The sequence below is a fragment of the Hippopotamus amphibius genome, chromosome 17, assembly GCF_030028045.1.
Source record: "Hippopotamus amphibius kiboko isolate mHipAmp2 chromosome 17, mHipAmp2.hap2, whole genome shotgun sequence".
NCBI lineage: Eukaryota > Metazoa > Chordata > Mammalia > Artiodactyla > Hippopotamidae > Hippopotamus > Hippopotamus amphibius.
In genome coordinates, this window is record NC_080202.1 from 53,714,696 (window position 1) to 53,784,413 (window position 69,718).

The 69,718-nt window shown below is 51.2% G+C and overlaps 2 protein-coding genes across 5 annotated transcripts; one reads left to right on the forward strand and one right to left on the reverse strand.

The window, feature by feature from the left end:
• The first annotated feature begins 18,007 nt into the window (after positions 1–18,007).
• On the forward strand, positions 18,008–20,568 carry CBX8 (chromobox 8). 2 transcript variants are annotated; one of them, XM_057716174.1, is made up of 5 exons: positions 18,008–18,138; positions 18,517–18,560; positions 18,746–18,811; positions 18,939–19,005; positions 19,426–20,568. In XM_057716174.1, exons 1-5 carry the CDS (start codon positions 18,070–18,072, stop codon positions 20,311–20,313), a joined length of 1,134 nt encoding a protein of 377 aa, XP_057572157.1. In that variant the 5' UTR covers positions 18,008–18,069; the 3' UTR covers positions 20,314–20,568. The 2 variants fall into 2 exon arrangements, with proteins under 2 accessions (XP_057572157.1, XP_057572158.1); XM_057716175.1 differs by lacking the exon at positions 18,746–18,811.
• Positions 20,569–26,413: 5,845 nt separating this feature from the next.
• On the reverse strand, positions 26,414–35,843 carry CBX2 (chromobox 2). 3 transcript variants are annotated; one of them, XM_057717184.1, is made up of 5 exons: positions 35,706–35,843; positions 35,591–35,634; positions 34,511–34,576; positions 32,160–32,265; positions 26,414–30,733 (listed from the first exon to the last, which is right to left on the reverse strand). In XM_057717184.1, exons 1-5 carry the CDS (start codon positions 35,775–35,777, stop codon positions 29,429–29,431), a joined length of 1,593 nt encoding a protein of 530 aa, XP_057573167.1. In that variant the 5' UTR covers positions 35,778–35,843; the 3' UTR covers positions 26,414–29,428. The 3 variants fall into 3 exon arrangements, with proteins under 3 accessions (XP_057573167.1, XP_057573168.1, XP_057573169.1); XM_057717185.1 differs by lacking the exon at positions 34,511–34,576; XM_057717186.1 differs by lacking the exons at positions 35,591–35,634; positions 35,706–35,843 and having other exon boundaries at positions 32,160–32,361; positions 34,511–34,526.
• Between the last annotated feature and the right edge of the window lie 33,875 nt (positions 35,844–69,718).

A 69,718-nucleotide genomic window follows, 5' to 3' on the forward strand; every position in this document is an offset into this window, starting at 1 on the left:
AGAAAGGAGGGTGCAGGAGCTGGTGGCCCTGTGCTCCCCCCTCCCCAACCCAGGATGTGCAGTAGGGAGGAACCAACCAGCTGTTGGAGACCCTACCTCATCCCCAGGGGCTGGGGACTTGGGGATGGGAAAATGGAGTCTTTAGGGAGAAAATTCCCTACCAAGGAGTAGCGTGGCGCTTGATGGAGTAGGCTGCCAGGAGCCAGGTTCTCCCGCGGTCTTGGGGCTGAGGAAGGGGTGCTTCAGTTTCACACACACGCCACAAACCCCTAAGTCAGCAAGTCCTGTGCAGGGGCGTTGAGGGAACGGGCTGAGCAAGCCGGGGGTCTGGGGAGACAGCACTGTCATCCCAGAAAAATGGAGTGCCGAATCTCCCGTTTGCAGCAGCTGCTGGGCAGCTAGGGGGGTCTCGAGAGCCGTCCACGCTGCGGTCTACTTTGAGGTTCCTAGCGGAAAAACGGGGGCGTGAGGCTGGCACGCAGGGTCGGTGGGGGCTCCAGGATTAGTGACCCCCCAACCAATCCAATCAGAAGAGAAAAGGAACTCGAGGCTAGAAGAGTACCAAGCTCGTGTCACCAGCCCAGTCTGCGGGGGACCCCCCTTTCCCGCAACCAGGGGGGAGAGGCGAAGGCGCGGGTCCAGTCTGGCAACCGATGTGGGGGTCCCCGCTGACCCTCTGGGGCTAGGCGAGTGGCCGTCGCACGCAGAGCCCCCCCTTGGGAGGGGCTGTGCGGGCTCCCCGGGAGGGGCGGGGCGAGGGCGCGGGCCCGGGAGCCCCCAGGCCGCCCAGCCCGGGTGGGCTGCAGGGGCCCCCGCGGGCCCAGGGCGGGCTTTGTCTGCCGCAGCTCCTCTTTGGGAAGGCGCCAGCCCGGGTACAAGATGGCGGGGAAAGGGTGGGATCGCAGGCGCTCGCCACGCGGAGCGGCCCCGCTCCGCCTGCAATGCAGCAGGGGGAGGGGCGGGAGGCGCCGGCGACACTGCGCGCCCCTCGCCCCGTCTCCGACCACCGAATGACCCCCCCCCGCCGGTGACCCCGCGCCCCTCTGCCCCCGCCGCCTCTGTCTGGCGGCTGCAGCCTCCGCCTCACTCGGCAGAGCCCCGGCCGCGGCAGCTGCAGAAAATGGCTGCCAAAGCGGCGCCAGTCGCCACGCTGCCACGGGCGGGGGGCGTGCGCCGCAGCCCACCCGCAGCCCTGCTCTCTTCCCCGCCCCGGGACTCTCCGCCTGAGCGCCGAGACCCTCATGGGCACCGGGGGATCTGCGGCCGCAGCGTGGGACGAGAAGGGAGGGGGAGGGGCGGTTACCTGCCCGTGGAGGGAGCAGGGGTGGGGTGGGGGACAGTGCAGGGAGGGCGCTATCGGTCTGTCCACCACCCCGCATGCCCTGTGCCCTCGCGAGGTCGCGGCGCCCGGGTGGGGCAATGCTTAATGGGCGGTTGACCTCGGTGACCGCGTGCCGCCCCACTGTCCTCACCCCCACCCCCACCCCGGCGTTGGAGCTGGGCTTGCCAGCCCTGACCGCCCCCCCCCCACACACCGCCTCCCCTACCCCTGGTGAAAAATAAAAAATAAATTAAAAAGCTGTGTGCGTGCCGACTACAAAATGACCCAAGCCCGGAACTCCGCGGAGAAGATCCGGGTGGATCCTTCGGCGCCATGAGCCGAGGCGGCGGCGGCAGCTCAGCAGGTGCCGCGAGCCCACCCTCTTCTCTGCAGGGAGCAGGTCCCCGACCCCCGCCTCCGCCCAGCCAAGGGCCGCCCGCGCCGAAGAGGCTCCCGCGGCCACCCTGCAGCTCCCTGGCACCCGGGCCCAAGCACGCTTTTCTGGGCTCCAAGGGGAGCCCGGGGGTCTGGAGAGGGGCGTCCAGAGCGAGCTAGAGAACCGGCCAGGGGCGCAAGCTCAGGACAGGGCCTGGGGGCGCACCAGGGCGGGAAGGAAATTGCCCCCGGAGCCCCAGGGCTGGTATTGCTGGGGGGAAAACGAAAAGTGCGAACAGAGGACCCGTGGGTGGGGTCGGGTTCCGGAGCCCGAACCACTTGGCGCAGTCGAGCGGGTCCGTAGCCCCTTCTTACTCCAATCGGTTGGAATCCGGGCCGTAGTGAGCCAGGCTGGCCGAAAAGTGTATCTGTAAATTGGGACTTTATTTTTCCCTATCTGCAAGTTTCTCTCACCCCTCCCGCCCACCGCGTACTCAGCTCCAGCGATTTCACTACTGTCTGGAAATTTCAAATTCAGTAAATCAGAGGGCAGGGACCAAGAGCCAACAGGTCAAGGAAAGGCGTTTCCAGATTCGAGAATGGCTTCTGCTCTTGGGGTTTAAGAGTAGAGAAGAAGCACACTTAAGGAGACAATTCCTTGCGCGGGGAGAACATCTGGGGGCCTCCCTCCCCCCTCCCCACTCTGGGCGGAGGTATCCACCTACCTCAGCACACAGAAACTTGAGGATGGATATTTAATATGAATGACCTGGCTAAATGGGCGTGGGCAGGTGTGGGGCAGGGATGGGCTATGTGGGAGTACCGAGAGGCTGCACCCGGGCATCTACGGATTTTCCAGTGCTGAGAATGGTCTCCATGGCAGAGGTCCAGCGCTGGGCGCAGACCCAGAAGAACCCTCTGCCCCGAGGGCATCCCCAGTCCCTGAGCAGGAGGGAAACTGTGCTTTCTGCTAGGCAAGACACCGCGGCAGCAAATCTCAGCCAAGGTCAGGGAGGGATACGTGCTGGCACCAAGGGCTGCTGCGGCCGCCGCGCTTCCTACTGCGGAAACAGAGAGGAGGAGGCGGCCAAAACTAACTCCATCCAGCAGGCAGCGCCCTCCCCAATCTTGCACCCGCATTCCCTGGCAGGGCCCGCTTCTGCCACCTTCCCCAGGGAGGGGCCAGGTTGCGGAACTTGAGTTTTGGAACGGAAAGAGGGCAAAGGCGAGGAAGGATGCCCGAGACCGAGCAGAGGTCACGCGGGTCATCGTTCTCCGTTCCCCATCCCCCACCGGAGCCAGGTCTCCTTTGCAACCCCCACCTGCGCCGGGCTCCAAGCACAGGCTTCCCAGTAGGGGGCATCGCTCAATGCCTGGGCTAGGCGGCAACCCTAGAGGCAGGCTCGGTCACAGGCAAAGTCCCAGGGCGCTAGGGTACTCATTGTCTTAGCTGTCTCCTTTGGTTCCCCTGGGGACAGGCGCGAGTCCCCGAGGAGGTGGCTCCGGTCGCCGCGGCGTCGCTAGGAGGACACGCGCTTCGGAACTGGTTACCACTCGGGAGGGGTCAGCCGGACACCTGTGCGTGCGTGCGCGTGCGCGCGCCTCTGAGGGTGAGGGAGGGGCCGAGGGGAGCCCCGGGAACCTCTGTGCGTTTACTGCCTGAGTTTGAGGCGAACCCGAGCCTCATGCCCACGGGAATAGCCACGTCTTCTCCCTCCTTGGGCTCCCGTCCAGCGGGTGGGCCCAGCGCTGTGCACCTGACCTGCATCCCGCAACCACCAATGCACTGCGTTTTGCCTGGAAACCCGAGATGGCTCTATCAGTGCATTTTTCTCCCGCACGCAGCGTTCCCCCCACAACAATTGGCAGGTTTTTAAAATAAGCTTTAAATGAGACATCGATTTATCATTATTATGATTGCATTTAGAAATCCAGCCCGAAGGGACACCCTGGGAGATGGTAATTTGGTGGTACCTAGGGCTGTTTGTGGTTTAGCACATCCCTAGTTCCGCAAGCATATTTCTTCGGCAGCTAATTGCTCTGATTACCTTTGGGGCGGGGGAGGTGAGCTTGTGTGTGTTGCGGGTGGAGCGGAGGCTCGGACTGTTCGCAGAGCCCCGTGCGTGCACACCGTGGACCTGATGCTGCGGCGGCAACCGCAGCAGCGACGCGCGCGCACACACAGCCTTCAGCTCCCCTCCCGCATCCGGGCCTTCCTGCTCCTCCGTCGCCGTTCGCCGGGGTTTGGGGAGGGGGTGCGTGGGGTGGAAGTGGGAGCTTGCGCGGAGGGGGCAAGGCCAGGCCGAGCGGGAGGACGAGAATGACGAGGCCGAGGGGGAGGGGGGCAACCACGAGAAGAAAACTTGGGGAGAGGGTCAGGCAAAAATGGGGGTAAGCAAGGAGAGGGGTGCCGAGACGAGAGGCGGGGACGCCCGGGGAGAAAGAAAAGGAGGGGGTAGGGAGCGGGCGGGGGTGGCTGGCTCTTTTCCACTCGTGAGAGCCGGTTGCCGAGAGACGCGCGGGCCAATGAGCTCGCACCAGCTCAGCCCAGCGCCCTCCGCGTGCCCTTATATGGTGCGGCCGCTCGGCGGGCGCTCGCGCACATCGCCATATAAGGGCAGGAACCTAAATACAGGCTATACCTTGTTCTCCGCTCGCCCGGCCGCGGCCCTGGCGATCGATGAGCGCGCCACCGAGCGGGCTGCGGCGCGCGGGCCCCGGGAGCGGGCGGGGAGGGGGCCGCGGCTGCCGCGCGGCCGAGCCAGATGTGGTCGGCGCAATGGCAGCCCGGGCCAGCTGTGGAGCTGGGAAGGTGCAACCCATCGCTGCCAGTCTCCCGCCTCCTTCCCTCCCACTCTCTCCTCCCACTGTTTCCGAGGTGCAAATGCAAATGAACTAGGATTGAAATCTAATTGCTTTTGTTTAAAAAAAATAAAGTGAACGAGTCTGTGTTGAGTCTGAGCAAAGGCCCAGGATCTCGAAAAACCTACCAGAACGCCTGAGAGGTGGTGGGGTGGGGAGGAAAGAGACCTGGACTGTGATTTGGAGGTGCGGGGGCCCCTCGGCTATCTCTCGAGGCCTGGCCCATGATGCCTTCAGCTGAGATCCCGCGCACCACTTCTCCGACCTCCTCGGCGCCAGGCCTGGTGGATGTCCCAGGCCGGGTCTCGAGAAGCGGGAGCTGCGTGTGGCCCGGGCGGCGAGGACCCACGGGCTCGGTGCCCGGACGGCCTAGGCAGCCTGGAGCCAGCCGGGCGGCGGGAGGGAGCGGTGAGAGGCGTCGCTGTCATACCTCTCTCAGAGTCTCTTCTGTACCTGCCTGCTCCCTGACGGCAGGCTACAGGATGCCCAAAGTGACAGGCCCGGCGGGTCCGCGGCCCAGCTACCCATTGTGCCCAAGGAGGCGGAATCAGACAGCTGCGAGGGGGAGGGGCCTTAGGGGGTCTCTTTGAGAGGGGAGGTTGGCCAGGGTGGAGCCTCAGGACAATCCGTCGGCCTCGGCCATCTCCAGCCCCTGTGTATGGCTCTGACCCCAAAGTCCTGTCTCCAGCTTGTTGTCTCTCTTGCCTTCTCCCTCCCCACTTCTGGACAGTTTCCCTGCCCACCCGGAGAAGAGTTTTGGCCTCCTCCAGGCAGGGGTCTGGACATAAGAATGGCCCCTGACCAGGAGGTCTGCCAACCTGGGAGGAGCTCAGTGGTTTGCTGATAGTTCTCCTGCCAGCCCGGTGGGTGAGACAGCATGGCTTTGTCAGTGAATGTTGTTGGAGACCCCGAATAGCTCACCCATCGCTCCCCAGTGTGTACTGGGCTGAGGCCTTTGCTTACCACCGTTTGCAACAGGCACGAGAGAATTCCAGAGAGTCTTGCCAGAAGGTTGATAGTCCTGAAGAAACTTATGCATCTGGACCAGTGGCCCCCAGAGTCTGAGAAAAACATTCCCCATTGCACACTCCACTAGTGCCTCAAGTGCCCCTCTCTCGGCAGTTTGGACTGGGGTTGTGTCGACCTTGCCTTGGCTTCCCCAGTGCCTGGAGATGCCACAGAGAAAGCCTCTTCCCTCTAAGGAGGCCATTTCCAGTAGCATGATGCCACCTATAGAATGTACCTGGAATTAGTCCCAGCTGCGGCTATGTCTCCAGCAGCTTGGTGCTAGTACTGGAGCTGGAGGGAAGATAATGCTGCCTTCCCTTGTCCCCAGCTGAGTTTAGGACTGGAGAGGCAGTCTGGTCACTCAGAGCTTCCTCTAGGACTCTTCCTCTTGCCTTCCTCAGCCCCCTAGCTGTTTAGTAGCTCTGTGCCTGGCATCATTTGAGAAACTGAGACCAGTACCTGGTACAGCTGGGACAGGAATTTCCAGCTCTCCCTATGAGTCCCTGTGATTTCTGCGCAGTCACAGACTCCAGGGTTGTGTGTTGGCTAAGGCGATGCACCAGTGGCCACCTGTCAATGGTTAACAAGTACTTTCTAAAGGTTTTGGAATCCCAAAAAACTTGACCACACGACCCCAAATGTACGGAACGTGGAAACTGGACAGGCTCCTCCAAGGCTGCCTGCTCCAAATGACCCTTTTACAGGAGAAACTGAGATCGAGAGGGAAAAAGATGACTTGTCCAAGACAGCTCAGCCAGTTAGGGGCAGAACAAGCGCATGTCTGGACCCAATTCTTTTCATTCCCAGTCCGCTGCTTTTTGGATTATGCAGAGGCATCTCAGCAGCAGCCTGGGCACCGGCTTCCCTGTTTGCATGGTTTGGTGGTCCTGGAACCCTGGAGCTGGTCCATGAAGACCATGGCAGCTGCCTGACTAGCTCCACAAGCACTTCTGAATTGACTGCCTTTGATGACAGCCAATGGCTCTTCCTGGGTGGCTGGAGAGGAGGGGGGCCAGAGGCAGGAAAACTGTTGGACTCTGGCCCCAGGCTGCTGGGCTTCTGGTCTGGCCCAAGTCCGGGAAGTCCAAGGGCCAGTGACCCCAACTGCACCCCAGACAGCTCTCTTATGCCAAACTCCATGAATTGGAGCAGCAGTGGGGCATGTCTAGCTTCCTGCTGAGCCTGATTGCACTACCATGGCACCTCCTCTTAGGCACCCCAACTCCTGGGTGACAGACCTAAGCTGAGCCCTGTCCTGCAGTTTAACCTGATCACTAGCAAGTTACTTAGCTCCTTTGAGCTGTTTCCCCATCTTTAAATGTGGTTAATAAAGTCTCCCTCTAAGGACTGTGGTGAAGAATAGAAGTGAAGAGTTCAGGAAACATCTAGTTAGAGCTTGGCATGCAGCAAGTAGCCCTTGCTTAGCGGATGGTAGCTACATCTATCCACTCCCACCACTCCTGCACACCCTCTTGTGTCAGGCTGGGCACAAGACTCTGGGATACAAGTGACCATAAAACATCATGTACACTTGAGCCCATGTAGAAACAGGTACTCCCAAGCACTCTCCAGCAGGCTCCATTGGGCAGCTGGTTGGTGGGTGTCAGCTCCAGTTTCCTCCCTACCCTTGCATAAATTCCTCCTGTTGGTGCTCTCCAGTTCCAGCCTGGCTCCACCCTTTGCCCTGCCGCACCCTGTGCTGCAACCCCAAATCTAGCGGTCTATCCCTTGGCTGGCTTCCCTGAACATCCCTAGGAGCTCTCCAGTGTAGATAGCCCCAGGATCTTTCCCTCCTGGAAAGAGAAGTGCCTGAACCCACAGAGGCTGGAAGAAGCACTACCTTACTGTAGGAAATTGAGCCTGGGACCTCTTTCCTTATCTTAGAAAAACAGCGTGTGTGTGTGTGTGTGTGTGTGTGTGTGTGTGTGTGTGAGAGAGAGAGAGAGAGAGAGAGAGAGAGAGAGAGAGAGAGAAGGAGTCCTGCTTTCCTGGGATACAAAGTACTCTCCATGTGGGTCCATTGTAGGTACCTGTCATAGCAACAAAACAGGAAAGAACCTGCCAATCTGGCAGGTGGGAATACTGATTTTCCAAGAGAGGAGAGGAGTCTGCTCTTATTGAGTACAAGCGCTGGAGGCACTTTCCTAGATTCCCCTGAGCTGGAAACCCGGGCTGGACAGTGTTGAGAGCCTCAGCTGGAGGGGGTAAGGGGGTTAGCCTACAGGCTCTAAGTATCCAGTGGTGGGGGGAGGGGGGGAGAGGCTCTGTCTGAGGCTCCAAGTCATCTCTCCCAAGCCACCTCTCCTCCACTTCTGTGCCCATCTTTCCTTCTCTTCCCCCACACTTGCCTCTGGCACACCCTCATCCTCAGGCTCCCATTCCCACGGTCGCTGTCGGCTCATCTCTCAGCCGAGAGGCTACTCCCCCACCCACTTCTGAGTGGTCCAAGTTCCTTTAAAGCCCAGCTGGATTGCTGAGATCCCCGCACCCACTGCCCTCGCCCTCTCCATTTCCACTGGACGAGTCCGCGCAGACCCGACTAGTGCAAAGTGGGGTGTGAACTTTTCGCCTAATCAGACTCGGGAATTTGCTCTTAGAAGTTTCCCACTCTTGGGAGGGAAGCTCACCACCCTGCTGCCCCGCTGCCCGGCACGGGGGCTTGCGACGGTGACTCGGTGCCCGAAGCCTGGCACCCGGCGCCCCCAAGCCAGCAGGCGCCGTTCCAGCGGGGTACGAAGCGCCTCTTGCCGAGTGGGCTGCTCTTTGTTCTCGGTCGGTTGGGCCCGGGTTGGCTCCGGCTCTGGGGCCAACGAAGAAGCCATCGCTCCGGACCTTGCAGGCTGGATGGCTCCCCCCTCAGGAGGAGAGGTTTCTCTCTGGCCGGGGAGGTCCGACCTCTCCCCTCCCTTCCCCTCCCCTCCCCTAAGCTTGTGTCGGGGGTGCGGGGTGCCGTAGTGGGGAGGACTGTTCCGGGACCCACGGCAGCCGGAGAACGAGGTCGGCTAGAGACCTTCTCCTTCAGGCTTATGAGGTTTCGGAAGCAGTGGAACCCGCAACGACCTCCAAAGTCTTTCGTCTGGTTCCTTTCCCTACTATTCATTGGGTGTCCTTCCTGTTCTCCCAAAGGGAGAAATTGAGGCTGAAACCTGGAGCTGTGATTGGGAGGCCTGGAATCCCAACGCTCCCTGCGTTTCCTAGCTAGGAAAAGACTTGAGAGCGGCTATAACCTTTGCTCCGGTGTTCCAGGGGTGCCCTTCTCCCAGGCGCCCCTCCCCACCCAGGGAAGAAGCTGTGATAACACACCCACCGCCAGAAAAAGATAATACCGCTGGGGTCGAGCGGCGCGACCCAGGGAGGTGTTAAAAAGGCAGAATGGACACTGCGTCCAGAAGGCGGAAAGGATGAATTCAGAGGAAAGGAGATGGAGAGAGCGCTGGCTCCCTGTCCCGAGCCAGCAGCCCCGACTCTCAGCGACGCCTTCTCCCGCGCCCTGCGGTCTCTGGGAGCCCTCCTCCCTCTCCGCGGAAACAGCCAGTCCTTCAACTATGGGGCTCATCCCCCGCCCATTTTCCCTCTCGCTTGCCCACTTCACTCCGCAGGTCGCTCCACTCGCAGCAATTCCTAATTTGGCTTTCCCCCTGCAACCCTGATTTTAAAAGAAATGTAAGAATTATTTTAAAAGGAGTGACCGCAATGGTGGGTTCTTGGTGGCTAAGCTGAGCAACCACCACCTCTTTAATTAAACGTAAAACTTCTGTCTTCTTGGAAGAGGTAGGGAATTCTTGTCCACAGCGCGATGCGGGGGAGGCCAGGGGTGGATCTCCCACTCTTTTGCACTGTGCTCTCTCTCCACTGTTTACTGGGGGAGGGAAGATTGACCTCGGAGGGGACAAGTTCTGCTGCAAAAATCCTCTGGAGCCCAGAACAGCCCTGAAAGTGGCCCCACGATTACAATTCTGGTCCAAATCCATTTACCATATTTATTTGTGGATTTCTCCCTCCCACTCCCCTTCATATTAAAAAAGATCAAAAAGATGTTTTAATGTGTAAAAGATGTTTCCTCCACATAATGCCCTCATCACCACCCACACACCCCTTTTTCTGCTTTGAATCCAAGGACTTCTGCTGCCCCCGTTGTCGCCGCGACCATCCCCAGAGCAAGGAAGTGCTTCCTCTTGATCTGTCCAAAGGGTGGGGAACTAAGCCCTAGTGGGGCCAGACCAGAGGCTCAGAGCGCTGATCAGCCAGATTCCTCCTTAATCTACGTCGGGCCGCCGGTCTAGCTTCCCCCGCCCCACGCTACTTTCAACGTCGACCTCCCATACCCCCCAGCCACAGTCCATGCTGTCCCTGTTTCCTGTGCCCCTGAACCTCCCACGATGGTTGAGGTGATAGATAGAATGTTTTCCAGCACTCTCACAGTGGCTCAGCCCCTCACACGGTTGGCCAAAAGTAGCTAAACTCCAAGGGTGAAACTGGAAAAACAGAAACTCAGCGTGAACATCGCATTTCCACTACTTTAAACTTCATCTCTCCCTGGTCCTGGTCAAGAACCCCACACTCTCAGCAAAATCAGTTTTCCTTGCCATAAGCCTCTGTTTTCAGGATCTTAAGGACTAGCTGAAGAAAAGAAAATGAATTTTGCCTCCATTTGCTGTGTTATTCTAGATAAGCCATTATTATGCAAATGAGAGAGTGCGGCTTTCAAGATGAATAAGAACGGTGCCGAGTAGCGGCGCAGGACAGCCCCAGATGTTCGCATAATTACTTCTGCCCCAACTTCAAGAGTGCAAAATGTCAAGGGAGGAAGTTGTGAGGATAAATACGGTACCACGTTCCCTGAATTTGATTTCCTAGAGAAGGGCGGGGAAGCCGATCTGAGGCTTTCATCTGCAGCGGGAGAAGGCGTCCGGACTCTCTGGCGAGGGTGTCCCAGCCCAAGTGGCCGTCGGCGCCCTCCCCCTGGGGGGGCGAGCCATCCTGCAGCCAAGGGTGGCCGGCGAGACCCGGGTCTCGCCCGGGCAGTGAGGCGCTTGCGCGGGGACGGAGCCGCCGCTGGCCGCGCGCTTTCCGGCAGCCCCGGAACCGGCAACACGGCTTCTGGGCGTGCGCGGAGCCCGCGTGCTCTGGTCGCGCAGCCTCGACGCCCGCCCGGCCTCGTCCGAATCCCGACAGCGACCCCCCCGGGGGAGGGGCTAAGGCTGGGGGCGCACCGCGGAAGCCCAGACCAGGGGTTACAAGGAAAGGCACTGATCAGAGCCGAGGACGCGGAGGTTCCACCAGAGTCTATCAGAAGCAAGAAGGCCCGACCCTCCCGAGCACCGTCGCGTTTTCTACGTCGAATCCCAATCATCTACCCCTGGGGTCTCCCACACACTTCGGTGAGGGCGAACGCGTCCGTGGGCGCCTCGATCCACGGATGTTCTTCGGAGACCCCAGACGCGCCTTCCCGCCCCCCGCCCCCCGCCCCCCCCCCAACATAGGCCTGGTCGAAGGACCCGGCAGGCTCCTGCACTCGGTTTTTCTGACCTCTGAAAGGGGAGAGTGGACGTTGGCTCTTCTCAGCGTGAACAACCTCTCGAGGAAGTTGCACTGGCTGAAGGATCTACAGTTTGGAACTAACTTGAGGTCCTCTGAGTCCCATCAAAAAGTCACTTCAATTCCTTCCGCTTGGGGGCGAGGTAGGAAGTGAGAATGAACGTGAAGCGCCAGACGGAGCCCCAGGTGTCCCTGCAGATTCCCTGGGGCGGGAGAAAGACAGTGGGGATGAAGAGGCCAGTGCGGCGACCAGTTGGCCAGCATGGCTGGCGGCCAAAGTGCCAACCCTGGCAGAGGTCGGGTCCTAGGGAGCCCAGGGAGCCAGGCGACCTCTCTGAGCTCAGGCTCTGGGACCACCAATCCTTGCCGAACTTCACCCGGTGTCTTCCCTCGGGAAGTGCATGTTCCCTGCCTTCGCGAAGGATGGGGTCACGAGAGGGAAGGAAGCACACACAGACTCTGACAAGTCACTGAGAGGCCAAGGCTCTTTCTGTGCAGACAGAATCCGGAGTCAAGCTCTCCACCTGGAGCATCTTAAAACACAGGCTGCAGTCAGTGGGTCAAGCCCTGAGGCCAAGGCTGACGCCCAGCAGAGTTCGCGCATCCCGAGAATCTCGCGTCCAGGAGGCTTCTGATAACACCCTCCTCTCGGATAGGGCACAGAGGCCTTGACCCTTAGGGCACCCATTTGTCTCAGGCTGCTCTGCCCCCACACCCCGCTGCCTTCTTCTCCTCTCCCACTCCCACCCCGGCTGTGCCTAGGCCATCGAGTTTGGGCCCTTTCCAGGGAGGAGGGGAACCGAACACCCAAACCCATCCGCAAACGGACCCCTTCCATCCTGCGGGACAGCCGCGGAGGTGCAGCCGCTCAGGTCTCCCGCCCACCTCAGAGCCATCTCCCCGTACACCCTGCCAGCCGAGGGTGCCTCCCGGTACCGGAGCCAGATTTCGCAAGCAACACCAGGCGGCCTTCCCGGAGAGGTTTTGGGGAACCCACCCCGTGGCGCGCGTGCGCGCATGCGTGCCGGCTTCAGCGCTGTGCGCGTGCTCCTGCCACACCGCACCCGCAGGGAGCCGGGCCTCCGCGTGGCAGCGAACGCAGTTGCATTTTGGTAGCGAGCCCACCTGGTGGGACGCATCCCCGGACAGGCCGTCCTAAGAGGCGAGTCTAGACTGTCTGAGGAGCACACAGTTTCCCTGGGAGGGTCGGTGAGCACCCGGCTCCCTCTTTGGGGGTACCCCTCATGGGAGGTAGGGACAGCTCGGGCAGATACTGGGTTACTTGGGGAAAGTCACCCAACCCAGATCCACCAAGTCCCATTAGCTTGACCTGACCCCAGAACACTAATAAGAGCGACAAGTGTAACAGTAATGATGAACATTTACTGAGCATTTCCCTGTGCCTGATGGTGTAATAGTGCTTACATGACATCTCTCTGAACCTGTCCATTCAGCCCATGGGGTAAGCATGTTAATAATTCTTTTAAAATAGCAGTTATGGGAGTTGAAGCACAGAGTGGTTAAGTAAGTTGCACAAGGGCATCCAGTCAGTAAGTGGATTTGAACCACTGGCCCTAGAGCCCACAATTTTAGCCACTGTGGTCTATGATGAAGGAAAAGCAAAGACTTCCACCAACATCCAGCCTCTAGCTGGATCGATTGGGCCCCGAGAACTCCCTACCTCTGTTCTAGTTTCAACTTTTTTTGCTAATGGCCCAGAGCAGTATCTCTGCTTAGCATAACCAGGTTGCTGACTCTGGCAATGAGACCACTGTCTTCCTCTATGGCCAGTTCCATGAGTCTGCATTGGCGCTTTTTTACCTTGAGTAATTTCCATAAACCCTGGAGGAAGTGAAACATCCAGAGGTCCAAAGCCACTACTGTAGAGTATTAGAGAGCACTGGGCTTGGGACTCCTCAGGCAGAACCCCTGGTGTGTGTCCCTGGGCAAATTACTTGGCTTCACTGTGCCTCAAGTTTCCTTACGTATAAAATGGGGATGATAGAATTGCTCTTACCTGGTTGTTGTGAATGTTAAGTGGGATAATGCTGGTGCCCAGCAACAGCTGCTAACAGAGGTTGCTTGCCCCTATGGGGCTGTTATTCCTCCTGCGATTTCAGGGAGCTGAAATCAAAGTCTATGTGGCTTCTAGAGTGTGTGCAGGCTCGTGGGAAATTATTGTAACATGGTCAGCCCCTTAGAATCCTTTGCAGCATGTTCTAGTGTTTCTCTGACACGGATGGTCTGAAAGTCTACTGCGCAGGAGAAAATGGGACAGGAGAGGTGGAAACTTCTTGATTCTGGGAAGGAGTAGAGGCTGGAGCCCAGGCCAGAAATCATGGCAGCCTCACCTCCAGTCACTCGCCAGCCTGCCCGGGACGGGTCTTTGGGACCTCTTTGCAGGGTGTTGGGTCACCCATGCCCTTCCCCCTGTAGCGAGTGAACCGAGTCCCGGAGGCGTCGGGCCCTGGCCCAGGCGTAGGGACGGCAGAGTAGGAGGACGCCCGCCGGGCTCCGGGGCCCCCAGTAGTAAGCCACGGGCCGAGACCGCCACACATGCGGCCGCGGCCCACGCGGCCACGTTTGGAGCCACCCGCGGTCACTTCACAGCCGGCCCGGCCGTCGCGCCCGAGGCAAACGGTTGGGTTCCAATGCCGCCCGCGTCCGCGGCCAAGACCAGGCAGGTCCGACACCCGCCAAGCCGTGGAGTTGAAACGTTCCCAGTGAACGAGCCGAGGCCCGGCCTCACCCTCCAGCTAGAGGACGCGCTGGGGCTTGCTGGTCTGGCCGGCGACTCAGGAGCCCAGCCCCTCACCCCGGCCGCCCTTCCTCCTCCCTCCCTGCGGACCGCGCCACCCTCGGGCCTCCTCCCCGGGGGCTGAGTCCGCGGGCAGCGGACACAGGGAGGCTTAAAAGGGTCCCTAGACTGGGGGCAGCCCTCGGGTGAAGGAGGCGGGTGCATGGAGCACATGGTCCGGACACCTTCTGGAGACTGGGCCGAGGGGTGGGGCTGGCTTCCAGGAGTCGGGAACAGGTTGGAGGCCCTTTGTTGGGAAGGGAAGTGGCAGGCGTGTGTCCAGTTCATCAAAACGAGTGCAGAATCGGGGAGGAGATCCGGGGGTTCGGGAAGCAGGTGTCCCGAGGTGGGCGGACATCTATAATTCCATAAACAAAGAAACAGGGCAGCTCATGCCCGGAACTAGGGGGTGGTGGGAAGACTGCTAAAAGAATCGCCGACAATTTCCTTCATAAAAATGCGATCTGAGAGCATTTGATTTCCACTTTCACTCCCCCCCGCCCCCCGCCCCGACACACGCACTGTCTCCAAAGACACTCAAATTGCAGCCATATGGGGCTAAAGTAATAGGAAGCAGTTACCTTATTTACTGCAGTGGCGGCGCACTCAAACCTGACAGCCGCAGCCAAGGACCTCCGGGCAATGAAATTAACAGCAGAAGGTTCTTGTTCTTTGAAACTTTGTTTTGTTTACACCCAGGGGTGTACGTGGGAAAAGCAATTATCTAACTTTGAAGGATAAAAGAGGTTGTGTGGAGGAAAAAAGGGAGGTGGTGAGAATTGAGTGATCGAGGAAGGCAGGTTCAATAAGAAAGGTGGGGAGCGGGGTTCCTTCTTCCCTTGGCTTCTAAGACAGTGTCACCGGCTGATCGCTTTGAAAGACTCAGCGGGAATGACACCTCTACCCACCCCCCACGCTAGCGCCCTCTCCCCGTGCGTACAAGCATCCTTCCTCGCCTACCAGGGAGGCCCCAGCTCTGGGTCGCGCCAGACTACAAACCCATTTCTCAGACTGCCACCTCTCAGTCTCCAAACTGTCGGGGAGTCGAGGTCACCCAATGACCGGTGTTCACACTCTCTGCAACCCTGCTCTCTCGCTAACACCTGGCAGCCGTGCGCCAGTCAGGAGTGAGACACATCCCCATTACCAAGTCGGGGGTTGCTTTCCCCACCCAGCGGGACTGAGTTTCTCTGCATTGGACAAGAACGGGGCTTGGTCTGATTGTTCTCAGGTTATTCTGTGCCTCTCGTTTCCTTCTGGATTGAGTCCCACCTTTGCTATGAGCGCTGCAGGAATCCCCGAAGTTTACAAACTCAGACACCTCGCAAGCGCTAAGCTAATTTTGTTCAGAACAAGTGCCTTCACCACCAGGCATAAAGACAGGCGGGAAAATGCGGCGGGGAAGCAAAAAATTACTAAATACCCCTCCGGAGAAGGGGGCCAGGCATGGCAACGCTAGGGTTTTCATTTCCCACTTGAAGCTTCGGAGGCACTTAGGCAAAGAAGAAAAAAGGGAGAGAGAGGGAGGGAAGGAGGGAGGGAGAGAGGAGGGAAGGAAGGAAGGAAGGAAGGGAAGGGGGGAAGGAAGGAGGGAAAAAAGGAGGAAAGAAGAGAAACACGGGGAGGGAGGAGCTGAGCTAACTTTTTCAGCGTGAAACTGAAACCATCGACCTCTGCACGCCTCGTGCAAACTCCGGGTCTGTAAAGGCACCCAACGCAAACACAACTCCAAGAAACCCTATCAGAAGGGAAACCACCACTCTTTCCGGGCACGGGCCAGCTTGCGAGGGGTGGGGGGGAGGACAGGGGTGGCGAAGAAGGTCTGTTCCTCCAGCCCGCTCGGGGACAGGCTCCCTCCCTCCGGCTCCAAGGTGGCCCTGGGGCTGCCCGGGGAATTCGGGCGGACGGTGCATGGCTGGGACAACCCGGCAGCCGTCGCCCACAGCGGGCAGCGGATTCCAAGAGGGTGCGGGCGGGGTGTGCAGAGCGACCCGGGCCCAGGGCGGAGGGTGGGCTTTCTCTGGGCGGGGAAACCAGACACTTATAGGCGGCTGAGGCCGACTTTATTTTTACTGCCCAAACTGTTGGAAAGTATTTAAGCTTAAACAGAAACAGCTGTATCGCTGGCACCGGCCAACGAAACTATTTGTTACCGGGAATGACTTTTTATGATTAAGGACGCGGCCGTCGGCGGCCTCTCAAGGGCAGCCTGCGCGGGTCGCCAGGGCGATATGGGCGTCGCCAACTCGCTGTTCGCTAATAAGACCGAACGGCCAGAGATATGAGACTGTATACCTAAAGCCCACCTTGTAAAGTTTGAGAGAGGCCAAAAACTAGAACCCCTCGTTTCCAGGGGTGTGGGCAGTGAGTGGGAGGGAGGGTGGGTCCGGAGCTGCGCCTGTCCCGCGTGTCCAGGACCTCGCCGCGTCCGCCGCGCACCTAACTTTGGACAGGAGGCCGGTTTTCCACTCTGGGCTTCCTGCCCTTTCGAGTCAGACTCCTTGGCTCGCCTTTTCTGCTCTCTCTCTCGTTCTTTCTTTTTTCTCTCCTTCTTCCACCACATCCCTCGCCAAGGGAAACTGCTTTCATTCAGCGATGTTTTAACTAAATCGTGGGTTCCGAGGAGTGGGTGCTGTTACTTGCAGCTTGGTTGGTAAGAGAATAGGGTCGGGGATTGCTGGGCCCGGACTTAAGTCCCGGCCGCCTCCGCCCCAGCCACGGATCACAGCGAGTTGAGCAGGAGCGTGTGTTTGCGTGTGCACAAAAGCGATGCATCTGGGGGCCCGGCCTTCGCCCCCTTTCCTGGATCCCACCATCATCGCCTCTCTTCCTCAACCAGCAGTGGACCCCGCGAAGCTCCCCGGGTTTTCTCGCGGAGTGTATACCGCGCACTTTGGGAAGAGCTGTGGACAGGAAGTGCTCAGCCCAGGCCCAGAGGGTCGCCAGGGTCCAGGGGAAGCGGGACGCTCCCCCAGCCGCGCACCCCAACCAAGCTTCAGATTCGGCCTTGGTGGTCGTCCATGCCCTCCCCCAACACACCCAGGCCCGGGGCACGGAGCGGCTGGGCTGGGGCTGGCGACACTTGGGGCCAGGGCCTGGCGGGGACGAGCAGCGGGGGCTGGCGGCAGGGGCAGGTGGCTGCGGGCGTCCGGGACGTGGGGGGGGGGGGCAGGAAAAAGGCGCGCGATGTCCCCACAGGATCCCGGAGGGTTGGAAGGCTCGGGCGGCAACAGTGAGCCGCCACTGGGTCTGCATTCGGCTTCCAAGCTGGGGGCGAGCGCTACAGCCCAGCCCGGCTCGCAGGGCCGGAGGGTGGCCGAGGGCAGGGTTGCACGACAGGAGGAGACACAGGCACATTGATTTGTTAGCGGGATGGGACTGGCGGCAGTGGGGGGGAGGCCGTTGCCATGGAGACCGAGGGTCGGGTGTGCAACTAGGGAGGAGGGGGCCGGGTGGGAGAGCTGGCGAGGGGCGCGTCGCCGGCTCTCGGGGTTCGGGCGCGGCCCGCGGCGCCCCAGCACCTGTGCATTGTGCATTGTGCGGCGCGGGCGGCGACGGGGGGAGGGAAGGGCGCGAGTCCGGGCGGTGGGGGTGGGGCGGGCTGGGGGTCTCCGAGGAGGTGGGGCCTGGCTGACACCGCCGCAGGGGTCCCAGAGAGAGCTGTGGGGGACACCGAGCACCGGAGGGACATCTTGGCGGCGGGGAGGGGGCCCCGGCGGGGACAGAGGGTGGACGGCCCCCCTGCCAGCCCGACAGACTGACAGCGGCCAAGCCCGCCCTCCACGCTACGTCACTTCCGGCGCCCCCCCCTCCGCGCTCTGTCTCGGGAGTTGCTTGGGACTCCGCCCCCTGGCGATTGGAACGCGGGTCACGTAGCAACGCGGGGGAGAAAGCGAGAGGGGCGTGGCCCGGAGTTTGCCCAATCAGAGCGCAGGAGAGCTGGCCCTGGCCGCTCGGCTTTAGCAACGTCGTTAGCAACACGTGGGGCGGGAGGAAGCGCAGGGCAAGCGGGGAGGAGGGAGGCGCGCGCGGGAGGGGGCGGGGAGGGAGCGAGCGCGCGGGAGGGGGAGGAGAACTGACGTCAGCGGGAGAGTATTATGGTCTGTCGTGCGCTGGCTGCTGCTTTTCTGCTCCTGGAAGCGGCCAAGGGGGGAAGCGGCGAGTCAACATGGAGCTTTCAGCGGTGGGGGAGCGGGTGTTCGCGGCCGAAGCCCTCTTGAAGCGGCGCATACGGAAAGTAGGTGCCCCCGGGCCTTTGCCGAGCCCTCCCCTCCCGGCCCGCGTTCCCTCCCCCTGCTGCAGCCCAGCTTCCCTTCCCCCAGGTCCCAGCAGCGGCCGCGGCCGTGGCGGCGGCTCTGAGCCCAAGCGCTTTCCTTAGACTTGCAGCGATGCACAGATTGCATGGGTGGGGGTGGGGGGCGGGGTGGGGGGATTGAATGCCGGTGCATGCACTTTGTGCAGCATTTCGTGCAGGGGGTGATGCAGCGGGCGCGTGCCTTTCGCGGTGGGATTTCACACATTCATTCGGTGCATGCATTTTTTTGCATGTATTTCTCGTGTCCCCGTCATGCATTTTTCCCCGTGCACACACACATTTTCCTTTTTGCATCCTCAGGGACGCATGGAATACCTCGTGAAATGGAAGGGCTGGTCGCAGAAGTAAGTAGGTTCTATGCAATTCTCAACCCCAGACTGTTATTCGGGAGCTTTCTTTCTTCCTCTTTTTCCCTTTACATTGCAATACAATACAATGCAACAAGAAAAGTTACAGACATATACACACCTACCCGCGGCTCTTTCCTTGCTCCCAGGACTGACGCCTGCTTCTTCCTGATTCCCTTTAGGTACAGCACATGGGAACCTGAAGAAAATATCCTGGATGCTCGCCTGCTCGCAGCCTTTGAAGAAAGGTACAGGCCCTTCCAAGCTTCAGCTTCTCACTTAGGAACACGAAGGGTGGCTCCTATCCAGCCTGAACTGGAGGCCCGCTTGGTTTCTTTACTCACACACCCCTTTCTCCCTCCTTCCTTCCTGCAGGGAACGAGAGATGGAGCTGTATGGCCCCAAAAAGCGAGGACCCAAACCCAAAACCTTCCTGCTCAAGGTAGGATGGCAGTGTTCATTGAGGGCTTGTGGACCTGAGGGCTTGTGAACCAGTGGGGTGTCCTATTTGTAACCTAGGAAGGAGTTCCCAGACAGGCTGTCACCAAATCACTGGCACCGCTAAGGGTGTCTTAGGGGGAGGGGCTTAGCCACACTAGAATTCTTTTATCAGACCGGCCAGCCATATCAAATAGACATATAATCAAATACAAGAAGTGTGCTTGGTGTGAGTGGCTGCTTCCAGACAAATCTTCTATCCCTTCCTCCAGACTGCTACTCCTAAGCTTCACCCTCACCCATTTAGAAATTTGAAGGCATCAGAGAGTGTAGCAGGGATCCTGGGGCTGGAAGAGGGCTGAGGGAGGTGGAGCTGGTGGACAGGGCCCTGCTCTGCTCTTGACACTGCATTCTCTTCTTGCAGGCCCAGGCGAAGGCAAAGGCCAAAACTTATGAATTCCGAAGTGACTCAGCCCGGGGCATTCGGATCCCTTACCCCGGCCGCTCTCCCCAGGAACTGGCCTCTACTTCCCGGGCCCGTGAGGGCCTTCGGAACATGGGTCTTTCCCCACCAGGGAGCAGCAGCAGCACCAGCAGCACCTGCCGAGTGGAGCCCCCTCGGGACCGTGAGCGGGACCGGGAGCGAGAGAGGGAGAGGGAACGGGAACGAGAGCGTGAGCGGGGCACCAGCCGTGCAGATGACAAACCCAGCTCTCCAGGTGACAGCTCCAAGAAGCGAGGTCCCAAGCCCCGGAAAGAGCTCCTGGACCCCTCACAAAGGCCCTTGGGAGAACCCAGTGATGGCCTCGGAGATTACCTCAAGGGCAGGAAGCTGGATGATGCTGCTTCTGGGGCAGGAAAATTCCCAGCTGGCCACAGTGTGATCCAGCTGGCTCGAAGGCAGGACTCGGACCTGGCCCAGTGTGGTGTGGCCAGCCCCAGCCCAGCTGAAGCCACGGGCAAACTGGCTGTGGACACCTTTCCGGCCAGGGTCATAAAGCACAGGGCCGCCTTCTTGGAGGCCAAAGGCCAGGGCACCCTGGACCCTGGTGGCCCCCGGGTCCGGCATGGCTCAGGCACCCCCAGCTCTGTGGGGGGCTTGTATCGGGACATGGGGGCCCAAGGGGGAAGGCCCTCCCTCATCGCCAGGATCCCAGTGGCCAGAATCCTGGGGGACCCAGAGGAAGAATCCTGGAGCCCCTCTCTGACCAACTTGGAGAAGGTGGTGGTCACCGACGTGACCTCAAACTTTTTGACCGTCACAATTAAGGAAAGTAACACGGACCAAGGCTTTTTTAAAGAGAAAAGATGAATTGCTGGGTGGGTGATCCTAGGACAAGAGAGCAGGAGAGAGAGTGAGAGCGCAAACTTGGCATAATGCTTTTTATTTCTGGATGGGAGGCCACCTTTTGGCTGGTCCTGTCCCATCCCTACCTTAACACATCCCTCTTCCTTTCATCCCTCCCCCTCAGTTTTGGTTGGAAAGATTATCTCTAGAGTTATATTTTCTATTAGATGTAAATATGTTATTTAAGAAAAAATATCTAAATATATATATTTCAACTCTTGAAGTTGTTTTATTTAAACAAGGAGAGAAAGAGAGAGACTCAGTGTGGTTTAGTTGGGGCAGACAGGCTGAGTTGGGGCAGGAGGGGCCTGACAGCCACCCAGGGCACTAGGGAGGATGAAGACCTGGGCTCTGGGCCTCTGATGGTGTATGGAGGGACTCAGCCGGCCCACCTCACGCGTCCTCACTCTTCCTACAGCCCCAGGGCAGAACCCTGGTACGAAGACAGGACCCGGATTTTTTCTCTCTTCCCATTGGTTGGCCAGGCCAACAAAAGGTTGGCTCCCCAATCAGAAAGGAAGGGGGTGGGGTCAGTCTGTTTTTCTTTTTCTTTTTCTTTTTTTTTTTTTTTTTTTTAAGATTAAGAAATCTGTTGGGGGGGGGAGTATTAACTGGAGTAACTTTTTTGTGTGTGAGGTGAAAGGTGAAAAGTTGTGGGTGGGTGAGGAGCAGCAGATTTCCCCCAGGACCACACCAGGAAAAGCACTTTACGGGAGCTGTGTGTGTTGTACACGCAGATCGGATCGTGTGTATGTCATGTGGACAAAATCTCCCAGTTCCCTCGATTCCTTTCCTTACTCCACAGAAAGAAAAGAAATCCAGCGAATCTGTTTACATTCCCGAAATGCCAGGATAAATTGGGAGGATTGCATGTCGGTGCCCAGAGTTCGAGACAGTTGCTTTACAAGAAGTGTTCGGGGGTGGACTTTTCCTTTTCGCTTCCTCCGGTTTCGCCAGAACAGACGGTGGCCCCCACCTCCCAGGAAGAGTTGGAATAGCCTCCCTCCCTCGGGGAGGGCGGGCAGCCAGCTCTCAGGAGAACGCACGGCCAGACAGGCCCACCCTGCGGGACCTACAGAGGGAGGGGTGGCTGGGAGCGAGGGCCGCAGCGTGGCTGAGAGTGCGGTGGAGGGTCTGGGCTTGGGGCTCGGGGTTCGGAGCTGGGCAGGACTCGCATCCCGGCGGCTTCGGCGGGGCGAGGGAAAGGAGGGGCGAAGGGAGATTTCCATCCAAGAGTGTGCATCAGAACTTTTCCTTTTTTCTTTTTTTTTTCCCCTTTCTTAAAAGCAAAAGCTATAATTTATAGGCCTTTTCGATTCGCGGAGTGCTCTCTATTTGAACTCGACATTCAAACTCCGCCAGAGGGGGAGGGAGGAGCGGGAGTTGGAGAAGAGACGGCCGGCGCGGCTGGGGAGGCCTGCGCGGCGGCGGGTCTCGAGACGCCCCCGCCCCGGCCGACTCGTGACCATGCTGTGCTCCAAGGTCGCAGAACGCGCGCCCCTCTTTTGACTCAAAAGCACAAATCTGTCCCCCTCACATCCCGGTCCCTTCGAGAAATGATCCTGCGGCCTCCCCGCCCTCCCCCACCCTTTAAGGGCCAGCGGGGATCTAACTTCCCATTGCTAGTGGAGGGAGGGGCGAGGGGGCCCTGCGCATTGAGAGGAAGCACAGATTCCGGGCAAGCAAGGCGGGGAGCCGGGATTGAGGGGGAAACTTGTCGATGCTGGGGGGACAGGGCAGGAACCCCAGCCTGGTTTCTCTTCCTCACTCCCGGTATTCCCACCTCCCTCTTCTCGGCCTCTCTCTTCTCCAGACTTTCTTGCCTTTGAAGTGAGGGGGTAAAAAAGAGGAAGACGGTGTAGTACATGATTTTTTTTTTTTAATTATCAAATTGCGCCTATAAAGAGAAGCCCCTGGAATGGGGATTTTTATCTGCTCGCATTTGTAAAACTGGTATTTTAGACTTTGTATAAAGAAGCGCCGTTGACCAAGTGTATCTATTTAAATATCGACGCTATTTTCAGATGAAACTTCATTGAAGGGACATGTCTGTTACCGAGTGGACGGTCACTCCGGGACACGTGTCTTTACCTAGCTGCCGCTTTCCCTCCCTCCCTTCCTCCCTTCGCCCTCATCTCCCTCCCTCCGGGGGGCTGACTTCGCCCCTTCCCTCCGACCTTCCCTGGCCAGCCTGGTTCTGCCCCACCCCCCTCTGTCCTGCCGTCTGTCCATGGCTGTGCGCGTGTCTCCTTTACTCGCTCTTGCGACGCTGACCTGGGGGTGGGTGGGCAGGGCCGGGCCGCGTGGCTGGGAGTCTGCAACCGCGCGGGATGTGCGCGTGTTGGGTTTATTTAATTCTAAGATTTGTACAAATCTCGAATCGATCTCCGCCTCAGCTCGAGTGAAGCTTGGCACCTATCTTCTGCGGTTGTGAATGTCTGTATCCAATACCGCTTTTTACGTGTTTAAATATATACTTTGTAAATAGAGACGTGTCTCGGATTTTATTCCTTTTTTCTGGCCCTCGAGAAGAGGGAACTGGCGCCCCGGGAGGGAGGGGGGGAGGACCATTTCTTCCTCTCTCATCACCCATCCCACCCCCTCTCTCGCCCCGGTCGGCCCTGGAAGATTCCGTTTCCAGTAGGCCCTTCCCCAACTGAGGGGATGCCAACCGGCGGGGGAGAGCGGTAGGCTTGGGAGGCAGCGGAATGTGACCCTTCTTAGCCTTCTAAGGGGAAAGGTCCTGGTTTTCCTCACCTACGGACTGCACTTCTCTGCCGCCTGAGCAGAACTCGGGGATCCCGGGAATATGGGCGCAACCTCTGGGTTCCCTTTTCTTCTGGCGGGACTTCCCCGGCGCACCCCACCCCCAGGCCTGATGTCCTGGTCCCTGACGCCTGGCGCCTCTGTGCCGTGCTCCCCCGGCTTCCCTGGCTGCTCCCCAGTGCTGTCGGGGGACCCGCCCCCCAGACCCACTTAGCCTCGCCAACGCTCCCCGAAATGCAGCGCCTCGCGCCTATTGATTGAGGAATTGAGTTCGCGGGTATTGCTAGGCAACTGGCTGCTCCGAGCTGGCGCAGAGCGCGCTGATGTGATTAGTGAACCCGGAGCTGCTGCCGCGCAGCCCCGCGCCCCCGCCCCCCCAACCCCCACAGCTTCTCAGTCCCCGGTCTTCTGGCGGGGGGGGGGCGACACCCCAAACCCTGGGCGAGGAACGGTCCGGGGTAGAGCAGAACACAGAGTGGGGTGGGGGTTTCTCAGATTTTCCTGGCTGAAGACTTTGCAGTAATGGGGCGGGGTCATGAAGCCGGCACAGAAGAGCCGCCCTCGGGACCCCAAAGAGGCCACAGCATTGAGCTCAATTCCACCCCCCATAGCCCTAGCAGACCTCGGCCGGCGGAGAAGCGCGGATCTAGGTGCACTTGGCAGAGCCGGAAGGGAGGGGTGTGGGCACGCGTAGGCTGGCGCATCTCCTGCTCTTGCCCATTGAGTCGGTGACCCTGCGTTTGGCGAAGCTCTCCCCGCCTCCTTCCTCTAGCTCGTGGCCTTGTGTGAGGACCCGGAGGGAGGGAGCAGCCAGGAATCTGGGCTTGGGGCTGAGGGTCACCCTTCGGACGTGAGGGGCTGGGCCGGTGGGCAGAGTCAGCGGGTGGGGAGTAGAGTGGAGTGGCTTGGCAAGGGTCGCAGCAGGCGGCCAGCCCCAAAGCCGTGGCTCCTCCGCTCCACTGAGACTTCCCTCCCACATTGGGCAGCGGAGTGGGCTGGTGATTTGAGAGAGAGGGAGATGGAGGGCATTGGCTCTGCCCCCTTTCCCTGGTTGTCTGGCCACCACCAGCCTCAGCTTTGATCTGGTGCTTCTTCCTTGGGTTTCCCTTCCCTGGGCAGATTCTCTGGGAAAGAGGCTAGGTGTGGAGGTCTGAGCCTGTGGTGCTGCCTTGGGCTGGGGCATTCCTTTTCCTCTGGAGGGCAGGGCCGCCGGTGCAGAGCCTGGCCCAGACACACACTGGTTGAACTGGAATCTTTATTGCTCTTCGGAGAGTGTCAGGTTGGATCCTTTTTTTTTTTTTTTTTGTCCCATTGATGCTTAACAGTACATATCCTAGTCGAGGCCCCATGCAGTGTGCGGGAGACCCAATAGCGAACAGGTCTGCCCCAGCACTTTGGGGGCTCCTATTCTGATTTCCTCTTCTCACTCCAAAGTCCCCCAGGACCAGAGAGGGCCTGGGATACAGCTGGAGTTCGAGTTGGGGCTGTCTCAGTGCTCCGTGGCTTGGTCGCGCTCTGCCTCCAACCTTGGGAGCCTGGACACTGGGAAAGAGGCTGTGGCCTGGGGCCAGGGCTTTCTTCCTGAGACTTTGGGAACGGAGGCTGCTGGGGGCATCATCTCAGAGCTGTCGAGCTGCGGGTCGTGCAATCCGGCTTCTGTTGGCAGCTCAGAGCCCGGGGTTGGGAATGTTCTCCACGCGTCCAAAGCGCCAGCAGCCAGATCTTCGCGGGTCGCGCGCGCCCTCTAGAGGCGATGGCCTCAGCCCCGCTCCTTGGCGCCCACCCCTTTGCCGGCGGCGGTGCTTTCCTGGGTCCCGAAAGGAGCAGGGAACGCCTCATCTCCTCCACCCAGAAGTACTCTAGAGTGGGCCCCCGTGGGCACCTCCTCTGCGCCCTCCCTTCGGCCAGGCCCTCCACCCACAAAGGTAGGGAAGAAGGAGGTGTCCAGCCCGCCGGATCCTCCAGGCGCCCTAGGGCTGAACCGGCAGGCACGGGGCTCAGCCTCCCGGGAGGCCGCGGGCCGGGCTCTTGGGCCGGGTCTGGCCGCTTGGCAGCCCAGCCCATTCTTCTGGGAAGGCGGTGGATTAGGCGATCAGATCAGCAGCGCAGAAACTAACAAAGGCCAGTGTGGGTCAGGGCCCCCCGTACACGTCTGGCCGGCGCTCTGTACAAATGGGCTTGCCACTGAGAAGGCGCAGGCTCATACTTCCTCTAGCATGCTCATCCCCAAACCCTTTCTGCTGCTCTCAAAAGTCAGAGGACAGGACAGCTGGCGTCGTCCCTGCTCCACCTTCTCCAAAAGAAAATCGCTCCAGCCTCCGAAAGCACAACAAAAGAAAACATGCCAGCAGCCTTCCCTGCAAGAATCTGATTTCAAATTCGCAGGCCTTTTCTGGAGCCCGGCAGAGCTGGGGGATGCATTTCTATTTGTAGTGGGAATCTCCTCCTGAACTAAACAGGGCCTTCACCCCAGCTAGCCTTGCAACCAGTGGTGGCCAACATCCTGGCCCAACTTCTCTCTTTACTTCAAAGGGAGCCTCATTCTCCCTGGAGGCTGAAATTTATGAATAAATTCATGCTGAGGGCAATGCAAACCTTAAAGGACCAGGGAGGGTTATATAATAAGTGAATCATCTCTTTATTATGAGCCATGGGTTAGGAGTCGTAGTAGCACCACTGATTCAAAGCTTCTTGTGCTTCATGACAACTCCCCTGGAATTTTATAGCTGTGTTCTTTAAAAATGCTACCACATGTGGATTCAAGGGGTTGAGTAGCTTTCTGACACAGTATCATTGGATACTGGGGGTGGTGTGTGTAAATTTTGGTGTGTTTTATTCTAAAGTATTAGTTTCTGGGAGATGTCTCAAAGTGAGTTTATGATGTATTGCAGTATCCCTGGCCTCTACCCACTAGACACCAGTAGCAACAATACTCACCCCTGCCCCCCTAGTTGTGACAACCAAGATCATCTCCAGACATTGCCAAATGTCCCCTTCAGTGCCAAACTGCCCTTTCTGGGACACACTGGTGTAGGGACTCACAATCACCCTCACTCCTTTGCTTAGAAAAATATTTTTTTTTGCACCCCAGGAAAGTGGCTGAGCCTCCCCAAAGACTTTAATTTTTTTACCCCATGATTCAGTTCATGTCCATATAAGTATTTTGCCTCAAGAAAGGGAAAGTGAAGAGATTGTTTCCAGGTATCACTCATGACATACACCAGATCGAAAAGTTAAGAAAAGAATTTATTGATATACTAAGAGTTAACAAAAAGACAAAAATCCTGACACCACTTGCTAATGACTCTCCCCTGCAAAATAAATTAACATCAGTCTAAAAAGATCTGCAACCTATTGCTAGCGTTAGTTTTCCAAAAATACTAGAAAATCCAGAATCTTTAGATGCACTTGAGCAAAAATCTTCTAGGCACTACCTCTCCCCTCCTCCCACCCCTTTCCCCCAAACCACTGTGGGTTTCCTGGGGGAAGCATTTCCTTTAACTGGTTGGTCCTGATTGAATATGGGGGCTGGGCTGTTGTGCTGTTTCAACAAAGATCTTAAGTTTCCCAGGGCAATAACATATCCACTTTTGTTCTTTCTCTTTTAAAAAAGCAAACAAACAGCCATAGCTTAAGGTAATTAGAAGTGGCATACATAAATGATTTGGCTTTTTTTTTGTTTTAAATTAAAAGACACAAACCATCAGTGATTGGCAATGGTCCAAAAGCTCTGGTCCTCCCCAAGTCTTCCCCTAATGAAACCTCTAGGCCCAGAGACCTTAGTCAGGTCAGAATTTTGAGTGTAACCAAAAACAAGGAACACTCTTTTTGGTACCAAATATATATATATATGTGCCAAATCCTCTAAAGAAGACAGCCTGGCCACTTCTTCCTATCCGTTACAAATGCAAACAGAAAAGACAAAACAAGATTAAAACACCCACTCAATATACACTGTGATGCAGTTTGCAGAGGAAACCCTGCAGGATAAAGAAACAAGGCAGATGTACACACACACACACAGACACAGGTAGCAGCAAATAAAAAAGTACTACTTTTATTTATTGGTAAACATGACGACCAACTCTGAGCATCTGTCCAACTTCAGTGAAGGCTGTCACACCTGCATGTGTGTGTATACACGTGTGCACGCACACACACTTCTAAACATGAACCACTTGGAGTCACAAGCACCAAGAAAAACACACAAAACAGTAAGAAGGCAAAGTGGCTGGGAGTAAGGTGTTCGCAGATTCAAACTTTGGGATTGTAGTAGCTGGTAAACAGAAAGGCACCTAATCGGGGTTTTGGAGACCTGGCTGCTGAGGCTGTCAGGTCAGCCCAGAGCAGGGTCATCCTGAGGGCTTGGAGGGGAGAGCTGCTGCTGGCCTGACTCTGTAACATCTAAGGCAGCAAAACTTGCAGATTATGAGCTCCTCTGAGGGGGAGGCAGCCCAGGAGAGCCCCTTTAGTCACACCCAGGGGCATCTGGGGACAGGAGGGGAGGCTGGTGCCAAGGGCCCAGTGTGCTGGCACCCCTTCCTTCCAGACTGTGCAGTGCACTGGCATCTCTCCATCTCCTGCTGGGGCAGTGGAGGGGGCATTCTCCCCCTTTACTGCCCATTTTCCAGTTTCAGCCTGGCTGTCTGGGACCCCCAGCTCTTGGGTCTGCCAGGGTGGGCACCATTCCTGCTGCAGCCAGCAAGGCTATCACGTACAAGAGTTGGAAGCTGCATTTGGATGCCCCTCAAAGAGGTCCTGGATGTGGATCTGTCCCCAAAGGCACACTGTTGAAATCGATTTGGCTACACAAAAGCCATCTCTTCCTATTTGGCATGGAGGGTGAGGGACGGGGGGAATGGAGTTCTGGTAGGCCCACCCTCAGAAACCAGAGCCCACTGTGTCCCCTGCACTCAGGGCTATGGGGACAACAGAAGACTCCACACCTGCTGGCTGTTAACTGATAACTGAAGCAAAAATAAAGTTCCCCGTACTTCCACTTTTCTTTTTGGCATCAAAGACCAGTGACCCCACTCACTGATGCACCTCTCTGCCCCAAGTCAGTAATGGCAATCCTCATGTTGGCTGGAATTGCCAAGACAGCCCCAGGATTCTGCCATCTGGGGGAGGCAGTTGGGCTGGCAGTCTGGCCTTTCCGAAGGCCCTCTGCCAGGTGGGCCACTCAGATTTTGTCCCACTTCCCAAATGGTACAGGGATACAGCTTCTCAGCTGGGAAAGAGAACATGAAACCGCCCCCCCGGTGGCAGGGGGGTGTGGATTGTCAGGGGAAGGTAGGTGGGAACCGTGGGAAGCACCCTGCATAGCAGCTGGAAGCCAGCCGATGTCAGGAGGGGAGACCTACTTCCAGCAACTGTCCACCTCTCAGTGGTTCTGGGGCACTTTGTGGGGCCACGATTAGCACTAAGGCAGTCCTTGCACAGGCTGGCAGAGAGGAAGGCAGCGGAAGGACACCCTTCTCCTCTGTCCCCAGAACGCGGAGGTTTAGGTGTGACAGCTCTGGGATCAGCCCCCTCCCTGCCCATGCTGGACTCTGGGTCAACATTTAGGGGCTGCAGCTGTTCATCTGAATCAGGGTTAGTCGGTACCAACACCAACCTCTTTAGGGTTCCTGAGCCCAACTGCCACACCTGTCCTCTTACATTAAGGCCACGGCCCTCATCTGTCCAAGGTGGGGGCAGGGACAGGGAGATGAACAGTCCCCTTGCCCTTGCCAGCTCAGGCACTGCTCTCAGGCAGGAGTTCTGATCAGCAAGGCCCCTTCCCTGCTCCCCCCCACCCTCTTCCATACACTGGAGCAGCCCCCTAGGCCTTACCTCCCCCCAGCCCTAAGTACACCTCTTCTGGCTGCTGGGCAGGAACAGCCAAGGTGGACCAGGAGAAACCCCCTCCCCTAACACCTGTGCCCTGGGGAGATCAGGAGGCAAGCTGACCACCACTGTCATCACAGACCACGGAGGCAGTTCAAACAGCGAACATGGTCGGGCTTAAGAAACACAGGATGCTCCTGAGAAACATTTCTCTGAGCCACAGGCAGCCACCCAGACTTCCTGAGGCAAATGGGGAGCAAAGCGAAGGCCCAGAGGTAGGAACAAGGGCGAGGCCAGGTGGCACGGCATCACGGTGCCTCCCCTGCTGAAGTCACAGGCAGGGCTGGGTCCAGGGGAGTTCCCATCCAAGTCTGCCCTTGAAGGAGGCCACTGGTCCCTGGAGAGGGTCGGGATGTGGGCCAGGTATCAAAGCAAAGCTAGAGGCCAGAGAAGGGGCAGGTGAGACCCAGGCTGCCGAGCAGTGTCAGTAATGTCGCAGGTTGAAGAAGCCCACGCTGGTGGGAGATTCCTTCACTGTGACTGTGATGAGGTTGGCAGTGACGTCAGTGACGAAGACGTGCTCAATGAGGCTGCGGGTGGGCTTCCAGTCCTGGCTGGTCTGGACGGACACTGACAGGTTCTGCCCGGCACTGGGCAGGGAAGCTGGATCAGGGTCCGAGTCGGAGCTGCTGTTCTCTTCGCCGGTGCTCATCTCAGACAGTGCAGCTGTCTTCCGTGCTTCTCCCGAGGTCGGGTGGCCCTCTGGCCCGGGGGCCATGCTACCCTTGACACAGTCCCTCTTGCCTGCAGGGATGGGCAGGGCTGCTGCCCTGGAGGCCAGCTTCTCACTCTTGCTGGCGTCGGTGGGCAGGCTGGCCCCACTCCCCATCGTGGGGCCACCCCCGGCACCCTTCCCACTGGCTAGGTTGGTGGCAGGGATACCCTTGGTGGTTGTGGCGTGGCGGGCAACCATGCCCACCCCTGGTGTGCCGTTCTTGACACTTTGTAAGTCCAAGACCTGGAGGCTCAGCTCCTGGGTGGGTGCAGGCTGGGGGCCCAGGCACCCGGCAGGGACCTTGTTGCCACTGTGGACATGTGGGGGCCCTCCTGTGCTCCCCACTTTCTGCTCCACAGCCCCACTGGGGGCCTTTGGGACTTTGCTTCCTGGGGGGCTTAACCCCAGCTCCCCCTTCTGCGTCCGCACCTTCAGATCCAGCCCTAGGCTGCATTTGCCGGCAGTCGGGGCCCTGAGAGCCAATCTGCCGGCGGCCTGGGCCTGGCTCTGGCTCATCCGGTTCATGTAGTGCACAATGGAGCTCTGCCAGCTGATACCACCTCGGCTGGGGCTGCCGGCCATGCCCTTCATCAGGCTGGCCAGGTTCTCCGGGGTGGCCATGGTGCTGGGACCACCGCAAGCCTCCTTGGCGTGGGCCTTCAGGGCTGCCAGGCCGGCCACAGGGGCACTGAGTGGAGGGGGCAGCTTGCTGGCTGGTGCCCCCAGGTCTTTCCGGGCCGTCTTCAGCACCTTGGCCAGGCTCACAGGCCTCCGGGCCGCCTTCTGCTCTGGGGGCAGGGGCTTGCGGCCCCGCTTCTTCCGGATGGGATCCTTCAGTTCGGGCTTGGCTACCAGGATCTGGGCCTTCTTCTGAGGCACTGGGTGAGTCTCACGGCCCCGGGGGCCCCTCTTGGCATCTAAGTCGCTGTCATCCTCTTCATCTGAAGAAGAAGAGGAAGACGTGGAGGAAGAGGAGGAACTGCTGGATTTGGATTTGGAGGGGGCATCGGGTTCCTGCAACGACAAAGGGGAAGGTGTCACTTCTACAGCCTGGTCTCCAGGGGCATCAGACACCTTGGAGCGAGCTCCTCCTGCGGCTTCCAGAGCAGAGATGCAGTCAGGAGAGTGATGTCACTGTTTTGTTGCAGAAAGGATTGAAGAGGTCCTTACGAGGTTCTAAGAAATGCAGTTAAAAGTGAAAGAGAACAAAGAAAAATAGGTGGTTCACAAAGTGAAGCCAGGGCGATGGAGGGAAACGCTCACATGCTGACACTGGACACCGAGCTTTCTAGGGGCCCACGGGGAGCTCCTGGCCCTTGGCAGACACCTGGAAAAGGGAAATCAGAGCAGCATGACTCACGCTGCAAAAGAGAAGGGCAGAGGGAAGCAGTGTGTGTGAGAGCTTGGTAACCTAAAGCACCTGGACATCTTGCTTTAACCTCCCTGTTTCCAGAGCTGACACCTTCAGAACCTTCCAGCACACTGGAAAACAAATCACTGCCCTCCCCGTCCTCTGGGTGTCACCCCAAATGCTAATTAAGCACACCCTCCTGTTTCTCATGTCCCCATGTAAGAGGTGTGCTTTAGGTAGACAGAACCAACACCTTGCTCCCGGCCACAGAGCTCGCCTGCCCTGAATTGGGGATGATGGAATCAAACCCAGGGAGTCTGGGGCCTCCTTGCCTGAACGGCCCCCCGCCTCGCTGCAGCTTCTCAACACCCATGCCCCACATTCTCTTGCACTCAGTTCACTCCTTCAGCCCCACTATCCTGCTCAAAAGGAAGATTTTGAAGACAAAACCAGGCCAGTGTACCCTAGCCGATAAGACTCATGGCAGGGTTTTCAGCCTCCTGGAAGGGTGATTTTGTAAGAAGTGACTGGGCTCCTGGCCAGTGGGTGGGTTCAGGCCCTGAGGGCATTGCCTTTGAGAGAGAAATCAAAGACACATCTAGGACTGAGGCTGGGACCCCTTCCCTATCCTGCCTCTGAGCTACTGGAGGGAGGGGCTATGCCAGGGAGCCCAGGAGTGTGTGTACCTGTTAGCTGCACCCACTTGGCAAACCTATGAGCACCTACTATGTACATGTTTCCTGTTTTTTGTTCTCTGTAAGCTACTAGAAGTGAGAAAATAGCACAGACTGGATGTCACAGGACCAGGAAACCAGCTCAGTGGGGGCTTAGCCATTGCGGGGCTCTTCCCAGAGGGCCAGGGCAGGAGGTGGAGAGCTGAGGTTTGCTGTTGCCACCTGCAGGCAGAGGCTCAGAGCGGCAGCCCAGAGGGAGGCAGAGCCAAGGTCTTCTGAGCAAGGGAAAGACCCGTGTGGAGTGCCAGCTGGCCTCCTTCCCCAGAGCCCGCAACCCTCCTGCCACCTTCCACTTGGCCAGCCAAGAGCCAGCGCTGGGAGGTAAGCAGCTGAATCTGGGCCAGCAGCCACCCACCTTGAGCTTGGAGTGACGGCTGCAGGAGGACATCACTGTGTGCTTCCTCGGCCTGCCCCTGGGCCGCTTGCCTCTCTTCCGGTTCTGCACCTCCTTCTCGTGTTCCCTGAAGACAATCAGCAATCAGAGTCACAGACTCTCCTTCTGCCACCCTGGAACCCCGTGGTTTCAAACACCCCCAGGTAGCTTATCACCAGATTCCCTGAAAAAACATATCCCGTCAAATAACACATGCAAGGCAGAGGTCCAGACCCTCCTCTTGCATTATGGTTCAGTATTATTTTTACTTTCATCTATTTCATTTACACTGGGGTAAAGACAAGTCAGGAAATTCAAGCAAAGCTGGGAAAGGAACAGTTCCCAGTTTTCTGCCACTCTTAAAAGCCACCCTGTGTGAATGCTGGCCACTTTCTGCAGGGAGACGGTGTCACGGAAATTCTACAATACCACACCTAGAAGGAGGCTTCGTGGTCACGTGGTCCAACCCCCTCATTCCAAATAAGAGTCCAGAGGCAGGGAGGTCAGGACCACTGCCCCCCATTTTCAGTCTCTCTAATGCCTGCACAAAATCTCACGGATGGTGCAGTGCTGGGGTAATCAAGGGCTCCTGTTCCCCACACGGTCTACCCAGAGCCAGTGCCCCTGGCTAACATTTCTTTTCTGGTTTCCTTTTTCTAAGCCCTTTCTGTTCCCAGACTCTGCTCTAGATGGCCGGGGCTCACCAGGGCTCAGGGCAGGACACCCGTTAACCAGTGCTGTGACTTGAGGTCAGGGAGCCCAGAGAGCGGGCCTCTACTCACCACCCCGGAAAGCCTATATTCGAGGCTACCCCCGGAGAAGAGGCTCTACCTGGAGCAGTTTCCTGGTAATTAAAATGGGCAAACATCATCTCAATGGGGCCTGTAAGGTGATCTCTTAAAGAATCCAATTAGTACAACCAGACAGAGCTCATACTCAAAGCAGCCCCAACCTGTCTCCTAAAAGGACAGGAGCACTCATGGGTCTCCGCTGACATGTTAACCTGTACCCATGGGCTCTGAACCTGAGACTTCCCATTACAGTCAAAGGCCACATCCCCACACCAAGCAAATAACCACCAGTTCCTAGTTCCCAGGGGGATCTCTAGAGTGGACAGGACAAGGCAGAGCATCTACCTTCCCAGTTTTCTCTCCCCCATGATGTAAACCAGACCACCCCATGGTTCTTTTAAACTCTTGCATCTATCTGCTATTTGCTAACCTCAGTTCTCATCTGTTGTGCTGTAAGTAAAAGTGAAATTAACGACAAGCACTCTCTAGGCAGTCAGGACACTGTCTTACAGAGAAAAGTACCAGCTCCCATCTCCTGGGACTTACAAGGCCTGAATTATGAATTAAATAGCAGAGTGAGCTTGCTGGTAAGCCTCTTCAAAGGTACTGAGGCAAGCATATGCTCACTGTATTTTCTCTCACCCCCCACAAACTCTACCTCTATTTTTCTCCACTGCCATGGCCCTTCTGAGAAGACCCAAAATATCCTGCTACAGTGAAAAAAAAGTGGAAACAGCTTGAGCTACCAGAGAACAGCTGGCTGGATTGACTCCATCTGGGGAAGCTTTTGAGCACCTAATTTATCAGCCTCTATCAACAGGGCAATTCCCACACCTTGCCCCCACCAGCCTGCTCTGGAACAGTACTCCCTGGAACCTTATGCCACCACATGCCCCTTACCACTCTTTTCCCTGAGTATCTCAAAGAGGCCTCTCTTAGCCCAAGTCTCTACCTAAAAATAGATATGACATCTAGAATTACAGAAGTAAATTCAGCCCCTGAGACGGGCAAGGGGGCCCCCATGGTGCTCACTTGGTAGCAGCTGTTTTGCAGCACAGAGAAAAATAAATGTGTTGTTCTTGGTCCAGACACACCATAGCAGGCATAACTTTCCCCTGTGTGTGCCAGTCCCCTCTCTGAGCCTTCTCTTGCTCAGTGGCATCCATGAGGAGGACTGGGAGGCCAGGTCTGCATTTTTTTAGGGCAAACCTGCCATGATGGTTTTTATCAGTGCTGTTTGCAAACTAGTCAACAGAAAAGGCCAAAAAGAGAAGCCAGAACTTTTCATGAAGGAACCAAGAAGGTTCATCTTGGCAAGTCTGGCCATCACAAAGACCAAAAGCAGCAACTACTCAGTGACTCCCAAGGTCTGGGCACAGTGCTGGCCAGCCAAGGGAAGGTAGGGAGAGGACTCGTCTGGGACCTCAAACCACAGCCCAAGCCCAGGACCTCTGGAGGGCCAGCACTGCCCTGCACGACTGTGTGACAGGCCAGGGTCCCCCCAACAGTCTCCCCCTCCCACAGGTCTGTTAACTTTCTCACTTCTTCTGGAAAGCCAAGAGCAGCCTTGGGTCCAGGATATTTTCCTCTGGCTCCCAGCTGTTGTGTCTGGAAAAGCAAAGAACAGGGCATCTTAAAGCACCAGGCAGTGACCAGCCACTTAGAAACCAGCCCAAGTGGGGTTGCTCTATTGCTCCTCGATCCCTGCTGGCAGCCAGGGCATCGGGGTGCTGGGGAGAGTCCATAAAGGTCTCACCCACGCCCAGGATGAGCTCCTGGACACCAAGCTCTGGAAGCCAACACCTTGTTCTCAAACTCAAAGGGAAACCACCACCTCAACCCCCAATTAACACCCAGCCTCAGGAGGACTCCACAGCCTCCCTCAGGAGGAAAACAAATCCCAATAAAATGGAAAGTTGCAGAGACGGAAGACCCCAAACCCTGGCCCGGAGCCAGACAGGGAAGGGAAGGCTCCTTCAGGATGCAGGGAAGGGGAGGCCTAGGGGCACAGAAACGCAGCCCAAAGATTAAGAACAATGTTGCTGGCGCCCAGGCCAACACTGGCCAGGAACCGACACGGGAAAGCAAAGAAAGAAAAGTGGGGTCCGGGAAGAAAGGGGAACTGGGTCTGCGCGACTGTGTAAATAGAGCCCCTTCCGGGATGCCAAGTCCCCTCCCTTCCATTAAAAGAAAAAAAAAAAAAAAAAAAAAGGAGCCCTACATCCATGAATAGAAAGCTCAGGTTACAGCGGGGAAAATACAGACTAGAGGAGGGGGGCTCGCGCCTCGCAAGGAGGGCTGAGGCGGGCGGGGGCGCATGCAACAAATGGGCCAGGCGTGGCGAGAGGCGGCCCGGGCGCCGGGAGCGGAGCTGGGCGGGCTGGAGGGGGTTCCGGGGAGGCCGTCCAGCCCCGCGCCCCGCAGGCTTGTAAACAAAGGGCACCCTGCGCGGGCTGGGCGCCCCCTCCCCGCGATGCCCTAGGAGCTCGCGGAGCCCCCGCAAACTTCCCGCCTGGCGCGCGGACGCCCCCCGACGGCGCGGCCGAGGAACCCCACGTCGCCCCCCCTCCACACCGAGGTGGCGAAGGCGGGAAGGCGGGCGCCGCATTGTTGGGGACTCACTTGGAGGACCAGCCGCGCCACTTGACCAGGTACTCCAGCTTGCCCTGCAGGGAGAGAAGAGGCGCGTGAGCCGGGGTGGGCGGGCGCGGGTGGGCACGGGCCGGGCCGCACGCACCTTGCGGAGCCGCTTGCTCAGGATGCACTCGGCGGCGAAGACCTGCTCGCCCACGCTGCTCAGCTCCTCCATGCTGCCGCGCGCCCCGCCCCGACTGCGGCTCCCGCCGCTCCCCGCACAGCCACCGCCGCCGCGCGCCCTGCCGGCCGCACACAAAGCACCGCCCCCGCCCCGCGCAGGCCCGCCCCGCGCACGCGCACCGTCGCCGCGCCCCTCGCGCCCCAGCCCGCCACCCGCCCCCGCGGGCCGCCCCGTTCCGGTACCGACCAATGAGCGCGAGGGGGCGGAGCCGGGGGGGCGGAGCGCGCATTGTTCACGGCGGGCTCGGCTTCGCGCCCCGGCTGGGGTCCCGCGGCCCTGGTCTGTGTGGGTTGGGGGCGTGGGTCACGCGCGGGGGGTCCGCCGGATGCGGGCGGGTCCCTCGCGGGGAAGAAGGAGGCGCCTCGCCTTTTCGGACCCGGTGATCGCCCGCCGAGTCCCTCTTGGTCTCCCGGGCGCGCCCGGCCTCCTCCGAACTTCGTTTTCCGGGCAAAAAGCCATTGTTCTGGCCCGAAGGGGGGGAAGTTGGGACGCGGCGAGGCGGCCGCTTCCTGCCCCTGTCCCCGAGGGGCGCTGCTTGGGACGCCCTCCGTATTTTTGAACTTGGTCTCCCTTGGTCTCGGGCAGTGGTACTATTTAGCGCGGGAGCAAAACGGGCTAGGGCGGGCTGGGAAGGAATGGAAGACAAAGTACGGGGGTAGGAGGTGAGCAGCAAAAAAACGGAGCGGCCCAGCTTTTCCCTCCAAAGGCGAGAGAGGAAAATGCATCAGCTGAAAACGAACGGCTCTTCGTTCTTACTTTAAGCTGTGAAGAGTGGCACCCAGCCCCCAAGTTTTAGGGCGCACGTAAGGGGAAAAGCAACTATACATTTTAAAAATTTGTTTCATGATTTTAAGGAAATGAATGTGGAGAGGATGGAATCGAGATTTGAGGAGATGGTTCTAACCTAGGACTGAGTCACTAATGGGCCCGCTGGGATTTGGCAGTCCCTGTCCTTTGGATCAATTGCACGCGGCAGAGAGGAGACTGGACCGCCTTTAGAGGTGGGGGTGGCCTGCAGTCCTGTGGGGTCATCTTCGGCAGCCACCCTTTTATTTAGTGCTGTTCAGATCAGTATTCCATGACCAACTCTCCCTTTAAATCATTTAGATCTTGAATCAGAGCAAGTCAAACGAATAATAAAGGAAATATACGTTAGTGCAAACTTTTTTTTGCATCAGTACAATTTAACTCAAAAATCATTTTCTGGTTTTGCTTTTCCCTTGGACACAGTTCCAAAGTACTCTCAGTGTTGAGCAAATCAAAAAGTTGTTTCTTGTTGCAGGAGACTGTCTCAATGTAATTTTGATCATTGAAACCATATTTATAAAGAATTCTGCAGGAGAAATGTATTTTTGCTGTTGTTTTAACAGGAAAGGCCTACTGTAGAAAATATGGAACTGCAGGAGTCCATCTTTCAATTTCTGGCATGTTCTTCAGCTTATTTGGTTAAATAGGTTACATTCATTTGATCTCCTGGAGAGAACTTGGGTAACATTTGCAAACTCAGATATCCTTTGCAAAGGAGGTGGGAAGAGGAAAATTGCTTTTTTTGGTTGGGGGGGAGGGGGATTTGATTGCTTACTTGGGAAGGGCTGCAGCCCAGAATCCCTGTTTCAGGATAAAACCTGCTCTCCTGGGGGAGAGAGAACTGCATACAACCTCTCTTCAGCTCTTTTTGTAGCCTCATCTTATGGAGCCAGGCAGTAAATTGTGGGGCTGAGGCCAAAGGTGTATTTATTGTAATCCTACAAATAGCTGGATCAGTTTCAACTCACATTTCCTTGCAGAATTCATCTTGGGTGTGAGGTTTTTGCCCTGGAAGTTTCCAGTTTCCTCTTGATGATATATGGTATCCTGGGATATTTGCTTAATTTTTTTTTAAAGAAAAGAAAGCTTAAAAAAGGGAATTCTTTCTTCCCTGAGAAATAAATGTGTCTAGAATTTGATCCTAACTCATGGGGGGAAAAAACCCAATTTCCTGGAAGGTTTAATACGTACATCATCTGTCCAACTGGGGACACCCAGTTTGGGTAAAAAAATGTTTAGATAATTTATTGGGAGAAAAAAAATATGACAGATTTGACTAGAATTAAATTATCAGATAAGTAGGGTGAGGTATGATCCAAAATTTGTGAAGTGTTCCTTAAAAACAAAACTGGAAGTTGGCAGAATCGAGGAATGATTCCAGCTAATCCAACTGGGTTTGGGCTAAAGCTGATTTTGTTTTGACTGTCACATTTAAGAATTATTAAGACAACTTAGAACTAATTATTTTCTTATTCATTCAACAAATGGTTCCTCAGCATTTGCTGTCATCTAGACATGATTGGATATAGTACAGAGTCCATAACAGTGCTGTCTACTAGAACTTTCAGAAAGGATAGAAATGCTTTATGTCCGTGCGCTTCAGTGTATTAGCCCCCAGCCATCTGTGGCTAGTGAACACTTGAAATGTGCTGCTGAGGAATTACTTTTTTCTTTTATTTTGTTTTATTTTATTTTATAAACAAATTTAAATAGCTGTGTGTAGCTAGTGGTTAAGTACTTGGCAGTACAAGTCCTTAGGAATGCAAGGACTATAAACATATTTTCAATGAAAGTAATGCAGTTATTGATACTTAAATTAATCCTGGAACATGAATAGTTTATTTATATTCCCATTTATGCTTTACTATATATGAGAATGTTTAAAACACACAAAAAAGAATTTTTTTAAACATAGAGGGCTCTTACTTTTTAATATTTATTTATTTTATTTATTTATTTGTTTGTTTGTTTATCTTTGTCTGTGTTGGGTCTTAGTTGCAGCAGGACGGCTCTTCGTTGCGGCATGCGGGCTTCTCTCTGGTTGTGGCATGCAGGTTTTCTCTTTGACAGTTGTGGCGCACAGGCTGTAGGGCATTTGGGCTCTGTAGTTGCGGCATGCGGGGTCTGTAGTTGAGGCACATGGGCTTAGTTTCCCCAGTGCATGTGGGATCTTAGTTGCCTGACCAGGGATGGAACCTGAGTCCCCTGCATTGGAAGGCAGATTCTTTACCACTGGACCACCAGGGAAGTCCCCCCAAAAGATATTAAAAAATACAAGTGTGTAGGCAGACAAATACTCTGTTTAATGCCACTTTCTTTCTGTGCAAGTGGCAGTGCCAATGACAAATATTAACTAATTAATGTCTGAAACACCACTAAGAAAGGTTAAATATTTCCATGCTGCTCTTGTTGATCTGAAAGCAAAGACACTGAGGCAAGAAGTGAATGACTTGAAGGTATTATTCTCAAGTCAATGGAAAAGTCAGGAATTGAGATGAAGCCAATCCCCTTGATCTGTCAGCTTGGCAGTTAAAACTAAATAACATTAGCTACGTCTTACAAAACAGTTTCAGGACAGCTCTTAGTTTTTCTACAAATACTGTCTTATTACTGTAGTCAGAGTTGGCTAAAAGGAATAACTAACATGTACACCAGACACATGCTCAATGGTCTGCATGGCATAAACTCAGGATATATAATACATTGCACAATCTTGAATATTTAATGTGATGATTTGTCCCCCAATCAGGTCCCCTCACATTTGTAAGACTGAAGTGTAAGTTACAGGCTAGCTGTGTTATGTGATGCTAACTCTGTATATGCAATGGATAAATGTTATACATACGTGACACACAGTGTTTATGTATCAGAACTAAAGTAAAAATAAGCACAGTTAGGGCCCTTGCAGAAGTTCTCAAGCTTTCAGTTTGCTTAAGAATCCCCTGGGCACACAATGCAAATATTGACCCCTGGGCCCCACCCCAGAGATCCTGACTCAGGAGACCCCAGAGGCCATCTGCAGCTCATACTGTTTAGAACACTTCTTACAAAGGGCAGCCTGTCCCGGCCTTCATTTTACACACGAGGACAAGGAATCCTAAATTGCTTCAGGTCATGCAGCTGTGGAGAGCCCATTCCTGCCTTTTCCCACATGTGCCTGGTGGGGGCGGGCAGGCCACGTCTGCATGTAGTGAGGCAGCCTGCATGCAGTAAGCCCTCCAGGGCTGCAAGAGGCAGCAGAAGGCTTTCAAGCTCCTGGGACCTGCCCCAGGCTGCCTAGCCTATTGCATGGCCCCTAAACACATGCACAGACTGGATCCCCCTTGGATCCTGGGGGCTGGGGAGGTTAAGGAACACCGTGTAGGAGGTAGGAAATGACAATTAACCAAATCCTTTATGATGTTGCTTTGGAGACCAGACTACAGCCCTGTATGAGAGACCTCTGTTGTATAGGCTTTTATTTTAAAGTGTCATTTATTACTTTTGCAATCATATCAGTCCATGATTCCCATTTCTTACTATTAGAAACAGTGCAGTGACGAACATCTTTATCTTTTTTTTAAAAAAGATGATTATTTATTTATTTATTTATTTTTGGCTGTGTTGCGTCTGTTGCTGCATGTGGGCTTTCTCTAGTTGCGGCGAGCAGGGGCTACTCTTCGTTTTGGTGCATAGGTTACTCAGTGCAGTGGCTTCTCTTGTTGCGGAGCATGGGCTCTAGAGCACGGGCTTCAGTAATTGTGGTGCATGGGCTCAGTAGTTATGGCTCATGGGCTTAGTTGTTCTGCTGTATGTGGGATCTTCCCGGACCAGGGATTGAACCTGTGTTCCCAGCATCGGCAGGTGGATTCTTAACCACTGCACCACTGCATTAAATAGTGTTGCTATGAACATTGAGATGCATGTTTCTTTTTGAATTAGAGTTTTCTCCGGATATGGGATTTTCTCCAGGAGTGGGATTGCTGGATCATATGGTAACTCTATTTTTAGTTTTTTAAGTAACCTTCATACTGTTTTCCATAGTGGCTGCACCAATTTACATTCCCACCAACAGTGTAGGAGGGTTACCTTTTCTTCATGCCTTTTCCAGCATTTGTTATTTGTAGGCTTTTTGATGATGGCCATTCTGACCGGCTGAACATCTTTATCTTTGCAAGGTGCTACCACATCTCTTGAATAGCATGCCTAGATGCGATGTTGAAGGGCAATGGGTCTACTTTTTTTTTTTTGGCTATTGCCAGAATGTCCCCCAAGGGTCTGCACTGATTTACACTCCCACCCCAGGTAGATGGGGTTGCCTCTGTCCCTCAATTCTCAGCAACTGTAGGAGGTATAAGTCCATCTAGGGCATTTCTGAAAGTATTTGATGCTTAGCTGGTTTTAGTGGTATTCTAACACAAATTAGTTACGCCTGTTACATAGCCCACATCTGCTCTTTTTCAAGACCTTTGCCAGGTGCAGGATTGTTAGAGTGTAAAAATGATTTTATAAGTACAGTTTTCCAGTGTATGAAATACATTATTTTCACAAATTTAACAATAATTTACATTTAACAAAGTTGTAAAATTTAGGGTGAAGCCCTTATTTAAAAACCAATGATTGGTTTGAGGATTCAAAGCGGTAAAGGAATACACATCGTGAGTGTGCTAATTGTTCTCCCTGGATGCTGGAGGCGATCTCAAGCATCCTCTGTAAATCCTTTGGGCACCATCAATAAACCCAAGGGTTTTAGGAGCGATGGATCTGAGAACTGGGTTGCAAATCCCCCTCTGAATCAAACTCATGCTCTATTTCCCTCCCTTCATTAGCTGGGTTACTTCTTGTCTAAAAGAACTCAAACAAAGAAATGCCACTCAGGTCATGCGAAACAAGAGATTTTCATTTCCATCTTTAATCCTGCTGCTTTGGTGAGATAGTGTGAAGATAAGTCCAAAGGACACATATTTTCTAAAAAGCCACTTTCCTGCTTCTTGTTCGCAAAAATCTCAGTGATAATCAGAGGAATTGCATTTGGAGGCAAGAAATGTTAGAACCAAAAGGCACTGTGAAAATTCCATGTTGCAGGTGAGCACAGGGTGGCCCAGAGGACAGCGGGAATGTCCACTTCAACATGTCCAAGGCTGTGCCCCCTGCTCATGCTGGGCAACATCTTGCCAGCCCCCAGCCTCCAGCTCTGCTCCTCCACCATCATAGGCCTTTGTAACTGTCAACTCAGCAAGGAGAGTGGGACATGCCCCGGATGCCAAAAGGTTCAGGCGGATACTGAAAAAACTCCCTCCCCACTTCCTGTCCCCAGCAGCCTAGTTCTCCACTCTGGAAGCAACAGACTTCCTAGGTTTTCTTCCAGGGGCTTTCTGTGCCTGAACCAGCAAGAGTGCGTGGAGCATTTCCTCCTGGTGCACCCTCCCGCTGGTTTCTTTTCTTTCTTTCTTTTTTTTTTTTACGATAGATTTATTTATTTGTTTTTTTGTTTATTTATTTATTTATGGCTGTGTTGGGTCTTTGTTGCTGCACTCGGGCTTTCTCTAGTTGTGTCGAGTGGGGGCTACTCTTCGTCGTGGAGCACGGGCTCTAGGCGCGCGGGCTTCAGTAGTTGCAGCACGTGGGCTCAGTATTTGTGGTTTGCAGGCTCTAAGAGTGCAGGCTCAGTAGTTGTGGCGCATGGACTTAGTTGCTCCGCGGCATGTGGGATCTTCCCGGCCCAGGGATTGAACCTGTGTCCCCTGCATTGGCAGGTGGATTCTTAACCACTGTGCCACCAGGAAAGTCCCCCAATGGTTTCTTTTGATGACACAGATGATAGTGCACTAAGGCTGTTCTGCACGCTGCTTTTTTTCTGTCAGCTGTATGGCTTGAAGATTATGCCCCATCAAGTGGATAGACCTACCTTGATCCTTTGAATCTCTCCATGATATTCCATAGTTGGATGTATCGTAGTTTATATAACTAGATCCTGATTGACAGATGGTGAGTTGTTCCAATGTTTAGCGCTTGCTGCAAAGAGTAACATTTGTTTAAAAAACCAAGTTCTTCTGTTCACTGGACTTTAAGAGGGATGCAGGCCTGCAGCAGAGGTGTCCTCGGTGACTGCAGAAACAAAACACTGGTTGAAATACTGTTAATTAATTAATTATTTTTTTGGCTGTGCCATGTGGCATGTGGAATCCTAGTTCCCCGACCAGGGATCAAACCTGTGCCCCCTGCATTTGAAGCTCGGAGTCCAAACCACTGGACCACCAGGGAAGTCCCCCGAAATGCTGTTAATTTAATCATCATGCCGGCCATGTTCTGGATCTCAGCTCCTCTGGCTGGGCATGTTCTCACAGGTTCTGTGAGCATTTGAAATAACTCCCAGTGCTGACACTATCCTTTGAGGTATTTTCATAGAATATTCCCCTTCAGGGCTGAAATCTTCTATTTTGCATGCCCTGGCTACATAAGTGAAAGGGGTTGCTATCAACATCACCATTTCATATTTCTTTGGGTTTAGTACAAGTTGCGTCCTGCGGCCACTGCATTTTAGAGGCTCATGTCCTCTTGTGAATGCTGCTGATGGGAGCACGTGTCCCAGCATGAATGGCACATCAATGTACCCACAACTTCAGGAAACAGAGTGGGACCAAATAGTAAGGCTGCATCCCGATAGGAATTTGCACAGTGAATTTTGGGTTCAGAAGTGGTCATGAGACCGTGCACACAGTGAATATTTTTTGAGTGGCTTTCTTGGCCAGCCAATGTCAGGCCACCCTGTTGGAGCGAGGAGCAGGGTGGCAGGGATCCCAGCCAACAGTGACAACAGAGCAGAACTCAGAGCCTCATTTGGGGGTGGGTTGTATCAGTCAGGATCCTCCAGAGAAACAACCAATATAGAAATGCTAATATCTAAAGAGGTTTACTGCAAGGAATTAGCTTATGCCATTGTGGGCTGCCTGGCAAATTGGAAATCATAGGGCAGGCCATCCATCAGGAAGGGCAGGCTGGAATTCTTTTTCACAGGCAGGATTTCTTCTTCCTCAGGGAAACCTCAGTTCTCTTCTTAAGGTCTTTCAACTGATTGGATGAGACCCACCCAGATTATCCAGGAAAATCTCCTTTACCTCGAGTCAACTGATTGTAGATGTTAGTCATATCCACAAAATACTGTCGTAGAAATACCTAGATAAGTGTTTTTTTGAGCAACTGGGGACAATAATGCAGCCAGGTGCACATATAAGATCTCCAAGGTAGTATGTTATGATGTGAAAAATCTAAGCATGGAACAATATTGTATGAGTTTCCCAGGGCTCCATGATGACTTAATAGAAATTTGTTGTCTCTCAGTTCTGAGGGCCAGAAGTCTGAAATCAAGGTGTCAGCAGGGCCAAGCTCCCTTTGAAGGCTCTGGGGGAGAATCCTTTCTTGCTGCTCTTAGCTTCTGCAGGTGGTTGCCTGCAATCCTTAGCATCCCTTGGCACAGGGACCATTCCATTCTCTGCCTCCATCTTCACGTGGCCTCCTTCCCTGTCTCTCCTCTGTCTCTCTGTGTCTCAAACCTCCCTCTCCTTTCTCTTATAAAGATGCTATAAATCTTATAAATCTAGTCATTGGATTTAGGGCCCACCCAAAGTGCAGGATGATTTTATCTTGACATCCTTAACTTAATAACATCTGCAAAGATCCTATTTCCAAATAAGGTCAAGTTCGCAGGTACTGGGAGGTTAGGATTTGGACATAGTGCATAGGCCCCCTTTTTGGGGGGGCCACTATTTAGTCCTCTACAAATATATATGATATTACTTCAGTTGTGCAACCAAAAGGAATTCGTGTGCTGGTGGATGTATACAAATCTTTTGAGAGAATACTTAAGACATGCATAACAGTGGTTATCTTTTGAGGGCAGTGAAGAAGTTTTTAATGATCAATTTATGGCCTTGTGAACTATTTGAAAAATATTACCTGTGCATGTATAAGTTTGTATAAAATACTGTTTCCTGAGTTATCTAGCTTTTAAGCTCATAGATTACTTTGCTCTTTGTTGTAGTTTAATGTATTTTTTAAAACTCAAATTTTATAAAAATTTTTTATAATAAAAATATTCAGGCCTGAGTCTCCCCTCAACATTTTCTGAATTTTTTGTTGCAGAGAAGTATTAAAGAAGATTTAAATGAAAAAAAAAAAAAAAAAAAAAGACTGTTTATTGGGAATTCCTTGGTGGTCCAGTGGTTAGGACTCCAAACTTTCAATGCCAAGGGTTCAGGGTTGAGCTCTGGTGAGGTAACTAAGATGTGGTAAGCCTTGCTGTGCAGCCAAAAAAAAAAAAAAAAAAAGACTGGTTATGAGCTGGAAGATTCGCTATTTTTTAAAATACATTTACTTATTTATTCATTTTATTTTTTATTTTTTGGCTGCGTTGGGGTTGGGTCTTCGTTGCTGTGCTTGGGCTTTCTCTTGTTGTGGAGAGCGGGGGCCATTTTTCATTGCGGTGCAGAGGCTTCTCATTGCGGTGACTTCTCTTGTGGTGGAGCTTAGGCTCTAGGCACGCGGGCCTCAGTAGTTGCATGTGGGATCTTCCTGGACCAGGGATTGAACCCGTGTCCCCTGCATTGGCAGGTGGATTCTTAACCACTGTGCCATCAGGGAAGTCCCAGATTTGCTATTTTTAGAAAGTTAATATCCCCCAAATCGATCTAAGGATTTTTATTTTTTAAATTTATTATTATTTTTTTAAATTTTTGGTTGCATCAGGTCTTAGTTGCGGTATGTGGGATCTTTTGTTGCCGCTCTCAGGCTTCTCTCTAGTTGTGGTGTGTGGGCTTAGTTGTCTCGGGCACGTGAGATCTTAGTTCCCCCACCAGGGACTGAACCCACATCCCATGCATTGGAAGATGGATTCTTAACCACTGGACCATCAGGGAAGTCCCTTGATCTAAGGATTTAACAAACTCCCAATCTAAATCTCAGCATACTTAAAAAAAAAAGAAATTGACAAGTTCATTCTAGAAGGATTTGGAATCATCAAGACAATCTCAAAAAAGAACGGTAGGAGGACTCACAGTTCAAGACTTACTTGAAGTACAATACAATACACTGTGGTCTGGCTAGTTCACTGCTGTGGCCCCGCTGGCACAATCGACGCTCAAAAACTTGTTGAATGAATGAAGAAGGTACTTCCTGCCACTCAAAGGTGAATATGGCCAGGGAGGGACAGTGGGGCTGGGGCAGGAGACACTCAGAGGCTTGTGCTCACCCATGCGTTTGTGGAGGCTGCCTTGGGCCACCTGCTGGAGAGGCAGCTGGCAGATTGAAGCTGACCTCTGAAGCTTTCACTACACGTGGGACACACCTCATCCTCATCCTCACGTGGAGGAGACAAAGACCAGATCCAGTGTCCACTGCTGAGACAGTGGTATGAGCTGTTTATGTGCTGCTGTGGGTCCTGCAAAAGGATGACAGGTGCAATGTGTACCAGGGGACAGTGTGTACCAGGGGACAGTATGTACTAGGGGACATTGTGTACCAGGGGACAGAGTATACCAGGGATAGTATGTATGAGGGGACAGCATGACCCAGGGACATAGTGTACCAGGGGACGGTATTCACCAGGGGACAATGTGAACCGGGGACAGTACATGCCAGCATGTATGCTGGCCCATTTCCTAGTAGCGTCATCAGTGTGATTCCTTCTGATAAAAGTTTATCACTGTTTTTGGTTTGAAAATCCCATGAAAATATTCAGACATGTTTATGACTCTGACATGAAGTACCAAAATGTCCGTGGAAAGAATGACCCCAATTTCCTGCGTCTCCCAGATGTACACAACCTCCTTCTCACTTTCACAGACTCATTCAGGCCTTTCCAGCTTTATGACCTCCTGCAAGTAAATGTGTGTTTCTTGGTTTATTTAATTTGTGTATTGTTCTTTAATTGTTTTTTGATTTAAATTCCTTCCCATCAGGGTACAAATCCTCAAGGACGGGAATGGAATTGGTACATCCCTATATCCACCACACCACCTGGCACAGAACTGGGACCCCAGCCTCACCCATAAACATGAGTAGTTTGAAGGTAGACATGGGGCAAATTCATCCCAAGACAGAGCATATTAGTGATTGTAACCGCTGAAGTCCCAATTAAATTAAAAATCAGTTTAAAAGACCCTGGTAAAAGTTGGGTGAGTATGTGAAACCAGCCCTCATGCACTGTGAGTGGGAATGCAAATGGCTTCACAGTTTCTGGAAAGCAATTTGCCAACGTGATTTCTGATCCTTAACACAACTCATGCCCTTCAATTATCCATTTGCCTAAGGGAAAAAAAAATCAGAGATGCACAGAAAGATTTATTTATGTCCCGAATTGTTCACTGCAGGAGAACTTATAAAGAAGTTGGAAATAGCTCAATGTCCATCAGTGGGCAGATGACTTAAATGGAGTGTGCTGTGCTCATACAAGGAAATTCTCTACCATCCTTAAAATCCAAGTTTTAGAAGATCTTTTTAAATGACATGGTGGAAACCATGTGTAATGTTAGGTGAAAAATGCAGATTAGATAAACACATACAATGTGGCCTCAATACTATAAAAATATCTATATATGTGCACGGAAAAAAGAGTGGAGAGAAATAATAAAAATACTTTATGTGAGATTAAAATTAGTTTTTCATTCCTTCTTATACTTGTCTATATTTTCCAAGATTTCTGTGATGAGTACACATTACTCTTATAGTCAGTGTTTCTGAACTCAGATGCTCAACGGACAGGTGGGTGGTGGGAATGGGTGGAGGCAGACCCGGGAAGAACAGATTTTTTGAGTAAGAGGGGTAGAAATTATGAGAGGAAAGGAAAGTGAAGAGGTGCTGGTTTAAGACAGCTGTTGCGTCTTAATAAAAGTTACAGCCCATCAAGTTTTTCTATTTAAGAATTTTAATGCAGGAGAGGTAGCATTAAAACACAGCAAGCAGTAAGTATCACTACCAGAAGAATTAAGGAGAGAACAGCTGTCCTGAGACTCACACATCTTTATGAGGAATCACAGACCCAGTGGGCATGAAGGGTTGAGGCCTCGGAGGACCAGACCCTGGCATTTTGATGTCTTGATGAAACATCTTGTTTCCGGGAAAGGATGTATTTGTATGCTTGGCTCCCTGGCCCCGGTTCTGGGGAGAGCACCCACCTCCCGTTGGGGTGCTGACCCTTGCCCTCTTCTCTTGGTTGTGTGTGTGTGGGCGGTGGGGCTGGACATCCGTCCTGGGAGCTTATGCAGCTCCTGGCCTGGGGACAGCTGTGACTCAAGTGGGGGCAGTTACAGCCCTCCCCTTGCCCCCCCCGCCCCCGCTGGTCCCGGGAGAAGTGTGTCTACTGAGAGATACTGAAGCCAGCACACAGGGAGAGGCAGGCTAAGAAGGAGAGAAGGAGAAATAGAGAAAAATAGAGAGAAAACTGGGACAAACCTGGAGTATCCACCAGGGCTTTCCTAGTTGGAACATCCCCTTGGCGGCCCAAGCTAGTATGCGTTGGGTTTATGCCCCCTCCCGTCAACCCAAGACTCATTTCAGCTTCCCATCAAACATTTGTAAAACTTGATGTTCTAGGCCACAAAGAATATCAAATTCCCAAAGTGGAAACCATATGGGCCCCATTCTCTGATCATGAGGTAATAAAACAGGAGACTAACTAAAAACGGGGGCTGTCCAGAAAGAATCTAAACAAACACATCACAGAAGCAGACATCAGCATGTCAACAGGCACCTCAAAAGATGCCCCATGTCACTGCTCATTAGGCACACACATGTTAAAACCACACCTCTGCTGAGCAGATATAATGTAGAAGACGGACAACAGCAAGTTCTGGTGAGGGTGTGGGGAAGCTGGAACCAGCACACGCTGCTGGTAGGAAGGCAAAATGGTTCAGCCACTCTAGGGATCAGTTTGGCAGTTTCTTAAAAGCTACATAGACACTTACCATATGACCCGGAAATCCCCCTACGTATCTATCCAAGAGAATTAAAAACATATGTCCACACGAATCTTGTACACGAATGCTCATAGCAGCTTCATTCAGATAGCCAAATGCCCGTCAGCTGGTAAATGGATAAACAAGTTTTGGTATAGCCATTCTAGGGACGGCTGCTCAGCAACTAAAAGGAAGGGTTTACTGAAGAAAGAAACAACACATTTCAACGTCTTATGCTCAGTGAAAGAAGCCAGACACAAAGGACTACATATATATGCTTCCATTTCTATGAAATTCTAGAAAAGGCAAAATTTACAGACACAGGAAGCAGATCAGTGGCTGCCTGAGCCAGGGATGGGGGTGAGGGGTGTCTGCAGAAGGCACGTGGGGATTTTTGGCAGGATGCTCCCCAAACTGGACTGGGGATGTGGTCCTAGAGTCTTTCTTCACTGTCCTAGGGATTTCCTCTTCCTCTCTCATGGGACAGCTATACAGCAGAATGGCCATATGGTCATAAAAAGTGTTGTGGAATTTTTTTTTTCTTGTCCTGGGCAGACAGACATGTTAAGTTAAAAAAAAAAAAAAGCAGATTATAAAGCTATATATACAAAATGATTCTATGTTTGTTAACTATGTCCACAAAAGGCTGGACATATATTTGGCTAATTTTTGCTTGTTTTTAAAAGTGTCTGCTCAAGGAATGTGTATTGCTTACACAATGAATAAATAGAAAAAGTATTTGTAAGAAAGCCTGGGGACCCTCCATTCTGGTCTTTTCCTTCATCATCTTCTGTATCCTAAAACTTACTTATGGTGGTGGTTGCACAACTGTATACACTTACCAAAACTGATAGAACTAACAGTTTAAAATGGGTGTATTTTATTGTATTTAAGCTATATCCCCCAAAGCAGAAACGAGTGAAATTGGAGAAATCTGAACAAGGTCTGTGGATTGTACCAATGTCAGTTTCCTGGATGTGATATTGAGCTATAATGATGCAAGATGTCAACTTTGAGAGAGGCTTGCAATCACCAGAAGCCAGAAGAGGCAATGAAGTGTCCTCTAGAGCCTTGAGAGAGAACGTGCCCCTGCTGACACCTTGATTTCAGACTTCTGGTGTCTGGAACCTTGAGAGGATACATTTCTGTTGTTTTAAGTGTTGTGGTTTGCCGTACTTTGTTACAGCATCCCTGGGAAACTCATACAGAGGACTTTGAGCCCCTGATGGTAGTGACATTTGAATCAGTGTGGAGGGATGATTAGGCAATGAGAGGTGCCAGACTAATGGTGATCTTTTAGGAAAAAAATAATAAAGTTGTACACTTTGACACAAAAATTAAAAAAATATAAGAAGGATAAAAGGTTAAATTGAAAAAAAAAAGTAAGGCTATCACAGAAGAAAATATAGGAAAGATAAATTTATTTATTCATGGAAAGTCTTTTCTAAGTATAATACAAAATCCATTTCCATTAAAGGAAAAAGCTTGATGGATTTAAACTTCTATGCACGAGAAAATACCAAGAACAAAGGAAAAAACAAATGACACATCCAGGATGTACTCTTGCCAAAAAGATTTAACCTGAATCTAGTCGGGCCTCTGGATCCCGTTCTCACTTTCAGGAAAGACAGGTAACCTTGGAACACGTAAAATGGCCCCACAAGTCAGCCATCAGACAAACCCGGGATGTAGGACACCCCAGGAGACCCTTGGCTTGGTCTTGTTGGAAGGGCAATGTCATTAAAATAAACAAGACGAATAACTATAAAGATGCATTAAAAAGCAAATGCAGGAATTCACTGTCAGTTGAGTGATTGGAACTCAGGGTTTCACTTCACTGCCAGGCCCAGGTATAATCCCCACATGCCGCAAGCCTCACAGCACAGCCAAAAAAAAAAAAAAGCGAATGCAGTGCTGAAGCTTGGTTAGGTCTTGGTTTGAAAAAGAAATTTTGGGGACCGCTGGGAAAATTTGAATCTTGATTGAATATGAGATGAGATGGAGAATTATTTTTCATTTTCTTAGGTGTGGTAACGGTTTTGCAGCTAGGTAGGAGGCCGTCCTGGTTCTCAGGTGATGTATATTTAGTGGCAAAATGCCATCAACATCTACAACTTCTTTTCATATGAATCGATAGAAACAAATTGATAAAACAAATGTGGCAAAGTGCTGAGAATTAAGTGGAGAGTACCCAGGTGTTCATGAGCTCTTCCTACAACTTTGCTGTATGTTTGATTTTTTTTATCATAAAAAGGTAGTGAGAAAAATGAAATTATAAGTGGACAGGATGTTAATACCCACGCTTTATTCCTTATAGAAATAAAAAAATTATACACTATAATATTTAAAATAGATTAAAAAACTAGCACAGGGAACTATAGTCAATATCTTGTAGTAACTTATAATGAAAAATAATCCGAAAAAGAATAGATATATATTTTTATGTATAACAATCACTTTGCTGTATACCTGAAACTCTGTAAATCAACTGTACTTCAAGTTTAAAAAAGAAGTAAAAAAAAGAGATCCTGGGGAATTCCCTGGGGGTCCAGTGGTTAAGACTGTGCGTGCCTGGGTTCAATCGCTGGTCAGGGAACTAAGATTCTGCAATCCTGGCAGCACGGCAACCCCCCCCCCCAAAAAAAAAACCAAAAAAAAAACCCCCAAAAAACTAGAGAGAGAGATCCCAAGAGAAAAATGGGCAAAGAGACATAAAGAGGCAATTCGCAGAAAAGAATTTAAGATGGTAAATAGATATATGGAAAAGATGATCTCATCCTAGTAATCAAATAAATGCAAATTAAAATATCAATTACAGTATCTATTTTCACGCATCAGATTGTCAACAATTTTTTTTTTTTTTTTTGGCCCTGCTATGTGGCATTCAGGATTTTAGTTTCCAGACCAGGGATTGAACCTGTGCCCCCTGAGTTGGAATTGTGGGGTCTTAACCACTGGACCACCAGGGAAGTCCCAACAATTTTAAAAATTGATACTACAGAAGCATTTAAGGATGAATGGTGAGGATGTGGGGCTACAAGCTCAAGGGTGGGTCAACTGCATGTGATCAGCCTTGGCCATCAGCAGAAACCCCGAAAAGAGGGGAGAAAACTTTGTTCAAGGGGCCCAATTTCAAAAACAAACACATTTTCTTTTTTTCTTTTTTAAATTTTTATTTATTTATTAAAAAAAATCCATCTTTATTTATTGGCTGCGCTGTGTGGCATGCCAGATGTTAATTCCCTGACCAGGGATCGAACCTATGCCCCCTGCATTGGGAGCTTGGAGACTTAACCACTGGACAGGGAGGTCCTCTTTTTTAAAACAAATTTTAATCTTAATTTTTAAAAAATAGGCCACACATCCTAGCTTGTGGGATCCTAGTTCCTGACCAGGAATCAAACCCACGCCCTCTGCAGTGAAAGCATGGAGTTCTAACCCCTGGACCACCAGCGAATTCCTCACATTTTTCCTGATTCTACAGGTAAAACAGGGGACTTCCCTGGCTGCACAGTGATTAAGAATCCTCCTGCCAATGCACGGGACACAGGTTCCATCCCTGCTCCGGGAAGATCCCACATACCATGGAGCGACTAAGCCCGTGCGCCATAACTACTGAGCCTGTGCTCTAGAGCCTGTGAGCCACAACTATTGAGCCAGCATGCCTCAAGTACTGAAGCCCATGTGCCTAGAACCCGTGCTCTGCAACAAGAGAAGCCACCACAATGAGAAGCCCGTGCATGGCAACAAAGAGTAGCCCCTGCTCGCCACAACTAGAGGAAAGCCCATGCGCAGCAACGAAGACCTATTAAAAAAAAAAAAAGTAAAACATATTCCATAGAAAATACGTGAACATTTAGATAGAATAAAGATCACTTAGGAAAAGGGCGATATTCATATACTTATATAATTGCTTCCTCCTTACTTTTTACGTAGGTGATATACGGTTTATAATCTTTATCCTTTCTTTGCTTAACCATCACACCATGAGCACTTCCGCATAAAAACAAAGTTCTCCGCAAAGTTGTTGCTAGATAATTGTCATTATTGAGCACTTAAATGCCAGGGACTGTGACAACAGTTTATAGAGATGATCTTGTTTAATCCTTGTCTCACACTAGTCCAAGAAGCTGGTGAAATTATTATTCCCATTTTAGCAACTTTAGATTTCTTACTCTGGCTCGTGGCCCCTTCCTGCATCTTCTGGGCCAGCCATGCAGCATTGTCTGTTGCTTTCTCTGACCTCTGCTTCCCACCTCACATCTCCATCTCTGACTCCCACCCTCCTGCCTTCCTCTTTCACTTATAAGGACAACTGTGATTACATGGGTCCACCCGGATAATCTGGGATCATCTCCCATCTCAAGGAACTTAATTTATTCCATCTGCACAATCGCTTTTGCCTTGTAAAGCAGCATATTCACAGGCTCCAGGCTTTCAGACATGGACATCTCTGGGGGCTGTTATTCTGCCCACCGCACTTGCTTGCATGACACAATGTAGGTAATGGAGGCCAGATTCCTCCTTGCTGACACACTGTGATCTATTGAACCTCTGCATATTGTTGGCTGATTAGATTATTTCCAGTTATTTTAGCATTGAATAAATAATGCTGTGATAAGCATCTTTGAAGAGAAAACATTTTGTAATTTGAATTATTTCCTTATGGTATGTTTTCTTGGAGGGAATCTTGGGATCAAAGGGTATAATAATTTCTGTTGTTCTTGATACTGAGCACTTTCCAAAAAGGCTGGCCACTGCCCTCTACCAGTAGCACCATATCTATCAGAGAATTCCAGCTCACGTTTTTGTCTTAGAGTGGGAACAGCAGAAAGTGGATCCAGTTGGCATGGAGAGCAAGTGCTGGGGCGGGGGAGTTCTGCTTAAGGTGGGGGTTGAAAAATGCTGCTCTCAGGTGGAAACTGGTCCCCCATAGGTCTCCTTTATTTTGCTTGCACACTTAAAAAAAAATATATATATATATACACACACACACAGATATAGATATAGATCGTTCTGCAGGTTTCTCTCTTACAGGCCATGGGAGGTGGTGATACAGTAAGGCCTGGATCAGTGAGGCAGATGGGAGACACATTTAGGTAACCGGCTGTCATAGTCTACTTGGGCTGCTGTAACAGAACAGCATAGACTGGGTGGCTTCTAAACAACAGACATTTATTTCTCATAGTTCTGGAGGCTGGAGTCCATGGTTGGGGTCCCAGGGTTCTGGTGCGGGACCTCTTCTGGGTTCCAGTCTGCATACTTCCTGTTGCATCCTCACATGGCGGAAAGGGGGTGAGAGAGGGCTCTGGGTCTTTTATTTATTTATTTTTATTTTCTATTTTTTTAAAGCTCTTTATTGGAATATAATTGCTTTACACTGCTGTGCCAATTTTTGAGGTACACCAAAGTGAATCATCTGTATTTATATACATATCCCCACCCTCCCGCAACTCCCTCCCACCCTCTCTATCCTGGCCCTCTAAGGCATTACCCATCATCAAGTTTATCTACTTATGTTATGCAGGAACTTCCCACGAGCTATCTATTTTACATTTGGTGATGTATATATGTCAATGCTACTCTCTCACTTCGTCCCAGCTTCCCCTTTGCCCCCCCCCCACCCTGTGTCCTCAAGTCTGTTCTCTATATCTGCATCTTTTTTCTTGCCCTGTCACTGGGTTCATCAGTACCATTTTTTTTTTTTTAGATTCCATATATATGAGTTAGCATATGGTATTTGTTTTTCTCTTTCTGGCTTACTTCGCTCTGTATGACAGACTCTAGGTCTATCTACTTTATTACAAATAACTCAATTTCATTCTTTTTTATGGCTGAGTAATATTCCATTGTATATATGTGCCACATCTTCTTTATCCATTCATCTGTTGATGGGCATTTAGGTTGCTTCCATGTCCTGGATATTGTAAACAGTGCTGCAATGAACATTATGGTACATGTTTCTTTTGGGATTATGGTTTTCTCCGGGTATATGCCCAGTAGTGGGATTGCTGGGTCATATGGTAGTTCCATTTTTAGTTTTTTAAGGAACCTTCAAACTGTTTTCCATAGTGGCTGTTCCAACTTACATTCCCACCAACAGTGCAGGAGGGTTCCCTTTTCTCCACACTCTCTCCAGCATTTATTGTTTCTAGTTTTTCAATGATGGCCATTCTGACTGGTGTGAAGTGATACCTCATTGTGGCTTTGATTTGCATTTCTCTAATGATTAGTGATTTGAGCATCTTTTCATGTGTCTGTTAGCTATCTGCATGTCTTCTTTGGAGAAATGTCTGTTTAGGTCTTCTGCCCATTTGTGGATTGGGTTATTTGCTTTTTTGGTATTAATCTGCATGAGCTGCTTGTATATTTTGGAGATTAATCCTTTGCCAGTTGCTTCACTGGCAAATATTTTCTCCCATTCTGAGGGTTGCCTTCTAGTCTTGTTTATGGTTTCTTTCACTGTGCAAAAGATTTTAAGTTTCATTAGGTCCCATTTGTTTATTCTTGATTTTATTTCCATGATTCTAGGAGGTGGGTCAAAAAGGATCTTGCTTTGATGTATGTTATAGAGTGTTCTGCCTATGTTTTCCTCCAGGAGTTTTATAGTGTCTGGCCTTACATTTAGGTCTTTAATCCATTTTGAGTTTATTTTTGTGTATGGTGTTAGGAAGTGTTCTAATTTCATTCTTTTACATGTAGCTGTCCAATTTTCCCAGCACCTCTTATTAAAGAGACTGTCTTTTTTCCATTGTATATTCTTGCCTCCTTTATCAAAGATAAGGTGCCCATATGTGTGTGGATTTATCTCTGGGATCTCTCTGGTATTCCATTGATCTTCCTTTCTATTTTTGTGCCAGTACCATACTGCCTTGATCACTGTAGCCTTGTAGTGTAGTTTGAAGTCAGGGAGCCTGATTCCTCCAGCTCTGTCTTTCCTTCTCAAGATTGCTTTGGCTATTTGGGGTCTTTTGCGTTTCCATACAAATCGTAAAATTTCTTGTTCTAGTTCTGTGAAAAATGCCATTGGTACTTTGATAGGGATTGCGTTGAATCTGTAAATTGCTTTGGGTAAGATAGTCATTTTCACAATGTTGATCCTTCCAATCCAAGAACATGGTATGTCCCTCTATCGGTTTGTATCGTCTTTGATTTCTTTCATCAGTGTCTTATAGTTTTCTGCGCACAGGTCTTTTATATGAGCTTGCTAACCTTGTTAATGGGGGCTCCATCCTCATGATCTTATCACCTCCCAAAGGCTCGCCTCCTAATACCAGCACGTTAGGGGTTAGGATTCCACATATGAATTTTGATGGGGACACTGACATTTAGTCCATGACACTGTGATTAGTTCAAAGTTCAGTGACTCTTGTTTCATGAAAACCTGCCCAGGGCCAGAGCAGATAGCTTCTCTGCTAGATGCCCTCTGAACCTTTTTGGAAAGGCTCAACCACCTAGCTGGCAGACAGGGTTCAGCCCTCAGGGCTGTGAAAGTGGGAATTGCTTGCAGGAAATGAGCTAATGAGCTAGTGTTCACTTGGACGTTGGGGTGAGGCCCAGGCCTCCAGAGGCCAGCACACCTGGATTCAGATTCAGAATTTGCTCCTGAGTTGGGAGTGACTTAGCAGTAGATGCCACTTGGGGTTACATCAGGACTGAGAGTGAGTTGGGCCTCAGCGAGTCTTAGATGTCACTAGTACATCACTGTATGCCCGCTCCAAAAATAACTTGTCAAGATGAAGACAAAGAGCTTAATATAGTAAAATGTCAGAGAGTAGAATAGAGCTGAAGGAGAGACCCCGGATAGGGGAACCACAGTGTCTTCCACCCCAACAAGGGGGGTTACCACATGCTCCCGGGCAGGCAAGGAGGCTTTCTGCTATCTCTCCCTACCCCCAGAGTTGGAGGGACCTCTGCCCAGAGACTGACCACACAGGCCTTGTCCAGAGATGGTGTCAGGGTGTCCACTCTCTGAAATGAGCACAGGGCTGGAACAGGGCCCCTCCCACCTTGTTTACTACCTGGAAAAGTCTGCTCTGGGCTGAGCACTCAGGCAGCATCGATAGTAAAAGCAACAGAGAGGCATGGGTGTCCATTTGGCTGGTTTCTCTGAGACTGAGGAGTTTCTGGGGTAATAGGTTAAATCATGTCCCCCATGTGTCCAAGTTCTAATCTCAGGGACCCGTGAATGTGGCCTTATTTGGAAAAAGTGTTTTTGTAGTTGTGATTAAGTCAAAGATCTTGAGATCACCCTGGATTTGAGCTGGGTCCTAAATCCAATGTCAGGTGTCCTTATATGAGGAAGGAGAGGGAGATTTGGGATGCAGACACAGGGAGAAGGCTGTGTCCTGGTGATGCAGAGATTGGAGTGATGTGTCTACAAGTCAAGGATTGCTGGATGAGGCAAGGATGGACTCTCTCTCTCAGCCTCCAGAAAAAACCAAACTGCCAACCTTGATTTCAGACTTCTGGCCTCCAGAACAATAGGTTTCTGTTGTCTTAAGCCCTCCAGATTGTGGTAATTTGTTATGGCAGCCCTAGGAAACTAACACAGCTTGTGTGAGGGTCTTTCAGCGCTAAAGCTGGGAGAATCCTGCACAAATAGAAGGGTTGGTCAACCTGGTGCTGGAAATACCCACCGTGTTTTTTAAACTCGAGTCAAAACACATGAGACGGCTCTGGCTCAGATGGCATTTTGAACTTCTCTTAGATCAGGACTGGTCACTTTTCTACATCTCAGCTCCTTTCTACACCTCAGCTCCCCCATCTGTCTGCCCCTCTGGTGTCCAGCTTTAGGTAGCATTTGGGGCCTCCCGTCTACGTTGTCCATGGCTTCTAAGGAGTAGGAATGGAAGGGGGTGCCCATTGCCCCCTCAGCCGCACTGTGTGTTTTTGAGAGTGTGCAATCTCACTGCATCTCAGCTTCCCTCCTTTGAAAAGAGGAGGTGCTTCCGGCCTGGGTTGTATAGATGATCTGGCCTCCAGCTGAAAGATGCAGCAGATGACAAAGTGCCAAGTAGTCTTCACGTTCCTGGGGCTTGTTTCTGAGCTCAGAGACACTGGTGGTTTTACTTAGGAAAGAAACAGCCGACATCTGGTGGCAGCGGAAGCCCAGAAGCCCTGTTCTGGGAAGAAAGCTGAGCTGTCCCCACAGAGAATGTCTGCTTGCTTCCTTTTTCCTATTTCCTCCTGGATCAGATCAGCAAACCCACTGATTATCTAACCAGTGAGATGGCTGAGAGAAAGGAAGTGCTCCATGCTTCCCACCACCCAGACCCCATCTGCCTGGTTGTCTACACAGGTCCCCCAGGGGCTGCAGCACCCACTCGGAGCACAGCTGTGGGCACCTCCTTCTCCCTGGCCCCTTGGGGACCGACTTTACAGTTGTAAAGCCTACAGCCAGGAAAATCATTTTGGTCTTGACACAGCTGGGGCCGCGCCTGGATTCATCCTGAGCTCTCCTGCCCTTCCTACTGCAGTCCATCGCAGGAAACTTCCTCCAATGTTCTGGAAGCCTCCCAGGAAACCCCTAGAGTCCTTTCCCTCCATCTCTGGCAACGCAGAGTTGTGAGGCTCAAGATGTAGTTACACCCCAGCCGAGGCCTGCCCCTGGATGAGGCCTCTAGAACACAAGCAAGAATTCCTTTTGATCTCACAATTTCTCAGGTGCAAGTATTTAGAAATGACTCTTGCCCTGAAGCTGTTGGCCAAGTGCCAGGAGGGCAGGGGCTATGGAGGAGTGGGGCAGGCTGGGGAGGGTGCAGACTCCCCCTGAGGTGGGCACAAAGGAGGGGAGTAGTTTGCACATTGGGGGTAGGGGGCAAAGGAGATTTACTCTTTCAAGAGTCCGGTCTTCTATTTTCCTTACATACTGTGTTCTCCATATATATAAAAGTAATATGTGCTCACCATAAAATACATATTTCTATTTTGTGTTTTTAATATATACTTAAGATATTTTAAATGTGTTTTTATATATTGTGTTTTCCATATATATATATTTTACTTGTATTACAAGTAATACATGATCATGGTAAAAATATATTTATAGCTTGTCTTTGTGAGTATTTTTAATATATTGTGTTTTTGGTACATATAAAGTAACATATGCTCACAGTAAAAATAACGTGTAAAATTGAGATATAACTTACATATACTAAAGGTACAGATCTTAAGGAAATAGCCCAGCATATTTTCACATTATGTATATATCTGTAATTACCACTCAGGTAGAGGATACTGTGGTGAAGGCTCCCTCAGCCCCCCACCAAGAGGTCACCTCTGTTCTGACTCCTAACACTGTAGATTAGTTTGCCTGTTTTAGAATTTCATGTAAATAGAATTATACAGGATGTGCTCTTTTCTGTCTGGCTTTTTTAAATTTTTTTATTTTAGCTGTGCTGTGAAGCTTGAGGGGATCTTAGTTACCTGACCAAGGATGGAACCCATGCTCCCTAAAGTGGAAGTGCTGAGTCCTAACCACTGGACCACCAGCGAATTCCCTGTCTGGCTTATTTCACTCAGCATTAGTCTGCAAGGTTCAGATAGTTCACTGTTGTTGCTAAGTAGTATCCCACTGAATGCCTACGCCACAAATTTACTCATCTTGTTGATGGAGTTTGGGTAGTTTTCAAGTATTAGACATTGTCAGTAATGCTGCTGTAACTCCTTATAGAAAGTATCTTTTCAAGCTTATGTGAAATTTGTGGGTCAAGGGATACTTAAAATCTTAAATTTTGAAAGATGAAGTCAATTGCTCTTCCAGAAACTTTTACTGATGCCCATGCTCACCAACATTAGGTGAGAGTGCTTTTATTCAACTTTAAAATAGATGCTACCCCCACCCCGCCCACTCCCACCCCCACCACCAGCCATGGCATCTCACTTTGCTTTGTGTTGCTATGAGTGAGGCTAATTACCTTCTCTTGGATTCATTGGCCATTGATATACTTTTTTGAGGATTGTCTAAACATTTTATTCAAATCCTTTCTATTATGTCATTCATCTTTTAAAAATTGTACTTGCAAGCAATCTTTGTATATCGAAAGTCTTGCTGGACTTCCCTGGTGGCACAGTGGTTGGGAATCCTCTCTCCCAATGCAGGGGGCCGGGGTTTGATCCCTGGTCAGGGAACTAGATCCTGTGTGCATGCCGCAACTAAGAGTTCCCATGCCACAACTAAGGAGCTGGTGAGCTGCAACTAGGGAGCCTGCTGGCCGCAACTAAGACCTGACACAATCAAATAAATAAATTAAATAAATATATTAAAAAAATTAGGGCCTTGTATTTGAGAGGCATGGAAAGGGAATAATTTTATACCTACAGCAAAGCACAGCAAGTTCTACTGATGTTAGTTTTGAAATTCAACTGTCCAACTACACTCTTCCTTTACTTATATAACTTGATCACACAGTATCAAAATGAGGAGTTTGTTTGATTTTAGTAAGTGCTTTAGAATAAAATAAACCCAGAACTGGGAGGCACCATCACTTCTCCATCTTATTTCCAGGAATGACTGCACCAATTTACCACAGCATGCTTTCCCTTTGAGCCTAAACTGGGCCTCAGAATCCTTCCTAACCCAAAGCTCTGGGCAGTCCACGATAAGTTGGCATGAATTGAAACCTCTGTGCCTCTATGATGGAATGTCACCAATTCCTGGAAGTTACCTGAAGGCAGTGATGCACAGTAGAGGTGGAATGGAGGAGCTGTCGGGGTTTGTACCAGTTTCACCAGGCTGAGGGCAGGAGGATGGAGCTCCGGTCAGGGGCTGCAGGGATTCTGCCCAGAAGGCTGTGCACGACCATAGAAGGTTCTCACTAAGGAGTTGATGGAATGCTGGTGACGAGGTTATGTCTGGATTTTGAAGGTGGGGAATCGGGGAGAAGGAGAGATTGGTGGCCCAGGAGGATTCATGATAAATGTAAAGGATCCAAACAGTTGATTGAACTTGGTGTACCCCCCAAAAAATAATAAATAAATAAAATTAAAATAAAAAAAATGTAAAGGATCCAGTTTGGGAGCTAGAGATGCATTGATTGTGTTTGTTGGTCCTTGTCCATGCTTGTTGCCCTCACAGATGAGTTCAAAAACTGAAGGGGACCATCAGTCCCTCCCATCAGGAAGCATGCACGAGCCTCCTAGATAGCTTCCTCCAACAGAGGGCAGACAGCAGTATCAAGCAGTATCAGCAGCATTTCGTCTTGTGGAACTGAAAACCACAGCCACAGAAAGAGAAAATGAAAAGGCAAAAGACTTTGTACCAGATGAAGGGACAGGAAACCCCAGAAAAACAATGAAATGAAGAGGAAATAGGCACCCTTACAGTAAAAGAATTCAGAATAATGATGGTGAAGGTGATCTAGGACTTTGAAAAAAGACTGGATGCAAAGATCAAAAAGTTTACCAAAGACCTAGAAGAATTAAAGAACAAACAAACAGAGATATGCAACACAATAACTGAAATGAAAAATACCCTAGAAGGAACCAATAGCAGATTAACTGAGGCAGAAGGACGAATAAGTGACCTGGAAGACAGAATGGTGATAATCTCTGATGCAGAAAAGAATAAGGAAAAAGAATGAAAAGAACTGAAGACAGACTAAGAGACCTCTGGGACAATGTTAAACGCACCAACATTCGCATTATAGGGGTCCCAGAAGGAGACGAGAGACAGAAAGGACCCAAGAAAATATTGGAAGAGATTATAGTTGAAAACTTCCCTAACATGGGAAAGGAAATAGCTACCCAAGTCCAGGAAGCACAGAGAGTCCCAGGCAGGATAAACCCAAGGAGAAACATGCCAAGACATATAGTAGTCAAATTGACAAAAATTAAAGACAGAGAAATGTTATTAAAAGCAACAAGGGAAAAATGACAAATAACATACAAAGGAACCCCCATAAGGTTAACAGCTGATTTCTCAGCAGAAACTCTGCAAGCCAGAAGGGAGTGGCACAATATATTTAAAGTGATGAAAGGGAAGAACCTACAACCAAGAATACTCTACCCAGCAAGGATCTCATTCAGATTTGAGGGAGAAATCAAAAGCTTTACAGACAAGCAACAGCTAAGGGAATTCAGCACCACCAAACCAGCCCTACAGCAAACGCTAAAGGAACTTCTTTAAGCAGGAAACATAAGAGAAGAAAAGGACCTACAGAAACAACAACAAAACAATTAAGAAAATGGTAATAGGAACATACGTATCGATAATTACCTTGAATGTAAATGGACTAAATACACCAACCAAAAGACACAGACTGGCTGAATGGATACAAAAACAAGACCCATATATATGCTGTCTCCAAGAAACCCACTTCAGACCTAGGGACACATACAGACTGAAAGTGAGGGGATGGAAAAAGATATCCCATGCAAATGGAAATCAAAAGAAAGCTGGAGTAGCGATACTCATATCAGATAAAATAGACTTTAAAATAAAAAATGTTACAAGAGACCAGAAAGGACATTACATAAAGATCAAGGGATCCATCCAAGAAGAGGAGATACCAATTATAAATATATATGCACCCAATAGAGGAGCACCTCAATACATAAGGCAAATGCTAACAACTATGAAAGAGGAAATGCAAGGCAGAAATAGAGACACAGATGTAGAGAACAAACATAAGGACACCAAGTGGGGAAAGCGGGGAGGGTTGGGGGGGAATGAATCGGGAGATTGGGATACCAAATTGTACACTCTAAATATATGCTGTTTATTGTCTGTTAACTGTATCTCAATAAAAGTTCTTAAAAAAAAAAAAACTGAAGGGAAGGAAGCCTGGGTGACAATGGGGGACTACTCCTACCTCCCTTTTTCCAAAGTCTTTTCTGTCCTTGTTCTAGGCTGGGCTGGCCAGGTCTCGGGTGTCAAAGGCAGACTTTTTCAGCACCTCGTGTTTCAGGCTGAAGATCTTGAAAAAAATGTATTCGACTGGGCATTTTGCCTGTTCCTTTTCCTGCACAGAGAAGCCTCCCCCATCTGCTTCCAGGTGGCTTTGCAAATTAAACTTGAAAATACTGAAGCCTTTTCCCACGGCCACTTTGGGATGACTTGGTTACTTTCCACATCCTCCCAATTAGTTCTCTGGCTTCCTGTATCCCTCAACATCCTTTCTTATTCCACTGCAAAATGAAATGTTTTTATACAATTCGAGGGAAACATTTTAACATCCAGATCACCATATGTGGCCTGTCTAGGCTTCTTCGTGGAGCTAAGTGGATGGTGTTAAGTACCCTGGACACACTTCCTTACCAACCCACCCCTCTGTGCGTGCATGTGCGTGCATGTGCGTGTGCGTGCATACGTGCTTGTGCGTGTGTGTGTGTGTGTGTGTATACAGGCTCACACAATTCTCTGTGTACACAATTCCTTTGTATTGTGTATATTACAGACATTGCATTGACAAACCAAAACATCAAATGACATTTGCTAAACCTACTAGGAGACAGGCTGTGGGCTGGGTGCCGGGGGAACACCTGGGAATAAGGCTTGCTGCCATCAAGGAACTTTGCTCAACGCCCTGACTGGCAGTCAGTGGGCTTCATTTGGCACCCAGGTGTGATGTGTAGCCCATGCTGGGTTCAAGCTGGGTCTTTTAAAAATTTTTAAATTGTAGTAAGATATACCTAACATAAAATTTACTCTTTTAACTGTTAAAAAAAAATATTTTTTTGCTGCGCCACGTGGCTTTTGGGATGTTATTTCCCCGACCAGGGATCGAACCTGAGCCTTCTGCAGTGAAAGCGCGGAGTGCTAACCACTGGGCAACCACGGAATTCCCCCTTTTAACCATTAAAAAAAAATTTATTTATTTATTGGCCGCTTTGGATCTTTGTTGCTGCACGTGGGCTTTCTCTAGTTTCTGCGAGCGGCGCCTACTCTTCTTTGCAGTGCGCGGACTTCTCGTTGCACTGGCTTCCCTTGTTGCAGAGCACAGGGTCTAGGTGCATGGGATTCAGTAGTTGTGGCTCGCAGGCTCTAGACGGCAGGCTTAGTAGTTATGGTGCATGTGCTTAGTTGCTCCATGGCATGTGGGATCTTCCCATACCAGGGATCGAACCTGTGTCCCCTGCATTGGGAGGTGGATACTTAACCACTGCACCACCAGGGAAGTCCCTTAACCATTTTTAAGTGGACAATAACGTGGCATTAAGTACACTCACATCGTTGTGCAACCATCACCACCACCCATCTCTGGAACCCTTTCATCTTCCCAAACTGAAACCGTGCCCATTAAAAACTAACTCCCCACCCCTCTCTCCCAGCCCCTGGCACCCACCATTGACTGTCTGTCTCTGTGACTCTGACCGCTTCAGGTCCCTCATATGAGTGGAATCAGAATATTTGTCCCTTTGGTGACTGGCCGATTTCACTGAACATCACGTCCTCAGGGTTCATCCATGTTGTAGCAGGTGCTGGAATTTCCTTCCTTTTTATGGATGAGTACTATTCCATTGTATGTATGGCCCACATTTTGTTTCTCCATTCGTCCATCGATGGACACTGGGTTGCTTCCACCCCTTGACTTTGGAGATAGTGCTGCTGTGAACATGGGTGTACAAATACCAAACAGGGTTTTTAAAGTATGTTGAATTAATTATCAACATTTAATAATTGGGAGATTTTATCCTCCCCACCCCCAAGAACATCCGGTGTCCGGTTCCTTGTGAAAAACAGGGAGATCGGGCCACACTGGGATGCCATCCTGAGTGTCAGCCACTACGGAGCAAATGGGAGCTGCTTCTGATCCTGGGACTGTATCATCCAGACACTGAGACCAGAGCTTGACCGCTGTATATTATTTTGCTTATGCTGTTGTTTTTCTCACAGTCGAGTTAAGAAAAAAGCAAAATATTTCCATTACCAGTATCTCTATCAAAAGTGGAAATAAACAGTGGAAGCGGTCTCCGTGTTTTGGAGAAAGAGGACTATTCCTGCTTATTGAACATACAAACATGGTAGGTCGGTGGGCAGAGAGCCTGGAGGATTCGTTTCCTGTTATGAAATAAACCAGCTGCTTCACCTGTTTCAGGTTCCTGCTGGACATTCCAGCTGACATCTGAGTGGGGTTTTAGGGGTGCTGGGTTCCAGGTGTAGCTCCGTTCCTGTTAATGTGTTGGTAACCCATCTAGATAACAACACCTAATCAACCCCATGGCAGAGTTGTTAGATGTATAAAGTAAGCAGGTGTAGTGGGTTGATTGGCAGCCTCCAAAAAGTGTTCTAAGTCCTAGAACACACCTAGTCCCTCAGTACCTCTGAATGTGAGCTTTTATGGATAAAAGGGTGTTTGAAGATATAATTAAGGATCTGGGGATGAGACCACCCTGGATGAACCGAGTGGGCCCTAAATCCGATGACATGTGTCCCTATAAGAGACAGAGGAAAGACATAGACAGAAGGGAAGGCCACGTGATGATGGTGGCAGAGATTGGAGTGAGTGGCCCCGAGCCAAAAAATGCTGGCAGTCCCCAGGAGCTGGAAGAGGCAAGGGAGCATTCTCCCCCACAGCCTTCAGAGGGAGCCCGGCCCTGCCGACACCTGGATGTCAGACTTTTGGCCTCCAGAACTGTGAGAGAATAAATTTGGGTTGTTTGAAGCCATCCAGCTTGTGGTACTTTGTTACAGCTGCCACAGAAAACCCACACAGCAGGTAGTTGGATTGTCTCTCTGCACGAAAGAGAGCACATTGGTCGGTAACTTCAACATAAAGTTGAAGATATAGAATATGGAAATGCTTTTGGTTTCACATTGGCCTTTGTGATCAGAATAACAAGACAGTGAAGCCCTGCTCAGTCTATGTAACTTGCACTCCCTAAAGTGCAAAAACCACACAGAACCCCATTTTAACAAAAAGGAAACTGGGCATGCAGGTGTGCTTTGCCCAGGGTCTCATACATAGTTAGTGGCAAAACTGGAGGCGGGGCAGAACCAAAGAAGGAGTGAAAGGTGGGCGATGATGGATGTTTCTCATCCAGGCGAGTGGTGGCAGGACCCTGGCTTTGTGTTTTCTTAAAAAGCAATTATTAGGTCCAAATAGCATCCCTCCACTGCTGGAACTTGTGGCTCTTTAGAAAGAATGAACATTCTTCCCTGTGCTTGCTTACCGGTCCTTTGAATTTCTTTGCAGAATTTATTCACCCATGTTTCACATGAGAAAAGCAAACCTCTTGTGAAAATGACATAAACAGAAAACGTTAATTCCCTAATAAAGTCTTAAGAGTAGCCATAGTAAGAACTGAATGACCAGAGACTTTTCCTGGGAGATCCTCCCACAGACGGTGTGCAGCTGGGGAGGGATGACCATCCTGGACAGACACTGGGTCTTTCCCATTGCCTGCCCTGGACATTTACAAATTATGCGCCGCTGCCCCTGATCTGTTTGTTTAGCTGAAGTTTCCATGTAAAACACTGGACTTCCAGAGGGGTTTTCTCTGTGGCCTGGTTTGTTCTAAAAGCTTGGCTCTTGAACTTGTTCTCCAAAATGACTTTCCCCCAAGGAACTGCTGGTTAAAAGAACTACTTCCCTAATTAATTCCAGATGGGGAATATATCAATCTGCATTATTTTAAGAGGGTAGGAGGTATCTGTCAAGGTGTGCTCTGTTTAAAAAAACAAAAGCCATCTGATGATGGCTTGAATCTGATGATTGAAAAACATCATTTTCCATGTTGAGCCACAAGCATTTAATTCACTGAGATTTGGCTGACACTCCGCAGCTGGAGCCCAGAGCAGCCTTGAGGAGGAATTTCCAGGTGCTCCTTGGAGTGTCCTCGTCCTCCTTCCCTGAGCTTCTCTCACGGAGGAATCGGGGCTCCAGCCAGGTTCTTGTGGGAGTTGGGTGGACCTCCTCAGAGCAGGGACACCCCAAGCTGCTCCTTCTGGCTCCCCTGTGGGTTCCCACAGCAGCACTTATTAACCAAGCAGAGGATGCGGACAGCTTTGTGGGAAGTTGGCTAAGCAAACTGGGTCCCCTTGTGGCCTGAAACAGGGCCACTGTGCAGTCTGCCTGCTTTTTTTTTGGTGGGGCCCCAGAATCTGTTTTTCTTTCCTAAAATACTCATAACATAAAACTCATATCATTTTAACTATCGTAAGTGTATAAATCAGTGGCATTTAGTACATTCACAGTGTTGTGCAACCGTCACCTCTATTTAGTTCCAGAACATTTTCATCACCCCACAAGCAAACCTGCACTCATGAAGCAGCCACCCCCCGTTTCTCCCTCCCCTCAGCCCCTGGCAAACACTAACTGCTTTCTGTCTCCAAGAATGTGCCTATTCTGGACAGTTCATATAAATGGAATCATGTAATATGTGGCCTTTTGTGTCTGGCTTCTTTCACTTGGCATGTTTTCAAGGCTCACCTGGCTTGTAACGTGTGTCAGTGCTTCACTCCTTTTTATGGTTGAATACTATCTCACTGTATGGATACATCACACTTCATTTATCCATTCTTCTGTTGATGGACATTTGAGCTGTTTCCACCTTTTGGCGACTGTCAAGAATGCTGCTATGAACATTCGTGTACAAGGTTTTGTTTGAACACTTGTTTTCAATTCTTTTGGGTATATACCCAGGAGTGGAATTGCTGGGTCCTTTGGTAATTCTATATTTAACTTCTTGAGGAACCACTAAACTGTTTTCCACAGTGGCTGCACCATTTACATTCCCACCAGCAATATATGAGGGGTCCAAATTCTCCATATCCTCACTAACACTTATTTTCCTTTTTAAAAAAAATTATAGTCATCCTATGGGGTGAAGTGTCATCTCACTGTGGTTTTGATTTGCATACCTGTGATGACGGTGACATTGAACATCTTTCCTTGTGCTCCTTGATAATTTGCCCAGCCTCCCTTGTGTTTTACCAACACCCTGTGCAACAGTGGACAAGTCTGTCCAGAAGGGATTTGAACTAGGTCAATGGCCTTCAAGCTGCTTTGTCCACATAACTCAAAATAATTCAGAAAAATCATGCACCTTTGGTACCTTTTTAGGTTGATATCTATTGTTTTTCATCATGAGGTTTACAAGGTTGCAAAGGTTGTGATTTCCAGTGTATTGCAGATTTTGACTCTTAAAAATAAAACGGTTCCTCACTCTAGAGAAGCAAAACCTGACATTCTGTCCTGCTTCCAAGGTCATTGAGCAAGTCACGTTCCTCTGCCAAAAACAAACCAACCCAGCAAACCACTTTGCTCCTTGAGATAAACAAAAATCACAGAGTCTCCAAATGATCAAACCCTACTCTATTTGATAACAAGAATTTTAGCCCTGACCTTTGCTCTTCCTGTCACGTGTCCTGACCTTTTGGATTAGCATTATTACAGGAGAAAGTGGCTGCTGGCCCACCAGGGACAGATGAATGTAAATTTGGTGACTTTGGTTCTCTTGTGATTTTTTTGCCCCTTTAAATACTTGATGGCTTTTTGGATTTGATGAGCCAGTCCTTCTGAAGTCTGCCTCTTCTGCATTCTTTGCAAGAAAACTTTCTTTTTCTAAATGCATCTGCCTCCAGTTTTCCTTGGGCAATTCTTTTAAATATATCAAATCAAATATAATTTAGGTAGCAGTGTGGCCTCACGATACCAAAGACATGGACAAATTCTTCTTGGTTCTTTTCTCCTCCACCTTTTCACTTCTTCCACTGAATTTTATTTTAAAAGCATTTTTATGTTTGAAAGTAATTCACTAATCATTCAAGCATAGATCTCTGCAACAAAAACTTGTACATAATTTAAATTTAAAATGTTTTATTTCCTGTGACTCTAAGACTCTCAGTATTAAAAAAAATTACTCTGGGTTGAACTGATTTGTACAATTAATCAACTCTCCCAAACCAACAAACATATATTAAAATTGTGGTATATATTTATGATATACAAATAAAAGATTTTCGTTGGACTGCATCTCTTAATGAGATAGTTGGGGCTGTATGTTTTCAAATGGTTCATGTGTTGTTGGATGAATATCAGTTGTTATCTGAGATGCGGTTCAGAATCAATTCCAACCGTGTTTTTCATTTTTATTGGTGTAGACTATAAGAAAACTTGTTCATATAAAATTTATACATGCTAATAGGATAGTTTTGTTAGAGCTATGTCGCTCCACATTCCGAACTTCTTTGGAGATTTAAGCCAAAAGTCACAGTGATTTATCACCCAAAACAAAACAAAAAAATTGACCAGATTAAATTCTCCTCCGGATGGATAACATTCCGGGCTTTAGCGACTTGCCTTCTTGGCCCTGGGCCTGGGTCTCTCCCCTGCCGGGAGATTCACCACCTCCCCCCTCCTCCTGCCTTGTGGGATGGAGGAGCAACTTCCGCAGGTGCGATGGGAGGTGGCGTCCCGGTGATGGTGATGGTGCGGTGGGGGGTGGGGGGCCCAGGCTCAGCCCCTGGCAAGCTCTCCCTGGAAACGCGCCCCCGGGGGGCCGACCCAGACACCCTTGGGCTGACCCGCTGCGCTTTGGCCGCAAGGAGACACGGGGCTGGGGCACTTCCGGGAGGGATGAGGAGTGGGGGATCAGCGGCCGCCACGCTGACGGTCCCGCCTGGGGGGTGCGCACCCCAGGGTGCTGCCCCGCCCCTGAAGTGACCCTTCAAGGTCCAGCTGCAGAGAGGGCGAAGGACCCCGCTGCCCGCGGATCACAAAGGGGAGGGGCGCACCAACTTGCTGCGCGTGCGCGGGCAGAGGTGCAACCCGGCTGAAGGCTGTGCCATCTCGTGTAGATGCGGACGCGGGGGAGGGGGTGGGGCGCGGCGGAGGGCGACTGTTCAGAGCTCGTATCCTCCGGCGTCCGGGTCCCGAGTGTGTGTGTGTGTGTGTGTGTGTGTGTGTGTGTGGTACGTGTATTTATGCTGTGTGTGGCTGGGATGTGGAGTGAGGTGGTGTAGAGCGAGGTGCACGCAGTGTGCGCAGCACGTGTGGAGTGTGCGTGCGTTTGTGTGGCGTGTGTTTTGTGTGTATGTGGTGCGTGTGGGGTGAGATGTGCATGCCGAGAGCGGGTGAGATAAAGTGCGCGGCGTGTGCGGTTGCGTGACAGTGGGGTTCGCGTCGCGTCTTTCCTACGCCCTCAGCTCCGGGCTCAGCTCGGTCCTCTGCCTGCCGCGCCGCACCTTGGCCTCAGGCTGGAGGGAGGGAGGGAGTGCAGCGGATAACCATGGCAACAGATGCTCCTGAG

Excerpts from the sequence above, each read along its gene's own strand:
- CBX8 (XM_057716174.1), top strand. The coding sequence starts at position 18,070 with ATGGAGCTTTCAGCGGTGGGGGAGCGGGTGTTCGCGGCCGAAGCCCTC. Across the intron at positions 18,812-18,938 it reads CTCGCAGCCTTTGAAGAAAG|GGAACGAGAGATGGAGCTGT; the intron begins GTACAGGCCCTT and ends TCCTTCCTGCAG. Across the intron at positions 19,006-19,425 it reads CCAAAACCTTCCTGCTCAAG|GCCCAGGCGAAGGCAAAGGC; the intron begins GTAGGATGGCAG and ends CTCTTCTTGCAG.
- CBX2 (XM_057717184.1), bottom strand. The coding sequence starts at position 35,777 with ATGGAGGAGCTGAGCAGCGTGGGCGAGCAGGTCTTCGCCGCCGAGTGC. Across the intron at positions 35,635-35,705 it reads TGAGCAAGCGGCTCCGCAAG|GGCAAGCTGGAGTACCTGGT; the intron begins GTGCGTGCGGCC and ends CTCTCCCTGCAG. Across the intron at positions 32,266-34,510 it reads CTCTTGGCTTTCCAGAAGAA|GGAACACGAGAAGGAGGTGC; the intron begins GTGAGAAAGTTA and ends GATTGTCTTCAG.